A 72,089-nucleotide genomic window follows, 5' to 3' on the forward strand; every position below is an offset into this window, starting at 1 on the left:
GAGTATTTTGGGTATAATTTTGAGATGAGAGATTAAATTATTACAATTTGGAATGAGGCTGTAACATAACAAAATGTGGAAAAAGTGAAGCGCTGTGAATACTTTCCGGATGCACTGTATTACGGTTTCTGAACCAAAAATTAGACATCTAGGCTTACTATGGCAATAGTGCCAAAAAGGCTTGTTTGTAAAATTGCTGTATTTTTTTTTTACTTGACTTTTGCACTGTGACACTTGTAATAGGATTATTTTATTTTTTTATACTGTGAAAGGTTTTTGGATTGCATTGTTTACACTACATGCACTTTCTGACTTTATTTCTAAAATGTCGGGCAATGGATAGTGTAGTTGACATTTTGATGTGATATTTGTAAACTCGTCACATCGTCGCTTTTTATTTTTTTGAGTTTTGTTCTGTCACTGTTGGAGTACGTAGATTTTTTTCTGTATACTGTAAAAATTCGCATTGTTACTATTTCCCCCACCACGTCATTTAAACATAACCATCCATCCATTTTCTGCGCTGCTTATCTTTACAAGTGTCACGGGGTGCTGGTCCCTATTCCAGCCATCTTCAGGTTGTGTGCAGGGGGACACCCTCAACTGGTTGCCAGCCAACCACAAGACACACAACCATTTACTCACTCATTCACACCTAAGGAAATTTGGTTTTCCTGGAAAGTGGGAGGAAACTGGAGTATCTGGGGAAAACTCACACAGGCACGCATAACATCAAAAAAGGCCGCGGCAGCTGGAATTAGATCCTGGACCTCTGATAATACTTCTCTAACGGATTGTGCATATTGAGTTAAAACTGCTTTAGTGGGATATTCATGTTTATTGTTGGATGTAAAGATATTGTGAATGTATTTTTTTCTGTTCATCCTCACAGTTCTATGATTACAATTGACTCAATAGTAAAAAGAAAATGATCTATATATATTCAGGTTTCTTAATGGGACAGTGTGTAATATTTAGTCCCTTCTTGTGGTCCAAAAATGTTTCATTTAGTAACAAATAAGAACATTGATTTGAATACTTGAAAAAAATACCTAAACTATCGCAGCAATGTCAAGCTTATAAAGAAAATCAAAGGTAGAAAAATGTGTATTTCCTTGACATAGTGGAATTTCTACCTAGAGGACACTGCCATTTTTTGCTTGGAGTCTTGCTGCTACGTTGTACTCTGTGGCACTGGTTCTCGTTGGACAATAGACAATACTGTACCATCTAGTGGTCAAATGTTACACACTGAGGCTTTAAGTCTTTTTTTCCAGTATTATATAATGTTCACCATCCAGAAAGATGCAATGACCAAAATAGTCGTTATTCAATTTAAAAAAACCGATTTGGCGCCTAAAATCGGTCATGGAATTGAATTGACCTATCCAAGTAAATACTATCACGTATTTACTTGGATTGGATCGATACCAAAATTCCATGTATTGCACACGCCTATAAGGTGCACTGGACTATAAGGTGCATAGAATTAAAACTACAGTAAGGGTTAGAGTTGCACTGAAAATAAAATCCATATTTGTTTATTGGTTGATCAGTCACTAATCACAATCGATAACATTGAATTGCTACCCTGGATTCTATCCAGCAGTCCACTGGGGACGGACACAAAACTTGAAAAGACATTATATTTTATTACATTATCATACTACTTTCAGTCACAGTACCATATTTTTTAAGTTATTGAGCGAGGCCGCGATAATTTTTTTTAGACATTTCATGATTACGATGACGCTTGAAGTCATTCAAGGGTACTAAAAGGTTTACAAACAATTTTTACCCGAGTGTTGTCCGAATTTTTAATAATTGTAAATTGTAATTTCTGTTTTTCGTTTTATATTCGGAATGTTGAATGTTGTTAAATTTTAAAATTCTCACTGAGCCGAGACAACGAGACAATTTCCGATGATTTTTATGTGAAGATTATTGGTTGAATAAACTAACTAACTAACTAACTACTGATGCGGGGCACCTGAGTCTGCTCCGTTGGCACCAACGGCCTCGGACGCTGATTGGCTGCTGATCTCTTTTTAAACCCCCGTCTCCCTGTCAACGATTGTCAGTTCGTCTGAAAACCTCAGCCCCACGCTAGGCAAGCACTTTTTGACCGCTGACTCAATCCTGTCCTGTTTCCCGTTTGATTCCTGGCGCCGACCTCTTTTCTGAACTCGATTACGTTTCTGCTCCACCATCCCTCGCTCTCGACGCTGCCTTTGCTCGCCACGGAATCGCCACTTCTGCGTTCTAAGCGGTCTGCTACCCGTGACCGACCATCACCGGATCGGGGGTGCAAGCCCTTTCCTCCTTCTAAATAAAGCTGAGTAAAATGAATGCAAGTGGGTCCCGTTTCTGGTCTCTGAAAGGTTCGTGGTACAGGAAAGATTAGGGACCACTGATATACAGTATAGTATTGCTGGCTAGCAAAGCATTTACCAAGTGCACAATATTCTGAACTGAATAAAGGGAAAGGCATTGTTGGAAGAATTTAGGTCTTTCTGAATAAATAAGAGAACGACATTGTGGGAAGTAATTGGGTCATTCTGAATAAATTAAGAGAAAGGCATTGTGGGAAGCAGTTCAGTCATCCTGAAAGATATTTAGAAAAAACGCAGCTATGTATTTAACAGTTTGTCACTTACAATGCTTGTTTTGAGCTGAGAAAAAGTGAAACTTAATAATATGCAGATTTTTAATGTTGTTCTGTTTTCTCATTTCTCTAACATGTATGGTACTGTGACTAAAAATAATTGTGATAATGAGATACAACCAAGTGCCTTTTCAGGTTTTTTTCTGTATCGCCAGTGGTCTGATGGAGAGTATCTGGTGCTCTTCCCACTGCAATCTAGGTTCGAATCCCGTTGCATCCAATGTAATGCAATTGTAATGAAAAAAATCCATGTCCCTAGCGACCTGGTGGTTAGGATTTGGTGTTCTTACCATTGCTATCCGGTTCGATCAATGGCAAATTGCTAATTCGTGAGAGATCACCACAGGCAGTAAATAGCAGCCAAAACATGTCAATAAACCCAATCCCCTGATTTACAAAGGGATGTTTTCAAGACATTTCCATCAGTGCGGCATAACTCCTGTGTGTTTTTGCCTTCCTGCACAGCTTAGATGAGGGATTACTGGAATAGGCAGATCGAGTGCCACTGAGTAATCCATGAACATAACAACCCATAGCCCATCGGCTTTAAGATCCTCGTCACTTTGCCAATCACATACCTGACGCGTGATTGGTGAGCATTTAATCCCATCCATTAACAACTCTCTCCCCAGTGATATGCGTCATGCAAATGATCCAAATCATGTTTAATGTGCTCTGATTTCAAACCGTCATACTTATTCAATTGCCCTGATTAGGTTTTGTGCAGTAAAACCTGTACGTTAGGGGTAGGCGATACTGGGAATTTTATAATCTGTCAAGAGGTGTCACAGAGACCCAAATACAGGACACAAGGGGACAGAGTACAAGCGACTTAATTAAACCCCAAACCCAATGGCGGATAGAATGGTTAGTTTGATTACTTCGTTGTGAAAAAAAAAAACACCGTTATGTAACGGCGTGATTTCTAACCAACCCCCACCATATAAGTACTGGTTTATTAGGATAAAAATGACAAATATAATTTTCTCAGGAGGTAGAGTGCTCGTCTTGGGATCAAGAGATCGCAGGTTCGATTCCCGGCTCCTCCGTGTTATATGTCAAAGTGTCCTTGGGCAAGACACTGAATCCCTAATGCCCCCAAAAAGCAGGTCGGCGCCTTGCATGGCTGCATGGCCGCTATTAGTGTGTGAGTGTGTGTGTGAATGGGTAAGTGTGAAGCACATTGTAAAGTGCTTTGGAAAGTCTTCATTGACTTGAAAAGCACTATATGAATGCAGACCATTTATCATTTATGTTGAAATGTTTGAGAAAATTTAATGGGATGCGAGTGCTGCGTCAAATGACTTTGGCACTTGAAAATACTGTAATATTGCTTCATTTGAGGACTCCTTTTATGAACTATGAAACAATTTTATAAACGACAGTGCAGCGACAGAGAGCATTGTGTTTTTATTCATCTGTATTCCTAAAATTGTTGACAGTTTACCAATATGACCCCATTAAAGGTCAACAATAGCATGTTGAAGATGAAAATATACGTCAAATATCGATGAACACATGCAAAAATCAATACTATATATGCTTTATGAGCTCATCGGGCCACCAGGTACTTGTTGCATTGTTTTAGATGTGTTATTGAAGTTATTTATCATTACACTTCACAATTTTGGGATTTTATTTTGCATAATGACAGATTATTTTTCACAGTATAATATGAATGGGTCATTCCTGTTATGCGGTGCTGTTTGAGTCCCAGCGACATTTTTAAAAATAGTTTATGTGGAAAAGGGACTTAAGATTATTCATAATACATGTATACAAAGTACATGACTAATCTGAGCTAAAGAAAAGTGGTATATATGAAGGAAAAATTAATTTTAAAAAAATTACTCCAATCTTAGTACAGGTACACTAAAATGCTATGTCCCCAGTCATGGTCGATTGACTTCTGTTACAAATCGAAGTGGGAAAAATCCAATCAATTCATGGTGTTTCATCGTGTCTGTATTGCCTTCATGATACTAATCCTCACCTAATGTCTATTTTAGTAATTAGCTCATTTTTCTTGTTGAAAATCTCCAAAATATGTTGTGTTCCAGTGTGAACTGCAACCCTGGTTATGTACTGTAACATCCAAGAGCAAGTACCACTCTTTAATCAACCTTTTTTTCAATGCTTTATTTTGCTTTACTGATGAGGGAAAGCAAAACACCTCAACCCAGTTACTTATTTAGAGTAGGGACCAACATTTTTTTGGATAATACTGTTAAGAAAACATGTTAAACATATTTTATATAAATGATCGTATCTTAGCTTTTTTTTATCACATTATTAGTATTGGGTAACTTAAGCATAACATGTCCCCCCTGTTACTGCTATGCACTATGGCCTATGTCATGTGTAAAGTAATTGGTAAACAAAGAGAAAATTTTACAGAATTATATCCTGATCTGGACTAATATAGTTATCTTATAGTTTTAAAGTCCCATTTTAGATGAAATGTTGAAAACATTGAATAATTAACATTTCTGGAGATTACCACACTGAAATGGCATCGGATAGTGAGAATGACCAGAATACTATACTGTACTATTTGTACGTATATGGGCGGCGCATCGGCTGGGTGGTTAGTGGGCAGGTTCAGGGTTCAAGTCCACCTACCGCAGCCTCCCAGTGCGGAGTTTGCATGTTCTCCCCCATGCTTGCGTGGGTTTCCTCCAGTTTCCTTCCACAATCCAAAAACATGCATATCAGGTTAATCGGCCGGTCCAAATTGTCCTTAGGTGTGAATAAGTATGTGAGTAAGTTGTCTGTCTCTGTGTCCTGCGACTGGCTGGCAACCAGTGCTCACTGCCCGAAGATAGCTGGGATGGACTCCAGCACCCCCGCGACTGTAGAAAGGATAAGCGGTGAAGATAATGAATGGATAGTATGTAAACTATCCATGTGATGAGCGTCTTAAGATATAGAGTGACTAAAAATGTACTTCGTCCTTGCCCATGGTGCTGTATTATTTTATTTAACTAAACATACGTTTAGAGACCGAATGACTTTCCGGTCTTCCTGTAATATATCTTGGAGGAAATGAGCTCGACGTGCTGCTTCTGCTGCAAAGCAGGACAAATGGCAACCGGCATGCACATTTGTCTGACCGTCGTAGTGTTCATTTGCGCTCTTGCTGTCCACTCCAGTTCATCTTTCAGTGTTTGTGTATAAAAGGGGAAAAAAGTATCTGGTGTTTCTGTATGGGAAACGGATCAACCATTGGGCGCGCCGTGTTAAAAAGTGCGGTCTCCATAGCTGTTTTCATTTCTGTATTAAATACATACAGTATGTCACAAAAGTGAGTAGACCCCTCACATGTCTGCAAAACAATTACTATCGTGTTTATGAGAACATCACTGAAGAAACATTGCTTTGACACAATGAAAAAAAGTATTTGAAAATAAGCCATGGCTTACTGGAAAAATATCCTCTGGTCTGGTGAGACAAATATTACTCTAGTTGGCTCAGATGGTGTGAAGTATGTGTGCCGCCAACCAGGTGAGGCGTACAATAATGTTTTTGTCATGCCTAAAGTCAAGCATGGTGTTGGTAATATCATGTTTTGGGGCTGCAGGAGTGCAACTGGATTTGGGGAGTTGCATTTCATTAAGGAGAAGATGCACTCAAGCATGTACTGTGAAATACTGGAGCAAAAACTGGGTCGCAGGGCAATGTTCCAGTCCGACAATGACCCCAAATACACCTCTGAGATGACCAAGGATTTTCTAAAGGGGACAAGCATGTCTCCAGAACTGAAACCGTTAGATCATCTTTGGGGCATTCTCAAGCGTAAGCTGGAGCAGCACACAAATTTCAATATCCCCCAGCTCCGTCCTGTTGGTATGGAGTAGTGGAAGAGCATTCCAGTGGCGATTTGTAAGACTCTAGTGAAATCCATGGCAAGGAGGAAGTAGTTCTGCAAAACCACATTGGCCACCCGCAATTGAACTTCAGGAACTTTTACTTTCGGGTGTACTCACTTTTGTTACCAGGGGTTTAGCTACTAATTATACTACTACTACTATATTTTGAGTTTGTTTGAGGGGACAAATACATTCACACTGCTTTTAAAGCTTTATACAGAATACCTTTTATTGTGTCAAAGCTATGTTTCTTTGGTAAGCTTCAATCAAACGTAAAGATGAAATCAGAAATGTGAGCGGTGTACTCACTTTTGTGACATTCCGCACATACCTGATTATTGGGCACGGGTGCCCTCTGCTCCGGTTGCCTTACAACATACAAGCATACAAGTGTGCGTATTTAAAAAAACAGTGGCAGCAAAGCCGATTTGGGTTATAATTTATTTAGGTATTGCTTACAAATTGAAATACAAACTTGACGGAGTTTGTTTTTCAGCCTTCATCGAGAGGCTGCTCAGTTTCCATGTTCTTCCGCTTTGCATATGAATCGACATACTCTTGCGTACACCAACACTGAAAGCATCCAATGGAGGAAAAGCAATCCATTTCACCCAAATATATTCTAAGTCTTAGGTATGACTTGGCCAAGGCTCGGACCTGTGACCGTTCAGTCTTGGGGCAGGCACCCAACCCTAAGACCCCCGAGCAGGTCAGCCATTTCACATCACACACGAGGGCGCACAGCACTATAGGGCGCGCCGCACAATTTAAGGAAACTCAGACTTTTATGTGCGCTTTATGGTCGTGAAAATGCGGTAAAATGGATGACAGGGAGGAAAAAAACATCTGCTTGCACATACTGATGTGTGCCTGTTAATCTGCTTCTTATCTGCCTCATCCATCCATCCGTCTGTATTTGCGTAATGAATTGAATTTTATGGCTCGCTGCATCCCTCTCTATTTTTTGTTCTCGTGTGCACCTTAATAAGACAGCAAGAACTCGGGCGACCGGCATTGAAAACGGAAGGAAAAAATGGAAATTGACAATAAGCGAGGGGAAAGAGTTCATTAAAACAGCAGCGTGTTTGCTCTTTCTTATTTGCTCGAAGTGCAGGTCTGCTAAATTGTGAGCTCTGTTAAAATGCGCTCGTGTGTGTATTTGCGTTAAAGTTCAGGCCGAACGGGCAGATTAGGTCACATGAGCGGTGACGGACAAGAGGGCTGTGAAACATCACGTCTCTGTTTTGTTTTTAATGACATATTACCAATAATTTCGAAAGCATATGCACCCGACATATTAATTCTGAAGAGCAACAGCATGATAAAAAAGAGAGAGAAAGAAAGAGCAAACAGAGAGAGAAAGAGAAAATGATAAACAAAGAGAAAACAAGAATTAACAAGTAAGAAACAGATAGACAGAGTGAGAATGAAAGAAAAACAGTGAGTCACAAGGAAAGAGTGAGGAAAGGAGAGAAAGTGAGAGAGCGAGAGAGCATGCACAGGAGAGATAGAGGGAGAAAGAGAGAGAAAAGGAAAGAGACAGAGAGCAAGAAAGACAGAGAGAGAGAGAGCGAGAGAGAGAGAGAGAGAGTAAGTGAGAAAGAGCAAGAAGGTAATTGAAAGAGAGCAAAAAAGGATGATAGAAAGACAAAATGAGAAAAAGAGCACAAAAGAGAGTCAAAGAATAAATCAGAAAGAGAGAAAATAAAAGATGATGAAACAATAGAGAAAAAGAGAGCGCTAGAAAGAGAAAAAGAGAGAGACTGAGAAAGAGAGGAAAAGTGAGCAAAAAAGAGGGAGAATTAGAGATGGAAAAAAGATAAAAGGAGAGAAAGAGACTGAAAGAAAGATAGAAAATGATATAAAGTAAGAGAGCGAGAAAAAAACAGATCAAAGGAAAGGGAGGGAGACGTAACAAGGGAGTGAGAAAATAAGGTAAATAGAGAAAGATGGGAGAAAGAGAGAGAATACAAAAGAAAGAGAGATAGATAGAGAGAAATAGAGAGATAGAGAGAAAGATAAGGAGGAATACACTAAAGACAGACAGACAGACAGACAGACAGACAGACAGACAGACAGACAGACAGACAGACAGACAGACAGACAGACAGAAAGAAAGAGAGCAAAAGAGATAGAGGGAGAAGAGAAAGAGAGATAAAGAAAGAAAGAAAGGGAGATAGCGAGAGAGATAAACAGAGAGAGAGAAGAGCAGTGAAAGAGATAAATAACGTGAGAAAATAAAAACAAGAAGTAGTAATTGAGAGCCCCTTATTGTTGTATGCTGGCTCTTGGCGCTCACATTAAACAGTCGTCTCATAAAGCCTTTTTGGTCGCGAACGACACCTCGACTACAACTTCACCCCCAGCGCTCGTGACGTTAACCTGCAACGCACAAGAAGGATTGCATCGGGAGAGCGTAACCACCAGAGACATGATGAAGCGAGCAGGAGATTAGAAGAAAAAAAACCCGCAAGCCAGGGAAGAAATGAGCTACCTGCCTGCCTCATTTGTGTACATATCGTTATTCTTTCTTGGGAGATTTGTTTGCTTGCCAGAAGCACAACAAGTGATATGTGAACGGACAGAGGAGACGGAGAGCAAAGGCGCTGTGGATAGATGCTTCTCAGGGGAAGAGCTTTTTCGCGTCGGGGGTAAATAAATGCACCTCATTATTGGGACGTGCACCTCTGCAGTGCTCTGGGTAACCAATCACAGTCTGCGCAGATTCAATTGTTTCTTTCAAATCAGTTTGAGGCTGCAGCCCCGTCTCATCTGTCTCAATAGGAGTGAGCGTTGGGCAGCTCTGCGCATAGCAACTGCAACCCCTAGTGGCAAAGGGGGGGTTTCTGCATGGGGGCCATGGGAGGGAGACCAGCTATTGGGACAGAGGTGAGTAGAAATGGTACTCGAGTAAAAATACTGTTACTTCAGAAGAGGGGTCTCCAACATGGTGCCAATGGTCATTAGGGTAAGGACAGTTGAGGTGCTTGTGAGCCATTTCTGAAAACAGCTCACCAGTGCTGGGTCATTGTGATTTTCTTGTCAAAGGATTTTTTTCATTGGTTGCCTGAGAAAAACATGTACAGACGCTGCCTGACCCATGAACGACCGTTCGTGAGTTGAATATGTTTGTAAGTTGCTTCAGTCCTATATTTTGCATGTTTAAGGTTTATATAAGTAACCTGTATTGTTTTGTACTAAAACATTTCATAAAATAATATGCTCAATAAAGATAAATAAAGTTCAGTTTAACTTACTTTTGGAAGAGGTCCTCCTCCGTGGTAAAAATTGGCAGACAAAAAACTTTCCAACCTTTTTCTCAACCGCATCAAGCTTTCTTATTGCACTTTTGCTTCAAAAGAAACGGCTCGCCAAACTTTTACTCTTTACACCAAACATATTGAATGCATGCACGAGATATTAAACAATAAGAATGTCAAAGTTCTTAACGCGCTGGAGATACAGTATAGTATGTTTACACACTAACTAGGAAAAGGAAGATTTCACCTTCGGGGTGGATGCTGGGTGAGCTCTCACAGCGCCACACGCCGGAAGTGGCCGAAAGAAGCAGTACAGTAATGTCCTGTACTCAGAAAAAGGTGCACACGATACAAAATCTAACTTACAGCAATGTCCAGATATTTTTCGACATGCATACTTAGAGACTTTGAAAAGAAAAGAGATAAAAGACTATCAGGGTGAATTGGCCCAAAAATTGAATTACAAAATAGTGCTTAGAAAAAGTGGCCTAGGTTATAATGATAATAATAATAATGCAATCAAATAATAATGCATTGTAACCATAGTGCAGTGGAAAAAGGGTAATAATAATAATAATATTATATGGGTTCCAGCTAACAATCAAGCAATTAGCAATCAAGCAAGTCATCTGACCAAGTTTCTGTTTTAGAAATGCATATCAATCTGAGTGCCCTTTGCACTGATTAGAAACAAAAAGGGCTACAAAATAATGTGACTCAGGTCGAAGTAAAAAGTAGTCATCTAAATAGTTACTTGAGAAATAGTAAAAAACGACTTGGTGAAAAAACTATGCAAGTACTGAGTAACTCTTGCATCGTCTCATTTATTGACTTTTTTTGAACTAATCTATCGGATCATTAGATCATCTAAGTCCATTCAATCATTAATACATTTAACGTTTGTACGGGTGTTTGAAATCCTTGAAAATGCTTAAATTTCAATGTTGTGTTTTAAAGGTTAGGAAAATGCTAGAATTCTGGGTGACGTGCTTGAAAATGCTTGAAACGCTTGCCATTGCCATGTTTCTTGGCAGTCTGACTCTATGAACCACGCTATAAATGAAGTTTTTTTTATGTGCGTGAAAATGACACGAACACATGCTCTGGTGGCTTGTCATTATAGCGTTGTCATGTGACAGTTTGTTCTGGTGAAGCCTTTGTGTATTAACAAAATACCCTATATATATATATATATATATATATTTGAGCCTACAGCTATATCCACTGCGCACATAGTATAGTTAAAAAAAGCCTTCCCAACCCTGCTCACAACGCCACATGGGTTTTTTTTGGGGGTCACTGATCAGTTCTAAATAAAAGAAACAAGGTCACGTACAAAATAAATGTGCCTTACCAGAGACCACCTTACGCGTGCTTACGTTGAAGACATTTCACAAACAGCTTCAATGTAGCCTAATATTTCTTCTTCAAAAATTTACTCAAGTAAAAAGTATGTGATTGTGATTTAGAAATAATCCCAATCGTACAAAAATGTCCCAAACTCACTCAAGTAAATTAAATGAACTAAATGTAACTTGTTACTACCCACCTCTGTTGCTGGGACAGAATGAGTGGAAGGTCTATGTGCAAATTCTACAATTCAATCTTAATTCTTCTCCAGGCTGTTGTCCTCAGACCATTTGCCCTTTTACCTAATCTGACTGGAAATAAAAACAACCGGAATAATAGCAGCCAGCAGTATACGTCAGAGTAGAAAAAAGATGTGACTCATCGCAAAAGAACAAAATGCTTTTGTGTTATAAGCACAATTTTCCTTTACCCAGGGTTTATTTTAGGTTCTGAGCTTTGGGGCTCCCAGAGTGTTTATTTTTCAATTTTTTTCATCTAAAGTGATCAAAGATAATTCAACACTGTTCAGGGTTGTCACTTCACTTTGTGGTTATCAAAAACACTCTTCCTGCATTATGCCCAGATTACACACATACATGTAGAGAAGATAAAGCATGGAGTATGTTATACAGTAGCGCTGTACACATTAAGCTAATCAATTGGGCTAATTTGTGTGATAATATAACAAAAACTAACTCAGCGAGAAAAAGGTTAATGAGCCCTGTCTTAGAGTGTGAATCCACCTGCGTACTCGCGGTTTTCGTTTTTTTATAGGAGAGAAGTGTTGATAGTAAGAAAAGGACTTGTTTCAAAATTGTCTGGAGAGCGGGTTTGGCGGTTGTATTTTGCCTTAAAATATTCGATGTGGCTCTCTAAAAAATAAAATAAAAAGATGTTTTCGTTCATGGCTCTTTGGTTCAAATAGGTTCCAACCCCTGAGTTAAATAATAACATGAGTACACGTTAGAGTAAAACAAATATGTGATTTACCGCAAAATAATAAAACACTCTTTTGTAACCCCTTGAAAAACTATTTACGGTCAGATAAAAGTAGAGCAAAGGAAGAGTGAAGTACGCTTTGATCAGCGTAGAAAGCACATATTTAGCTTGAGGGAGCGAACTGAGAAGTGCGTGGTGTTTGCCATGATGGATTAGCGTTGGATTGGTTTCATCACTATTTCATCTTGTCTGATCTCTTTGTGTCGGACATTTGTAGACTAACTTGAACATAATGTAGATCCCGACAGACTAATTCACTTGAGCCAAGTTAAGGTTCTTTTGTATGAGTAAGGCATTGTAGTATGCATTCGAAGTTTAGCCTTGTTTTTTTGGATCGACCAGTTCCATTAATACATTTTTGTATATGATGTCATTATGGTTCATGCTCGGATGAGCCGAAGCAGCTTTGAATTGACATCCTATATCGATTACCAGCCAATCACAATAATCAAACAATTAAATAACCATATCATGCAACGGTTAAAGTGGTGCTTCTCAACCTTTGGTCTTTGATCGTCTTCATCCAAGGTCGCAGTGATGTGCTAAGGGAAGAGTCTTGTGTTTGTTTCTTTACCAGGTCTCTCTTCGCAAGTCTCCGCATCTATGTTAAATAATTTTTTCATGGGGTCATTTGAGGGCCTCCTACACTTTGTGTCTACTCTTCATACTCAATGCCTATACTCTATGATTAATGCACTGTGTGAAGGCCAAATTTAAACAAAAACTGAGAATGCCATTGCCCCCTGGTGTAGGGGAAGTGCAATTGCACTTTATTCTGGATTTTTTCTAAAAAAAGTTCAAGTCAGACGCGCCCGTGCCCCCCTTGACCGAGTCTTGCGCCCCCATCCCAATATTTGAGCATTTGAGAACCACTCAGGTAAAGGGATACTGTGTATTATTTAGCCCCTCCTTGTTGTAAAATAAACATATTTCCTTAAAAAAAAAATAATCATAATTATTTAAATAATAATCAAAATTACACAAACTAACATATAAACGTGCCTTTTTAAAAGACTTTTTGGTCAAGATTTTTTATTTTTTTTATTTTACATAACATGAAGCTTGCCTAGAGGGAGCTGACTTAATTGGTAGCTATCCTGCTGCTTTGGGTACACCGAGAAACCAAACACATTGTGAAAGGCTGGGCAAAATAATGAGAAAAATGATGCGGTTTGGTTACTTTGAGTCTCCGTGTGTTGTATATTCATTTTTGGTTGATTAGACAATGCGGTGACATCTGATGGTCTAATATTAAACATTGTACCTTCAAACATTTGGATGTTTGACCACTGATCCCATTTTTTGTGAGTTCTCAACTTCAAAAATTGTTACCTGTGGAAATAAAAAATACAGTCAGCACTAATAGTTTTGAAACATTAAATTACCACTCGCCAAAAAAAATAAAAAAAATCCGCTAGATATTATTTTGAATGTTCCGATTTCCTATTGTTACCTAAAATTCAATTACAATAATAATGTTGTGATTTCTAAAAGCACGTACAGACACCATGAAATTATAGTTTGTATCCCAAAATTTAACATTTGTTTATGATATGTAATTTATATTATTAAACATGACCATTTATTTTGGTACTTTAAGATGAATAAAAGAGTAACCTTCAGAATATTTTCAAATACATTTTTACACCACAAGATAGTCAAGCACAGTTAAAAAATGAAAAATCATGTCCGTTTGGAAGGAAGTTTTGCTCATGTCAACTATTTTTTCCCATTGTATTATATTCTATTCTTGTTTGGGTAATTAAAAAAAAACAGTTTTAAATAATTGTTCTTGTATCACACTGTGACATCTACTTTTTAAACTATTTTCCTGACTGTTTGAGTCAGCTAGGAGTAGAAAATGTGCGGGAATGCCCAAAAACCCATGACGATTTACAGTATACTGGAGAGCAGGGATACACACGCATACACAAAAAAAAGTGAAACAAAATCATGCTCTCGGGTCAGACACTTTGAGTTCTGTGGGGGAGGAAAGGATATAATTGTTGCAGTTTTAAAGATATGTCGTATTTTACTTATTTTCAAACTTCTCAAATTTTCTCAATTTTGTTCATTGGATGTATTTTGGTCATTAGGCTAAAACTCACCGATTCCTTATCCACCTGGGTTGTCGGTGAACAAGTTCATATGGTGTGTCTTGGGCAAGTACAGCCGAGTGGCACCATCAGTCACTAGGGCAGATTTTTGGAAAGGGGTTTGCTCACCCACATGGAACAGATACTGTAGTACTGGTTTTCTAGTTTACCAGTAGCAAGAGAAGCCCTCTGACTTGACACCTTCATCATGTTCATCTTTTGTACATTTGTCGACACAGTTAATTTAAAACACATATGATAAAGCATATTGTGTTTGCAGGAAGAAATTGCCTTATTTTGTTACTTTCAAATGGACTACATGACTCTAAGTATCCCACTTTGTACTTTATCACTTTGAGTATTTAGTGTTAATCAACCCCAGGCTGCTCTGGTGGTTGAATTTTGTACCATTTTAGATTACAACCATAGGTAAAACATGCTTGGATGCACTTTGAGCTTTTATGTATTGATTCTGGTGTTGCCAGTGGGGGATGTAGCTCACTTTGCCAAACATTAATTTGAAAGATTTTTTTTCTGTAAATGTGTGAATCTGCTGTCTGCTTCCGTGGCCTTATTTATTTTGGATTAAGTCAAGTCAGGTCAACTCATGTTAATTTGTATTGCCCTTATTCACGAGTCTCAAAGGTCTGCACAGACCACAGATTAATGTAAACCACAGACTATTAATACACCATCCCCTGATCTAAAACCTACATGAGGACAAGGAAAAACTCAAAAACCTCAATATGATGAAAATATAGAAACCTTGAGAAGGGACTGCACATGAGGTAATCCCCCTTCCAGGATGACCAGGCTGCAATGGATGTTGCAATAACAATTAATACACAGGTATCGTCAACAGGAAATATAAATCATTCATAAGCTATAAAATAGAAGTGTGTTTTAAGCGTAGATTTAAACAGTTCCACTAAGGTTGCAGATCGAATTTCAGGGGGCAGACCATTCTACGAATGGAGAATGCTCTCGAATCTGGGGTTCTCTCCTTGGCCCATCGGATCACTAATAGACGAGCATTTTCGGAATGCAAGCGCCAGTTCGGAAAATAGGGGGAAATTAAATCTGAAAGATATGGGGGAGCAAGTCCATGCATGATTTTTTATAATAAACAACAAAACCTTAAAATCACATCTTAAGCTAACAGGGAGCCAATGCAGGTTACCCAAACTCAGGGTAATGTGATCAAACTTTCTTGACTTAGTTAAAACCCTTGCTGCAGCATTTTGTACCAGCCGCAGGCGCTTTATTTTGGACTTCGGGAGAACAGAAACTAGTACATTACAGTAATCGAGACGGGAGGTAACAAACAATCTAACTATAACGGAAACATCTAACATCTAGTATTTTAAGTGTAATGACAGAATAGAACTTGGAATGAGTTGTAGTAAGTATGCAAATGATCAAGTAATAGAGGGGCCTTAAAATCAAATTTTGTTCAGGGGCCCATGATGGCTCTGGCTTTCACACCAGAAAAATGCAAACTTCCAAAGTGTTCTTTGAAGCGGACATAGCAACACGGTGGGTGGCAAAAAACAAATATATTGTCACCTGTGTCGCCATTGTCACAGCGGCGGTCGCAGAAACGACTCTTGGCTACAGCCTTTCAAGAACTCTATAGGTAACACACAGTCAGCGAGACGTTTTAAATAGAGTCTGCCTATTAATTCAATTCAGAGTCCTCCTGTGGGTTACAACCGGAATTATTTTAACATAAAAAAACATGTCAAGTAGGATAAAAAGGTCAGTTATGAAACACTTTATAAAAATAATTGAAAAGGAACAGTCTTTGTGTGGTAGGTAATAACCTTAACTGACCTTATTTGTCATACAGAGCAAGTTTTTTTATAACAGTGGTTAGAAACCACCGGGCCGTGGGTCATTAAGCACATAAAAAAATACTTTGTCTTATTTTTTGCTTCAACAATACAGTAAAGACCCGTTCACACAATGTTATGAATCCAGTTGGAGGGGCTTAGCCTAGAGGCAAAAAGCGCGACCAGGTTAGGTTTAGGTTTTTATCATCAAAATGCAATGCTTCGATGTTACGGTCTGATAACCTACGGGATATCACAGCTGAAGCTGAAGGCAAAACATTACTTGTGCTAGGTCAGAAGACAGAGAAAAAAAAGCTGCCGTTGCTATTAGTTGTCGTTCTAAAATCGGAGAAAAAATGTTAGTAATCATAAAATGTAGTTGTGCAGGATCACAACGGGGACTCCTTATAAAAGAAAACACAGGTTCTCGTGTTTGGAGGAGAAAGAGTACTGAATTGCATTCAAACACCATAGCCCCTATGAAGCATGGGGATGGAAACATCATGTGTTGGGGCTGTTTCTCTGCAAATGGTCCAGGACGACTGATCTGTGTAAAGGAAAGAATGAATGGGGGAAAAAACTCCATCAGCAAGGGCATTAAAGATTAGACGAGGCTGGGTCTTTCAGTGTGACAATGAGGCCTGCCAGGGTAACAAAGAAGTGGCTTTGTAAGAAGCATTTCAAGGTCCTGGAGTGGTATAGCAAATCTCCAGAGCTTAACCCCATAGAAAACCTATGAGGACACTTGACAGTCCTCATTGCCCAAGGACAGCCCTTAAACATGACTGCTCTAGAGGAAATCTGCATGGGAGAATGGGACAAAATACCAGCAACAGTGTGTAAAAATTTGTGAATTTACAGAAATCGAGTAACCTCTGTTATTGCCAACAAAGGGCACATAACAAAGTATTGAGATGAACTTTTTGTATTTAACAAATACTTTTTTTCCCATCATGGTTTGCAAATAAATTCTTCAAATCCAATACTGTTTTTCCACCATTCCTTGTCCCTAATGGTTGAGCTGTATTCATGTTGACTATTACAGGCCTTTTCTAATATTTTCAAGTGGGAGAGCTTGCACAAATAGTGGTTGACGAAATACTTGTTTGCCCCACTGTAGAATTGTGTTACGTGTGTAAAGAACAAACAAATGTTTGCTGCGTTGTAAAAAAAAAAATATATATATATCAGCTAGAACACTTTCGTTTGAGTTTAAAGCCCCCGGGCATCCTGCCTCTTCACAAGGTTTTTGGTTGTAAGCGGAGGCACCAGAGTAAGCTCTTGACCATTCAGGAGAAAATAAAACTCCTGGATATGCTCCGGGAAGGATGGATTTACAAAGCCATTGTACTGTGAATGCTTTTCCGGTCCCCCTCAACATAACAACCGGATATAAAAGTCCCTGCCAAAGGCATTATTTCCATTTAAGTTTATTCACAGCAAGCTTTTTCTATAGATGGCATGTTTTGAATTGTTCAGGACAAGGTTGAGAATCTGCTAATATAAAACTTGGTAAATTACCCTGCAACCACAAACAAATCTATACTCTTGCTCATTCACATGTACAGGTGTTACTTTGAGAAAGTATTGACTAATAGAAAACAAACTGTTTTTTTTATTTTTTTTCAAAGGACTTGTACGAAATTTGGAACCTTGTTACTCTCTGCCGCCATCCCCTGGCTTAAAGGCATGATGCTGCCTGGGTCAGTTCATTCATGATGCGCGTGCAAGTGCGTGCATTTCTTAGACACGCTTGAATCAACTCTACTTTTTTCAACTTTCTTGGGTTTTGGGTTAGAATTTGGACTGTACTTGCAGCTCCCGCACGCAGTTGTAGATGTCCACGACGCCTTCGCGCTCCGCCATGTCCAGCATGATGTCGATCAATATAAAGCAGCCCGTACGACCCGCGCCGGCGCTGCAGTGCACCACCATGGGCCCGGCGTTGCTCAAAGTCTTGGACTTGACGCGTCGGATGAAGCCCAGCAGCCCCGTGGAGTGATACGGCACGCCGTGATCCGGCCAGCCCGTGAAGTGGAACTGACGGATCTCGCGGATTTCGTGAGCGCCTCGCTTCTCTACAGCGAAGGTCCGGATCACGTACTCGGACAGGAGCTCGGTCTCGATGAGCGTCACCTTGATGTCTCTGTAGATCTCGGTGTCGTCCGGCCAGTATTTACAACACTTCACCCGACCGACTTCCACCAGGTTGGTTACCATGACGATAGCCGCTGTATTCTCCTGCCACACCATTCGCCAGTAGTCCAGTACCGTCTCCTGCATGGGGCCTTGAGTGGCGATGTAGTGATTTGGCCTGTGGTAACCATCAACGTAATTTGCATTAATGTAATCGGAGCTCTGTTCGCCCTCCAGGGCTTGCAGCCTGACACGCGAGTGATCATATGCAATAATGTTCCCGTATCGGTTCTTCATGCGGTTCTCGTCCTTCTTGGCGGAGTCCCACGGCGCCGACTGTCCCTCGAAGAAGCGCTCGTACTCCTCCTTGAATCCGTACCCTTCGGCGCACTTCATTTGCGTGATGTGCTGCAGCAGGTCGGCGACGCGAATAGCAGGATGCAATTGTCCGCTCTGGTAGGGCACGTCTGCCGTTTCGCGTTTCCTCAGCGAGTGCGACTGCACCAAACTGCTGGTGTCGCTGCCCATGTTCTGGCTCTCGTCTGCCGGATAGAAGGCGCTGGTCGGGATGGAGGTGCTGAGAGTGTTGGCTTTGGGCAGCGTGAACGATGAAGGTGACGATCCAGCTCGACCGTTGAGCGTGAGCGCGCACTCGCTTCGCGCGTTGAGCGTGAGCGCGCACTCGCTACGCGCGTTGATGGTGGTCAACGCGCACTCGCTGCGGGCGTTGAGGGCGTGGCTATGGGTGTCCATGAAGGAGAGCGCCTCGTCGCAGTTGGTGCCCTGCTCCGTGTAGCTCTTGTCCATGGAGTTGACCATCACCGTCATCTCCTGCCGAGTGCTGTTCAGCGTCTCTTTGCGCTTCTTGGCCAGTTTCCTTTTCTTCATGAGGAGCACCACGCCCAGGAAGATGATGACAAACAGCAGGATGCCGGCGATGACTCCGGCGATCTTCACCGTGTGGTCGGTCTGCTTCTCCGGCTCCACGGCGTCCGGCTTGTGGGTGGCGGCGCCTGCGAGGTGGTGGTCTCCGGCCGCCGGGGCGATGCGCAGATACGGCGTGGTCAGCTGAGTCACCAGAATGGCGGCTTTGGTGGCGACTCGGACGCAGTCAATTTTGGTCTCCCCGTTAGCAGTGCTGACAGCCTGATAGTAGACACTGTAGCTTTTCTGGGGCAGCAGCGGTGCGTTCCAGTAGCCGCTGTAATTCCTGTTATCGCCCACGGTGAAGGGCTGCGGCCCGTGGATGGCGTTGGCCGGGAACTGGGCGGCGAAGTAGTAGTTGGACTTGAACTGCGTGGCGTTCCGGAAGTGCATGGGCACCGGGTAGCAGCGCAGGATCTCGGCCGTGCCCCGAGCCCTTCTCGGACGCTCCTCCTCTACCACCACCTGGTAGGCGCTGACGGGGGCGCCCCGGCTCTGGGCGGGTTTTAACAGGACCGTCACCGTGCTGTCAGTCTGGTTCAGCGAGTTCTCCTGGTCGTACGCCGGCATTGATGGAGCTGAAATCCTGGTGGTGAACTGCGTTGCCACGGCCGGGCCGTAGCCTTTGACCGTGCTGGCGCGAAGGGTGAAGGAATACGTGGATCCCGGGTGGAGGCCCGTGAAGGCGTGGGCGGTCTCGTTGCCCGTCTTGGCCACTTTGCCGCTCTGGTTGGAGAGATCCAGCTCGGGGTCGAAGGAGCTCACCGCCTTGTAGGAGATCTCATACTGAGTGATGACCCCGAAGGTGTGCACCGGCTCCCGCCACGTCACCAGGATCTTCTCCTCGTAGGCGCTGCCTTGGACCGACTCCAAAGGGACGGCACCGGGCACGTCTTCATCCGTCTGCACCACCAGCTCGGCGCTTTCCTTGACGCCTTCGGGGTTACTGAGCACCAGCTTGACGCTCAGGTTGGTGTAGGGCGTCAGGTTGTGGATGGTGTGCTGCGGGTCCCGGGCCTGCGCCTCGTAGCAAACCTCCTCCCGGGTCTCGTCTTTGCCGGCAACCCGCGATCGGTACTGGGCCGTCAGGTTGTAGCTGTGGCACCGGGTCACGTTATAGCCCAGCGGCTCCCAGCGTATCGTCACCTGCCGGGATTGGACGTCCAGGACCTCCAGACGGCGAGGCCCGTGCATGGGCTCTGCACATCTGGTCCTAGCTCTCAGCGGTGGTCCGGGAGCACCGGTGCCACCCTCGAGAGGCCTGGTGAGCAGAACGCTGATCTCGTATTCGGTGTCTGGGTCCAGGTGCCCGATTTTGTGCGTGGTCTTGTCGACGGGCTGCAGGTCGTACATGGTGCCGGACACGGTGCGGTACTCCACCTCCCGGTCAACGATGGGGCCGTCGCCGTTAATGGAGTTGGCATTGAGCTGTATCCACAAGTAGGTTGCGCCCACCGCGGTCAGCTGGGGTGGTGCGATGGGCACTGGAGGCTGCTTGATGTTCAGCTCGCCGTAGTTGGACACGCCGACCCCTTTGTCCGAGTGGACGATGCATCGATAGCGACCGGAGTCTCCTTTGGTGGTGTTCTCCACGTCGAAGGTGCCGATGAACCGGCGGTTGTTCCAAGGTTTGGTCGCCTTCATCGGGGCCTCCCCAGCTCAGTAGCCTAGATGGTAAGGCGCCCGCTTTGAGACTGGGAGGTCGGTGGTTCGCGCCCCGGCCGAGTCATTCCTAAGACTTAAAAAGTGGTTGGCGGCGCCCTCTGTTGGCTGCGGCTGCATCGGCTCGCTACAACGGGTCAGGTGCAATCGACATTTCGTTCTGTGTACATTGTTACACAGAATGACAATACAAGGAAATTATTATTATTATTATTAAGAAAGCTGCTCTATGCTTACTCAAGTTTCATGCTACACTTACAAATAAAACAAACAGAAATGAAGGGAGAAGCATAACATCACTCTGTAAGATAACAGCAGATTGGCGCAGCATAAAACAAGATGGGCATTTTTAACACATACTTAATAGAGAAAATATTCAACTTTAAAGTTTTTAAGGATTATTCGAACAACCCTAGCCACCTGTAAAGCCGTCTTCCTTTGACCATGTTTTTGTTGCATTACACATGACAGCAACATCTGAGGGACCAATATAAAACACACTCCCTTTAAGAACAGCAGAATTTTTTTTATCAGCACTTTTTGTGTGGAAGACCCCATTTGGCCTAACCTCACCCGGACCCTTGCTTGAGCAGCCTCAAACTCGATTGAGTTTGAGACCCCTGGTCTAGAGTCACCAACCACAATAGGCAGAGCATTGTTTTTATCCTGTTATGGCACGACACTCGAAAATATAGTCACTGCATGTAAAAGGGTATACACGCGATTTGAGGATCTGTGCTCCATTGTGTCGTTGGGATGGAGTGGAGCTGACTGGTGCATGGTCTCCTTCCATATCTGGCTCAAAGGATAAGCTCACGAAGGCACGCGCCGAAGAAACGTCTGCGCTCATGTGCCTGCCAAACTCATTCTCCTCACCAGTCTCTCAGTTCCTAGTCTATCTTTGTCTCCTGTTTCGCTTCTTTTCCCATCCTCTCCTATTTTCACATTCCCTATAGTGAGCACAATGAATTTGAGCGCACGGCACGCTGTTCCTTGGCACCGTGCGATTGAATTAGTTGCTGTCAAAGGCACAAAATTACATTCCAGTGGGGAGACAAATCCGACGCTCGCCGGTACGCCAGGTGCCTTTACATTAAACAGGACCAGAGATTGCTTTAATCCTGCTTGTCTCCTTTTGTGTCGAAGATAATAACTCGGTGTCATATCCAGAGATAACACCGGTACTGAGGATGTGCAACAATGTTCGGCGCTATTGCAGCCAAAGTTTTAAGCAATATTGATTCTTTACATTCACTCGGCACACACACAGCAGTGGGTAATGTGAGATGGCTGCGCTTGGCAATGAGGTGCGATTTCAAACAGAAGTTGGGAGTGAAGAGTAGATGATGCCTGGAATAAAAATAATCCACTATATGGCTTTGAGGCATCATCTTCCTCCTGTAGCCTTAAAAAGTTAGATTAATGAAGACTCTGCATTTCTTCAAACGTTCCTACCCTAAAAAAAGGGACTACCTTTCCACACAGCGAATGTTGGGGTTATGTCAGAAACAGAGCTTCCGAAAAAAATGGAAATAAAAACAAGGGGGCTCTCCAGTTTAATCAGGAATATCTTCTTCAAAGGCATGACGCTCAAGGACAGTTCCATCCACTGTTATATATCAGGGGTCTTGAACCTTTTTGAGCCAAAGAACCATAATTGCAAGAGAGAGCCAATTCACATATTTTTTGACAAAATTAATCAAAACCTCCATCGCTCTCCCGACAGAAGCTGATTCTTCCGTGCATTTTATGTCTCAGTTTCATCAGATGATTTGATTACATTTTATAAAATAAGAATAATGTCAGACTCTGTGTCCCATATCAACAAATATAACACTTTAAACTTGTCTCCCTCCCACAGTTACTTAGGATCATTGAGGCTCATTTTGACCTTCATTGTTTTGTGAATTATTATTTTAAAACCAGTTGCAAGCAGAGTTCTTTTATAAAAATGACACAAATGATTGCGAACCAAAAGTAAATGGATGTGTTTCCCTGCAGCACTGTAGGCGCATGTGAGAGAGATAGGAGCGTGTTCTGTTGCATAGCTCCATCCCCCCTATCGCTCACCTAATCAAATTGTCCTTTTGCTAGTGTTTGTGGGTAATTACAGTTTGTTGTACGGGTTTTTATAATAAAGTGTCTGAACAGTGAACATGCATTGTTTGATGAGCTTCCAGATAAAGGATTCTTAAGTAATGTACAGCCAAAGTGGGGTCTACATGTGTGACACCTTAACTGTAGGTAAAATTTATATTCTGAAACAGAAAGTATGCAAGATTACAGTAACTTCGCATGTAGCAAGTACAGTTGGTGGAGAGGTTCACTTTGTTGGCGATAGAAAGCCTCTCCCTCTAGTTCGCCAGAATCCAGAATAAGATGTATGATCAAAAGGCAGCAAATAATTATTGTAGTCCAGTGTCCATTGTATAAAAAGACATCACAAAATACTATTGTTTTGTCGCCATGCATCTCATAATCGGGTTGCCTTAAATTTCAGAATATACAGTACAATTTAGGGCAGCACAATTTTGAAAAAAAAAAAAAAAAAAAAAATTACATTTTTGCGATTTTTCAGAACAGTATTACAATTTTGATATAATTTCAAATCTGAAAAGAATAGTGCATTTTTGTGCGTTTTTTGTTGAGTACTCAACCCTCCTGTTGTCCTCGGGTCAAAATGACCTGCCTCTTTGTTTTTAAAAACCCAGAAAAATCATCTTGAATGATATTTCTTTCAACGTTAAATGTTATGATTTCTTAGATTGGTGCCAACAGAAGAAACCTTTTTATGTAAGCTGTACGAAAATTGTTCCTAAAATGAAGACAACACAAAGGTTAATCATATTGAAATGCTTTAACCTTGAGAAAACAGCACCCTCTTCTGGGGAGCTTCAAAATGGTTGCTGTCTGCACTCACAAGGCTCAAAGTGCAGTGTCTTGAGATTACACAATCGCACAACGTCGCATGGCTATATTTATTAGATTTCCTTAAACGGTGCATCCCTAGTACAATGTAATATGACCACTTTTGCTCAGTTCTCCATCTTTGCAAGCCTCTCATTGTTGCTTTCATTTTCAGTATTTACTGGCACGGTTTCCTCCCTTCCCCTAATGTTCCATGCTTTCCTCCCAAAAACAGCTTAATGCTAAGTGCTAATTTTGTGAAAGCTGGCCGGGCCGCAGGTGCATTTAGAGTGCCAGCCCAACACAGCAAAAGTGCTGGCCATTTCCAGCCGCCCTGATTGTTAGCAATATGCAATTTGTCTTGTTTGTCCAGTCTGCAATTTGCACTTGAAAACTGATTACAGTGATAATAAATGGCCACCTTGCTTTAATTTATTTGACTGCATATATTTTATTCGAGGAGGACTGTAATCTATTCTTACTCCCTTGTCGTCTTGTACTAATTTGAACATTTGTTTTATTTTGCTTCATGGACAGGAGCTATCTTCCCGCTCCTCTAATTCTTTTATCAGATCAAGATTTCTAATCACAGACATGTTCAGTCTATTGCCGTTTCCTTCTTGGCTGCTGAGCGAGCTCCCATTCTTTTATTTTATGTCCATAAATCAGCACTCCACTAACATCGCTCAGTACAACTTCTGTTTATTTTCGGCTCCGTACTCTTCTAAACCCCGCTTATCTGCAGTTTTCATGTTGATTTCCTTGCAGACATTACTCAGCCTCAAATCATTTTGGGTCTGGATGAAAATAAAGTCAAAGCATACAGAATTCTTATTTTTTTGGAAACCTTTTCAGTGTTCTCCATGGACCAAGGTAAAGTGTCAACACCGTATTTTAATAACTACTCAAATGCCTTTTTGCAATGAATTTTCTTTTTTTTTTTTCATTTTGAACTGCCTATACTGAATGTCAATACAGCTTACCAATTGCTTCCTCTTAGCACAGGGGTCGGCAACAAAAAATGAACCATATTGGACCAAACTAAAAAAAAACGTTTGGAGCCGCAAAAAAAAGTCATTTTATGAGCCCGAAATAAATGCAACTCATATACAGGTATGTAAGCCTTTTATGAAAATGACTAAGCAGGACTCAGCACATCATAAGGAGAATGATGCATAATGTGACTACTTTGTTGTAGGATACCACCTTAAGTTTAACTTCATTATAATATTAACGAATTACAGTAAGTTTTATTGCTTTAAAATGTTAGAGAAATGCAATATAGAAATCAAATTATTTTTTAGACGTTTACATTTTTATTAAGACGATTGAAAAAAAATGGATGCTTGCAAAGTGTGCCCCTTATTTGGGCAAAAAACAAGAGTGAAATCAAACACAACAAGCATGTATAAAATACAGAAGCTTTTTGAAAAGGTAAAGTGAAAATAAAAATCAAATTATTCCAATTTCAGTTTTTTGTGCAAATGCCAAACAAGTCAGTGCATGGGTAGAACGTAGCAGCACGCTCTTCTCTCTCTTTTGATACCAAACCAACTCATCCATCACTGGGTCTGAGCAACAAAACACAATAATATCCCTAAGTGTCATTCCAAACATATACTGAAGAAAAATTACCTATGACAGTATTGCGTTCTTACCGTTGTAATGTGAATTCTGTGATAAAATTAAGAAAGTAGCAAGACCCATGGGCAGCGAGACTTTTGACTAAGACAAGAAAGTTTGACCATATCTCTGCAATATTAGCTAACTTGCACTGGTGCCTGGACCTGAAGCATGTCATCATTTGCTCCGACCAGCCGGCTGTGTCTTTGCTGTTATGGACTTTTTGAACAATTTTTTATAGTACCTATATTTTTTTATGGATGTTGACAACATGTGGCGTATTGTTACCAGATGCAACATATTTTGCAGCCTGGTCACCTTGGAAAGGAGATTACCAATTGTGTGGCCTCTTCTCAAGGTTTCTTATTTTCCTCATGCTGAGAGTTTTTCCTTGCCCGCATATTGGTTTTAGATCAGGAGATGGTGTAATTATGGCCTGTGCGTGCGGTCTTTTGAGACATTTTGTGATTAAAGGCAATACAAATAAAGGTGACTTGTGACTTGACATTGTGACGCAGCCCCTTTATGAGGGACGGAGCCGAAATGCATTGCTCTAACACAGGTGACACAGTGGAGAGGAATAAGGAGTGAAAGAATGATTCACTGAAGTGGTTGAAATGTAATATTTATTCTACACATGTTTAGATAGATAGATAGATAGATAGATAGATAGATAGATAGATAGATAGATAGATAGATAGATAGATAGATAGATAGATAGATAGATAGATAGATAGATAGATAGATAGATAGATAGATAGATAGATAGATAGATAGATAGATAGATAGATAGATAGATAGATAGATAGATGATAGATAGATAGATAGATAGATAGATAGATAGATAGATAGATAGATAGATAGATAGATAGATAGATAGATAGATAGATAGATAGATAGATAGATAGATAGATAGATAGATAGATAGATAGATAGATAGATAGATAGATAGATAGATAGATAGATAGATAGATAGATAGATAGATAGATAGATAGATAGATAGATAGATAGATAGATAGATAGATAGATAGATAGATAGATAGATAGATAGATAGATAGATAGATAGATACTTTGTTCATCCCCGAAGGGAAATTCACATTTCCAGCAGCATCCCTGAGCTGAGAACAATCGAGAACAATCGAAAATAACACGGGAGCTGCTGGAGTGGCTGCCATTCGTGACGGCGCCGGAAGAAAATATTCAATTTGAATCATGTACAAACAAACAAACAAAATATTCATGTTTCAATAAGTGGATTGTTAATAAAATTGGGGGAAAATAATACTGATATAACCAGGTAAAACTAATTTTAAGTTACCTGTCCAAATGAATGTTGTGCCATCTCACCTTTCCCACTCTCTCTCCTCTCACCTTTCCCACTCTCTCTCCTGCAGTTGACTTGCTGCTGCTCGCTCCTGAAACTAATACTTACCTCTTGTGTATTGTGCAGTCCCTTCTCTAGACAAGGTCTCACTGCATTGGAAAGTGTTAAAAGTGTTTGTGTCATGGTTGTCCACTTATGGGAAACATATATTTCCCTCTCCCTACTTTTTCAAATTGTAAACATTTTTGGAAAAGTGCCAGGGAGCCACTCGGCAGCGTTAAAGAGCCATGGGTTGTCTTAGCAGATGGATGCTCATTTTTTTTATGTGTCAGAATCGGGACCATCCGACCAAGATGATAAAATGGATCACACTCATCAGAAAAGAGTATTATTCTCGCAGCGCACAGACAGTGCTGTCTCATGAAAAGCCAAATAATGCATGCTGCACGAACGCCAAATGACAAATTGCTTATTGTTTTATCACAAACCTCCCAGAACAGTATTTTAAATGTACAATGTTAATTTATACAGCCTCCTTAGAAATACAGTAACGTGAATTCTGTACTATAGAGCGCACCATGTGGATCCATGTGAAGGAGGTACGGACGAAAGCAGGGGTACTCAAAACAAGGGATTGCATTTAATAACAGAAAAGATGTTCAAAGTGACAAAAAACATGGGTTCAAAAAACAAGGAAATGTCCAAGCCAGAAGTAAAGACTAAAACTTGAACTAGAAGCTGCATGAAACAAAGAACCCAGAAACAAACAAACCTGAAAAGGTGGTGAAAACAAAATTTTAAAAAAACAGGAAGATAGCAGATGAACTCAAAATGACAATGACCAGACCCGGCGTAATGGTCAAAATGTCCTTTTACATGGATCTGGATATTTGGACACAGGTGTGTGAATTGTTCCTAGTCCAAACCCCGGTTGAGGCCCTCTGGTCGAGGAGGTATTTCAGACCCTTACACACCTGATTAAAAGCAGCATGCTCAAATTTAAGAACAAAACTTAATTTGTCTTTTACGAAGCCGCACTGGATATAAAGGCTGAGGCCCCCTCACAACCAACGTTGTCTTCAGCTGCGTCAGTTCTGCTCACAGTTGTTTATGTCACGTTTTCGGATCTTGTGTTCGTTGAAAATGACCATGACAAAAACAAGCCCATATTTACTACAGCGCGAAAAGAACACATGAATGAAGACTGCGTCACGTAAAATGTGAGCCATATACCAGTGGATGACAGCCCCAAGGCAACTATAGTGAAAATAATGCCAGATTGCAACACAGAGGTGTAAGTCGGGTTTTTTTGTTCTAATTAGTGGTTGCAGGGATAATGGACGAAATTGCATTTGTTTGTTATCGTTCCTCGAAGATTAAAGTAAACTTCAGCGACCTGACATTGAAGCCGATGATACTGAAAGAAAAGAGTAGTGAGTGTTTTTAATAGATAACTTCCGCTGCTGTTTGATTCGCATGCAAAAATTGAGGATTGGATTTGTGGGTTAAAAGGTTTAAATACAGTGAGTATGTTTTAAACAATGAATAAAGTTGAGTTGAACATCACTTTTGCTCCTGTTATATATTATATGAATAATGTTGGTGAAAACACGGATTAAGTGATCATAAAGGGCATCATAAATGTTTGCATACATGACCGCTATGCTTTGTATTTAGACTGTATGCATTGTGGAAAAGAGCCACAGTGTTTAAAATATAGCAAAAGAGTAGCGGCTTGGAATTTCCAGTGCAATAACCACCATCATCTGAGCCAAGATTGTCGAAACTAGTAGTTTTTGACTTCTTTGCTTCATTCCGCCTCATAAAAGGCAGAATGGTGATGCCTATTGGTTAGGTGCAGGTCCCATTATTGTGTCTCAACCGTTCACACAGAAGTCGCAAGCCGAAATATCAGATATTTATTGGGTTTGGGATCACATCTAGAAGTGGCCTGGGTCTGGTGTGAAAAAAATTGAATATGCGCCGTTCAGACGGACTTGAACAGATTGGATATAGGTCGCGTCTATCCAAAAATTAAGATATCCCTGCAGTTTGAACCTAGCCTATGATTTTCTCTGGTAGGCCCTAAACAAAGTGAGCATCATTTAGGACAAATTCCTTTACCAAACGAAGAAAGACTGTCTGGGAGAATTATATTTCAGCAACACTGTGCAACACTAAATAGATGAAAATGTATAATACATGCTGGTTTAAGTGGTTGCAAATCCTGACTTCAAGCCCATCAAGGTCCATTCATAGGACCTTCAAACATGTATCTCACGGAATGTTTTCAAAAGTGTAGATATACTATTACTCCTATTCTTACTTCTTTAAGACAAGCTCTTTGATTTATGACCTCTGGCACTTCAGTGTCCATGGTAATAACAACTGTTCTAGCTGAGATATCAGTTCTTAACATGTTCCTGCCAAAGTAAGCATTACTACTTCATGATAGGAATTAACAATTCCAAATCAGTCGAGGAGATTTTCCAAATCAAGCAATGTAGCCAAGCCACACAAGTCAGGCATCCAGTAAACAGTGGCTGACCAAAACAATTAAATCACTTTCTATACTCATTCAGTAATAAATGAATCCCTTATACACAAGGGCTGCAGTTAAAGGGACAGTTTGTATCATTCGGTTCCTCCCGCAGGTAAAAAATTCCCTCACAAAAAAAAAAAAATCATATTTATATATATTGATTCAAATAATTAGCAAAAACTACATGAACAATCGTTAGGATTTGTATTTTTTAAAATACAGTTAAGTTGAGACATTACCATTTATTTTATATAAAACTAGCTTCACCTTTAGGGAGCTGACGTAATTGTCCACCATCTTGCTGCTCCTCAAAAAAAAAAAAATATGGCAAAGGGCTGGGCAAAAAAAAGAAAAACACAGAAAAAAAAGGGTTTTCAGGTCCCTTTAGGTCTCTGTAATTTTCATTCTTACAAAATGAAGTTGTCAAATATTACACACTGTCCCTTTAACTTTCTCATTAAGACAGGGGCCTCAAACTATCATTCGGAGACCCCTGTGCTAGACTGTAACGCATGTTGCATTGACAGTGGTAAATACTGTAGGAATTTATGAAAACTTATATGCCCTTTGCATCCTCTGATTTATACTTAGATTTAAGTGAGCCAGGCCACAAGCTGGGTCACTTGTTGGTTGACTCTGACTTCTTGCTGCTAATTCATTAGCGCTGCTTTATGGGGTTTTATCGTTTAGCTCAATTTCACCATATGCGTCTGGAATCGTACTCTGACCCTCCCTATACACAAACCTCCCCATTCCCTGCAATAACAAGTGCATCACATTTTAGTGTTTTTACATGAATAGCTCAGAGGGTTACAATTAGTCTTCTATTAGTCCAAAACAAAGTCTTCTGCAGTCCCAGCATAAATTCTTTTAACATCATTATTGAAACTAATGATTATTCGACATTTTTCACAATTGCCTCCAGATTATTGCCATTGCATACACTTTCATAGCGACTATGCTAATTTAGCAGAATTGCTTCAGTGTACAGTCCCGAGGCGATAAAGCCTACACTCTGCGACTGCAACTCCTATGGTTAATAGATAATGCTTTTTCGCCCTGAATAGAAAATGTTTGTTTCAGCTATAATAGAACCAACACAGAATTAATATTCATCAGTCTTGGCGCAGAGAGTCTACCGCCTATTTCCACTACAGAGTCAGGGAGTCCAAGTCACAACTTCCAATCCAGTTTCTCGTGATGCACGTATTTCATGTAAATACTTTGATTTGAGACATTGTGTTCACGTTATGCAAGGAAGTCGCAGGTTTTCAATTTGCTCCAGGGCACACAGTCTCTAACTTGTGAACTATGTAGTAAACTTTGCTGAGTCTTTATGTGAGACATGCACAGTTGCGTCACGTTTGCTATCACTTGCCGTAGACGCAAAGATTAACATACACACAGTTCTCATTCTCCTGGGGGCGAGGATGGGGGGCTTATATGCAGGTAGGGCACCTCCCCTGCAGCCTTTGCAAACTATCTACTGATGTGGTTTTACAAAACCCCTTGGAAACCATCAAAGAAAACTTATTGCAAGTCTCATTTATTTTCACATGCAATTGCCCCATAGGCCGTTGGAGGACAGAAAGGACCTAGTTGGAGCTGAATGAGCAAGGAGGAAAAAAATGACTGTTATTATTCATTTCCATCATCTTGCACTTTTAACCAGTCATCAGTGTGTCCCCGGATGTGTGTTCTGCTCCGTGTTTGCAGGGTTTTGCGGTTTCCTGCCTTTACCAGGTAGTTCCACACACTCAAATAAGCTCCAAAAATCTAAATTAGCAATTTGGTTTTGTTGACTAAGCATTTTCCCCAGAAAGACAATCTACTCTTCTAGACCAGAATGACATTGAATATCAACATGCCTCCACAATTTTTTTTTTATCATTAATTTAGTCTGTGGTCTGTGCAGCCCTTTGAGACTTTTTTTTTGATTAAGGGCTATACAAATAAATATGACTTGACTTGACTCTTTATGATGGAAATTGCGTCTCTTTTTCCAGAAGCGACTTTTTTCACTAAAAAGAGCCGGCTTTTTCAGCTCCCAAATGCCTCTTCGGATTGTTTTTTGTTGCTTGTATCCATATATTAAAAAATATTATGTAACATTATGCACAATATTACTGGAGGACAAATAAAGCTAAAAATGGTGAAAAAACAACAATGAAAAATGAAACAGCACAAAAAAAGGCAAAAAAAGTAGTAAGTAACCTATTGAAAATGTGTGTTGTGAAGAGTTATAAGGGTAGTGTTAAGCCTAATGATATGTTCGGAAGACAAATCCAACTTTGGTTTCAAACTAATGATAATATACATATATTTTCTTCTATATTAGAATCTCTATATAATTTTTGTTTGAATTAAAATGGTGAAGTGCTTTTTATTAACTTATCAACATATACCTGAATTTATTCCCAATTTAAATACATTATAAGAGCTTGCTGCTGTCCCATTCATTCAAATCCTCCTCCATAGCTAAGTGGGTCGGCTTTGGGTCGGTTGTTACTGACTATACAGCCTACTATTATACATTTTGAAATATTGTGATATTTAGGTTTGGAATGTTTAAATTGTCGACATAATCAGCAATATTAAAACAATAAAATACTTGACATATTTCATTCAATTTCTAATGATTCCAGAATGTATGAACTTTGTGTTTTTTATTTTCACTGCAGAAAATAAAGAACTTCATCACTGTATTCCATTTTTCTGGGACAGTCCTGTTGGCTCTGTCTAGTTTCACTATCCAATTCAGTGTTGGGGCTTGGAACGTAATTACCTTTCTCACTAACGAGCACTGTAACACGTTTTTAACAAACTTTTATAACCCTACTGTTGTTAATACATTATGCATTACTGTTTACCGTAAATTCCGGACTATAAGCCGTTACTTTTTCCCCAAACTTTCAACCCTGCGGCTTATTCAGTGATGCGGCCAATTTATGTAATTTTTCTATCGGCCGCCAGCGGCGCTCGAGTACAAAAGGTCAGATTTAGACCGGTGAAATATATGTGCCGAGATAGACTGCAACTTCTTAGCTTGTGCACAAATTGAATTAGCGTAGACATATCCTCTTCATGCAAATTGCAAAAAGAAAGGCACATGACGCACATTTCAAGCTAAACGCAATCAAGCAGTCCGATAAAGAAGGAAACAGAGCTACTGCACGTAAACTTTACTTTGCGAGCGTGATGCTAGCGTGTTTTTGAATAAGGGAGCATGGAACGACGTCTGTATGACAAAGTCTCTTACCCATACTGAAGGAAGACGACTTTGATGACGTCAGTTGTAAGGGGGAAGATGAGGGCGGTTTACCGTGGTTTCTACATGTACGGTATGTTTTTTTAACCTACCCGTTTACTGTGTCGCGAGCGTGTTGGTAGTAGCGTTTTGTTACCCTTCACAGGCACGGTTTGGGATGAAAATTATAATATTATTATTAAAGCTTTGAAAACTCTCTCGGTGTACCGTCTTTCTTTGTAAATATGTGTAACCATGTATAATATGTATTTGCAACTGTATATATTTGTAATGTATTTATTTTAGAAATTTATTCTGATATGTTTTGCACGAGCAAATGAGAAAGAAGGGGCGGGGCAAACGCGGGCTGACGGGAAGTGGAGTAAAGGTGAGACGTATTTGTGGACGCGGCTGACAATAGTGGATATATATTTTTCCCACCCTTACCTTTTGAAATATACACTTTTTTCCTTGGATTATTTTCAACGGGCAGGTCTGCATCAAACCTTAAGAACTGGTATCATTTTACGTTTATTTTGCCGACTGTGGTTTTTAGACTGTGTCGGGTATGGGTTAATTTTGAGTTTATGTTGCATTTTTTCAATGTGAGCGCATGCGGCTAATATACAGGTGCGGGATGTGTATGTACAAAATCGGTTTTCCTCCCGAAATGTGGTGACAGTGGCTTATAATCAGGTGCGCTCTATAGTCCGGAATTTACGGTAATTCCGCTACATATTAAATGCAGATTATGAACTACATTGTTCTACGGTTGTTGAATTCTCCTGCATTCTCGTTGTTTTCTGGAGGGAGTGCATGTACTTATAATTTACAACTGAATACAGCTATGTCTCGAGCACACCGACCTAGGAACAACATACTAACGGAAAATCAATGGGGCAAAGAGAAAAGTGTACTGAATTTTGATATTTTATTTAGAAATTATTTTTTACAATACACCATGCCTAGAGAAGAAAATAAAACATCTTCGAAAGTACCCGTAAATGGAGAAATACATATTTGAGAGGTTTGAAGACCAGAGGCAAAATGGATAGTGTCTCAGCAAAAGTGTTTGTTCGCAAGTTCTCAAGATTGTGTAGGCCAAGAAATATGGCCTCACTGCTTCCACAGGTTGGTGTACACGTTTTCTTATATATATATATCATTCAGATATCCTCACTAAACTTCTGGACAGAGTTTGCTGCACTGAAAGTAAAGGGGCTAAATAATTTTGCACACCCACTATTAATATATACATATATATATATATATATATATATATATATATATATACACCCACTATTTATATATATATATATATATATATATATATATATATATATATATATATATATATATAAATAGTGGGTGTGCAAAATTATTTAGCCCCTTTACTTTCAGTGCAGCAAACTGTCCAGAAGTGTAGTGAGGATATCTGAATGATTCAATGTTGATCTGAATGACTAACGGTGGTAAATGGAATCCACCTTTGTGTAATAATGTCTCCATATAAATGTACCTGGACTGTGATAGTCTCAGAGGTCTGTTTAAAGCACAGAGAGCATCACGGAGAACAAGAAACACACCAGGCAGGTCCGAGATACTGTTGTGGAGAAGTTTAAAGCTGGATTTGGATACAAAAAGATTCCCCAAGCTTTAAATATCCCAAGGAGCACTGTGCAAGCATTAATATTGAAATGGGGGGAGTATCAAACCACTGCAAATCTACAGAGATCGGGCCGTCCCCCTAAACTTTCAGCTCATACAAAGAGAAAACTGATCAGAGATGAAGAGGTCCATGGTCACTCTGGATGAACTGCAGAGGTTTAAAGCTGAGGTGGGAGAATCTGTCCATAGGACAACAATCAGTCGTATACTGCACAAAACCGGCCTTTATGGAAGAGTGGAAAGAAGGAAGCCATTTCTTAAAGATATCCATAAAAAGTGTCGTTTAAAGTTTGCCACAAGCCACCTGGCAGACACACCAAACATGTGAAAGAAGGTGCTCTGGTCAGATGAGACCAAAATCGAACTGTTTGGCAACAATGCAAGACTTTATGTTTGGCGTAAAAACAGCAAACCTCATCACCCTCGACACACCATCCCCACAGTCAAACATGGTGGTAGCAGCATGATGGTTTGGGCCTGCTTTTCTTCAGCAGGGACTGGGAAGATGGTTAATATTGATGGGAAGATGGATGTAGCCAAAACACAGGACCATTCTGGAAGAAAACCTGAGAGAGTCCACAAAAAACCTGAGACTGGGACGGAGATTTGTCTTCCAACAAGACAATGATCCAAAACATAAAGCAAAAGCTACAATGGAATGGTTCACCAAAAAACATATCAAGGTGTCAGAATAGCCAAGTCAAAGTCCAGACCTCAATACAATTGAGAATCTGTGGAAAGAACTGAAAACTGCTGTTGATAAACATTTTCTATCCAACCTCACTGAGATTGAGCTGTTTTGCAAGGAGGAATGGGCAAAAATATCAGTTTCCCGATGTGAAAAACTGATACCCCAAGCGACTTGAAGCTGTAATCACAGCAAAAGGTGGAGGTACAAAGTATTAACTCAATGGGGCTGAATCATTTTGCACACCCACTTTTTCGTTATTCGTTAAAACATTTTAAAATATCCAATAAAGTGTGTTCCACTTCATGATTGTTTATTTTTGATTCTTCGTAAGAAACTACAGATTTATATCTTGATGTTTGAAGTCTGAAATGTGGCAAAAGGTCACAAATTTTAAGGGGGCCAAATAGTTTTGCAAGCCACTGTATGTCCCTTACGATAAATGTGATTAACTAAAAGAGTCTTATGTTAGCACAGACCTGCTCTCGATTTTGCATCCTACTTCTGTACCTGGAATAATAAAAAATTTAAAAATGAAGCTTTCTAAGATGCCATAGTTAGAAGGAACAACTGTGACTATGAGCGGTGCACTTTTCCACTGAATCAGCAGCTGATTCGAAAAGGCAAGTGTGTCGCGCCTCACCTCATCTTTTGCAAATGTTAATAAGATCAAAGTGAATAAAAGCTGACACAGACGATGAACATTATTAACCAGGCTCTTATTTGTCTGGCAGCCGCTTCCTCGTTTGATCTTACACAAGGTACTCCGTGTTCCGCCGTGTGAGCGTTAATGCATCTGAAACAGCGTGAGGTTAATTAAGACTGACGCTTCTTCACAGTGTCTGGATTTGTCTTTCTTGACTGTGACTTTCTCTGTAATCACCCAAATAAGACCCTTAATATCTAGATGGGCTGAACTGGCATGGCCACAGAGATAGAGAAAGGCACAAAAATGATGCTTTTCTCAATATATTCAAGTGTACAAAGGAGTTTAATAGTCTGATTTGCAAAATCGTATGCACAGCATTTGTGATTATACCCTGCTTAATTTGCTATTTGTATTCACCAAGAGGGTCCAAATGTGCCGTGTTGTTGTGTCTCGCTGCTGGAGAGAACAAGAAAAACAGTCTGTTGGCTGACCTGCTACGGACCGTATTTGGTCTTGCAGGGGGTCAATGAAAAGATGCACAGCGTAACCAAATAAGCCTGGAAGGAGGAAGACGGGTCAATACTGACCTGAAGGGCATTCAGACATGACTTTTAGATGTAAGGAACTTTTGGCTTGAAGGAAGGCAGCAGCCCTCAGAAAAGCTCAGCATGGTGGTGTACACAGTGCGGTTTCCATTGAATCTCTGCTTAAAGCAGGGGTCGGGAACCTATGGCTCGCGAGCCATATATGGCTCATTCTATGAGTATCTGTGACTCAGAGACAAATTTGATTGCATGCAAAATTTCTCCATCTTGTTCAAAACTTGAGTTGTCTATCCTATTCAGGTACACGCAAAGCCAAACCAAAATTACTTCGCAGTATATATAGGGCACGTTTTCACTACAATTTACAGTCAAGGTGTCACACAAAAAAAGGGGGGAAAAAAACTTGTTTTGCCTGTACAACGCTAAAGAATCCTTTATATAAAAGTTCACTATATAATCTGTGTTCAGTGTTCAGATACCTTATGATGAATACACAGAACTATAAATACGCCAAAACACCGGAAGAGAACTTAGTCATTTGATTGGGTGAGTGGGAGGGATGGGTGGAGATATGCAAAAAGTGCAAGCACTCCCTCCCATCTCTCGCCCTACGCCGTCTGCGCCAAAAGTGAGCTCATCAGGCTCCCTATTTGCAGAATGTTGTGACGTTTTTACACAATAACTGCTTGCATCTGGTTTTGAAACCAATATGTATGAAAAAAGGGTCAAAAGGAGTTTAACCGGTCTTGAGTAATGGCAAGAAAGAGACAAGTTTAAAGTGGTATGTTTGTTGATTTTGGGACAGGGGCTCTGGCATTATTCTCTTTTCATAATTTTTATCAAATCATCAAAAATAAATGTGCTGAAGACTAAGCTTTTGTCTGGGGCGCGGGTTTAGCAATTTAGTAAATTTGTCTCATAATATATGTTGTGGCTCTTTCCCAAAATAAAATTAATATTTTTTGCTTTTATGGCTCTTTGAGTCAAAAAGGTTCCCGACCCCTGGCTTAAAGCATCACAACAGCGGAGTGGCGGGCCAAGTATTTTACACCTAGGCTTTCAGAAGACCAACGACTGAATCGATCCAATCCTCGATAACTATTCAATGGCTATAAAACATTTACTTCATCTGCAGCTGTGAAGCATATTAAAAAATGCAATGATAACTTCGTAATAGAGCCGAATTTTACTGACCAAATATCGTTTTCATTTGTAGACAAGATCCCCCTTTCTGTGTTGACAGGTGGTAATGTAAATCTGCTTTTCACTCAAAAATAAGAGGAATAAACTCTGCGTAGTTTCCTTTTTTTTGGATCCAGCGCTTTCACCGTGTCCTCGAATTGAAAGTTCTTGTTTGCCTTGTTTGCGACAGGCATGCTGGCTTCCAAGTTGTCCGGCCTTTCATATTGGTGTCCAGATTTTCTTAAAAAGTCCATCTTGAAAATTGTCTTGACAGTGAATCTACAACCAAATCAATTTCTTCTCCTCCTTCAACTATTGTGGCTTTACAAAACAACTATTAGATACACACAACAATATGTTTGCTTGTGCAGCTTGCTACGGATACAGTTGGATAGTCAAGTCATGTTTATTTGTATAGTTCTTAATCAAAGGAATCTCACTAGCCAGTCATTGTACTTCATCATAGTTTGTAAAAAAAAAAAGAGGCGATGTTTCCCTATCCCTTGTCTCGCCAAAATGAAATCGGATTAGTTAAAGCAGGGTGTCCAAACTTGAAAATATTTGTGAGGGCCGACTCTTCAGTCTAGCATTCTTTGCAGTCTTTTATAAATTCCAGCTGTAAAAGGTCTGTAGCGCTTTGCAAACAGTGAGGTGACCTCCACTGTAAAATTTAAATTTGACTTATCGGGTTTTGTGAAAAAGAGCTGCTGTGCCGTAAAAACAGCTTCCAGTTGCTTCACATTTTCATAGCATTTATTTTCAGTAAGCTTTTTGTAGTCAGCATGTTTCGTCTGGCTCTGCCTCTTGATTACTATACTCTTCGAAAACAGCCACGGCTTTATTAGAAATTAGGCAGAGACAGTTGTTTCGTATTTCGTGGAAAAAAATACTTCAATATCCACTTGTCAGAACCAGAACGGGTGGTAGATCCAAACGCGTAACGTTAGGGTTAGGGTTAACTTTATCGCGGAAGCTGAGAAGACAGGTACGGGAAAGCAAGCGCCAGCAATCCGGCGATCGCTGGGCAGGAGGAGCAGGTTGCTCACAGGATCGGAGCGTGGTCGGCAGGCGGAAACGTGTTGAGTAGAAGGGAGATCGGAGCGTGGTCCTTGGGCAGAAACGAGTTGAGTAGCCTGGACGGGAGATCAGAGCGTGGGCGGTGGGCAAAAACGGGTTGAGTAGCCGGGGCGAAAGATCGAAGCGCGATCGGTAAGCCAGGGGCAGAGGAGTAGGATACAGGTAAAGACGGGACAGACGGGAGCCAGAGTCAAATGGTGCTTGCCTTGCATGTGCGGAGGTTTGCTGACGGACTGACCAGGGGTGAATGGAAGCATGAGTTTAAATAGGAGGGGAACCAATCAGGCAACGAGCAGCGGTTGGCGCCAAACGAGCGGGCACAGGTGAGGGGAATGGGCAATCATGACACCACTTGCCCTTTTTTCCCAAGCCTTCTTTTTTTATTTACAGTCGGCTTGTTGAAAATAGGCAGGCCTAAAACTCTAACAGAAAGCCAAGGCCAAGGTGGCAAAAGAGCTAATGCCATTATCTGGTAACATGTTTTTTTTTTTTGTGTGTAAACAATTATTTTATACTGCAGTCAACATAAGTGGTGATCAAGGGCCGTAACTGGTCCCCGGGCCGCACTTTGGACATTCCTGGGTCAAAGCAACATATCAATTTTATATTTAGGCCTCCAAGTACATTTCTGACTTGCAACAAGTAATGGCTGTAATTTGATTGGTTATATGCTTGAGTATAAAAACACACTTCTGAAGTATCCATGGACAAAATATAGTAAACATCACATGATTCAGATAATTGATAGTCCAGCAGAGAAAACCTAGCAGGCCCCGATGGCCCACGACAGCAACTGAGTCATGTGCCAGAAAACCACTCTTCAGTTAAAGTGCAAATAAGTTCTTTGAGTCCATTAGGGAGAGCAAAACCTTATATTTTTCACTCATCGTTTACTTCTCCTTTTGGCCAATAGTCGAAGTTTGCAGGCTTCCCATACCATGCATAATGATGTAAACGACTTTGCCAATGTTCCTTTTTTCAGTGTTTGGATTTGCTTTTAAACCTTTGTTGTGATTTGTGGGCCTGCTACGCACTGCAGCAATGTGTCCTAATTGTGCATTTGCTTTGCCGCATGGCCGTCTTTGTGTTTGATGCCATTTCACAGGCAGCAAACCGCATCGGCTTCAAAGCTGGGCACTGTGCGTGAGCATGAAGGAATGTCATTGCATGTTTGTGGGGAGCAGCAGTCGGACAACAGTACTGTCACTAACCATTTCAATGCCTGTCCCTTTACCTCCCACGTTTTTCACCAGTCTTGTTCACGTGCATGCATATCGTTGCGTGTGGAGATATTATTTAGCTGCTTTCTTGGAACCAGGTGAGGATTATATATTACCCTTAATCACTGTTGTGTATGTTGCTTTAAACAATTATTTAGTTATAGTTACTCTCTACTTCTTCCATGAAGTAACTGAGTTAGTAACTGAATTAATCCATTGTAAAAGCAACTACTTACCAGGGAAAGAAACTATTTCTCTTACTTTAAAAAAGTTGTATGTCAAAAATGTATACATTTTCTAAGCAGAGAAGAACAGACAGGTAGTTAGTTGTGTTATAGAACCTTGCAACGTTTATTGCACCTCACCAGCAGCAGATTTATACTACACTTGAAGTGCTACAAAAATAAACACTAAACAATATCATAAAATAGTCAGCAATAAACAATATAAAGTGAGTTTAGTAAATGAAATCCAACTCTGACAACCTGAGACCATGCTAATGTGCTTCAAGCATTTTGTTCACCACAAAATTCAAATGTAAAACAATATAAAGTGAGTATCACTCGATAGAATAAATTACAGTCTCAAGCAATGTTCCTTCTAATTTTCCACGGGTCTGAGCGTTCACACAAAGTCGGTGAGCAGCGCTTGAAACAACAGTGAACAACCATAATCCCAAGTGTGGCAAGATAATTAATTATTCTTTTTTTCTCAGCTTTTCACTACTTTTTCATTTTGGTATTCATTTCTTTGTGTTCTATTCCCTGTTCCCTTAAGTCATTTTGTGCATAATTTTACATAATATTTGGTCATGTTGGGATTAAAGAAGCAAAAACAACCCGAAGAGTCGTTTAGGACCCGAAAGAGCCGGTTCCTTTTAGTGAGCCGAGCCGAAGAAGCCGGTTCCCCGACAAACTCTACTAACTTTACTTAACTTTGTTCTACTTCGACTCGACTTCAAAATACAGCATACCGTGTATTCTTACCTTCATGCACTGTAACTTTGACTTGAGTCGCTTCTTGATTAGTAATTTTGAGCCCTAATTTTTGTGCGCTGGCTAGATTTTCTTGTGCGCTGAGAATGTGCGAGCAGTGCGCAATTGTGCGAGCAGTGCGCAATTGCGCACACGCGCAGCTTCGAGGGAACACTGGTCTCTAGTCAGACAACTGCTCAAGTAGACATATTCTATTGCACTTCAAGTATTTTTACACAACAAAAGTAAACAGGTGGATATAAACCGTGTTTAACACTGAGGTGTAAAATAAATAAATCAAACTCTCACAACCTGAAACACTATCCATCCATCCATTATCTTCCGCTAGCCACACTGTTCCTCCTGAATCTGAGATTCGACCGAATGTTGGACCCTCCTCTCCACTACCCCTGAATAGACCAGGGAGGCTGAGAAGAGCATCTGGCTGGTTGGGTCTTTTGGAGGAGGATGGACCCATGTGGAGCAGGAACTGTGCTTAAAACAAGGGGTGGTATTTATTAACTAAAAACGGTAACTAGTAGCTAACAAACATGGGTTTACTAAACAAGGAAATGTCCAAACCAGAAAGAAACTGGAACTGGAAAATACATGGATGCAAAGCAACAAAGATACCAGAAACAATAACAAACAAACCTCGCATGGAAGTTAAGAATTATAACCAGGATGTCAATGGCAGAATGACTCAAAAATGACAATGACCCACCAAAGTTTGGTGAACAAAGTGTCTTTTTAAAGTGTGAGGATAATTGGACGCAGGTGTGTGATAATTCGAACGACCTGTGCCCAGTTGAAACACTGGTTGGGACCCTCTTGTAGTCAGAGTTGTGTCAGACCCCAAAAAATGTTGACAGCTCTGGTACGGTATTGCAAGCTTTCAATGTCCTCTAGATCGTGTAGAAAACAGCCAATGATCTTCTGGGCTGTGTTGCTTACTCTCTGTATTTTTTTCTGCCATGGTCTACTGCGTTTGGCTGCATAGCAGGAAAAAGTGGGTCAAAGGCTGACGGCTCTGTTAAAACTAAGTCCTAGTTGAGCTGAGCTAGCAAGTAAGCACTCAGCGGTGCCATTTAGGGTCTGAATAAAAGATAGCAGGTTCGTCAGCATGGGACCCTGCCAAATGTGATTCTCATTAAGGCTCTAATGTATGCAGTCTAAATGAGGATTGCTACCTCTGTGAATACAAGAGCGAAGGTTCTAAACCCGTTTTTGTCCTCCGGGGCTGTGCCATCCAAGTGTACTCGTTTTCTCGGTGCCGTCACATACTGGCCATAAAATAACACTCTCCTGAATGTAGGATCTCGTCAACTATCTTGCAAGTGCTGCGGTAATTAATGTCTCACAAAGGCCATTGTTGGCTTGTCAAGGGATTCCAGTCCGCTCGATCAATAATGCAAGATTAGATGTCACATATCCAGCAACCGGTGGCTAAAGGGCATGTGTTTGATGAGTCTGGGATGAATAGTTAAATTTTAAAAAGTGTTCAATTTGTGTAGTGTCCATTGTGTGTTAGTGCATTCATCCATGCTTTTCTTAAAAGATGATTCTACAATCCACATTCATCCTTTTGAAACTATTTTTAATGACAAACCATTTCATCTTATTTGGATATCCTTTGGCTTGTTTTCTTAAGGTCAGTGTATGGAAACTGTGCGGGTCAGATGTATCGACATTTCGTTCTGTATACACGTGTACTAGAATGACAATAAAGTAGATCTGAATCTGAATCTGAATCTGAATGTATAATACAGGCTTGGAGACTAATACATGTAACAGTGTTACGTAATTAGGATACAAAAATAAATTAATTGTATTCTGTTACAGGTACATACATATTTATATATAGCACTTTACAATGTGCTTCACACTCACCCTTTCACACACACACATAGTGGTGACAGCCATACAAGCTTATCGTGGGCAATAGGGATTCAGTGTCTTTCCCAAGGACACTTTAACATATAACACGGAGGCATCGGGGAACCAACCTGTGACCTCTTTATCCCAAGACAAGCGCTTTACCTCCTGAGCTACTCCCGCCCTTGCTTTGGTGTGTCCTGGGCAAGTGCAGCTTGGTGGTGCCCATCTTGCCCCAGGTAGTTCACCATAATACTGGTTTCCATGGTTAGCATTAGCAGGGGGAGCCTACTGATCTGCCTCATATACAGCACCTTCATCATATGGTCTCTGTGGTTTTCAATGATGACCCTTTTTATTGACAGCTTCACAACACTGATACTAGATCCTAAATAACTGGGGGAAAAAACATTGATTTCTTTGAGTTTCACATTGTACAATATGCATTGCATCATTTGTGGCTTTGATATTTTTGTGGAAAAACAAACTTTGTGGCGGTGACATTACTCCCTTTTCTTTTGTGACCCATGAAAGGTTCTCGGGCTCTTTGTCTGGTAACGAACTTTGTTTCATATGTTTTAATATTCAAAATATTTATGTATTTTATGTTATAAATAACTAGATGGATAACTGTACAACAGTACTTTTCTTAAACCAATCTTATATTTGCAAAAACTGAAAACAAAGCCACTGCTCAATATTGTAAACTGTAATTGTTAAAATAATCCAATTCAGTAGATGGCAGCCGATTACGTTTTCTTTTTATATACTAATTATCTGCTCAGGAGGTAGAACAGTATTTTTCATTAAAAAATCTATCTATCTATCCGTCTGTCGGTCTGTCGGTCTGTCTGCCGGTCTGCTTGTCTGCCCGTCTGCCCGTCTGCCCGTCTGTATTAGAAGTCAAGTCATGTGTATTTGGATAGCCTGTTTTCTTTGGATTACGTTTTCTTTTTATATACTAATTATCTGCTCAGGAGGTATTTTTCATTAAAAAAATCTATCTATCTATCTATCTATCTATCTATCGATCTATCTATCTATCTATCTATCTATCTATCTATCTATCTATCTATCTATCTATCTATCTATCTATCTATCTATCTATCTATCTATCTATCTATCTATCTATCTATCTATCTATCTATCTATCTATCTTTCCATCTTTCCATCTTTCCATCTTTCCATCTATCTATCTATCTATCTATCTATCTATCTATCTATCTATCTATCTATCTATCTATCTATCTATCTATCTATCTATCTATCTATCTATCTATCTATCTATCTATCTATCTATCTATCTATCTATCTATCTATCTATCTATCTATCTATCTATCTATCTATCTATCTATCTATCTATCTATCTATCTATCTATCTATCTATCTATCTATCTATCTATCTAGCTATCTATCTATCTATCTATCTATCTATCTGTTTATCGGTCTGTCGGTCTGCCCGTCTGTCCGTCTGTATTAGAAGTCAAGTCTATTTGGATAGCCTGTAATCACAAGGAGTCGCAAAAGGCTGCGCAGACCATAGACTGTAGTATAGCAAAACATATTACAAACATTTTTAGCGTTATTTTAGTGCTCCCATTATTACTACTACAAGTGTCTGTAAATTCTGCAAAGCACGATCAAATACCTTTGTTAACCCCATTTGTGTGTCAGCCAAATATTTGGGTAAACATGTCAAGGGACGATACTCCCTTTAATTAATTAACAGTTCATTTTTTTTTTAATTGTGGAACTTGGGCAAAATTCGTGTAATAAAAGTTAAAAAAAAAAAATTTAAATCCCAAAAGTATCCCAAATTCCATAGTATGCATAATGGATAACAAGGACAAATGGGCTCTGAGACAGCTTCGTCCCTAAGGCCATCACCACCCTAAACTAGCGCACACAACTGTGAAAACATATTTCATGCGACTAATTGATTTATTTATTTATGTTGCTGCTAAATGTTATTGCCCAAAACTGAAAATACATACAGTACCTTGCGACTTATTTGAGATTATCTATTGCTGCTGAACGGTATCAAACTTGTTTTCATTGCACTATTGCTTCGATGCGCTATTCTTTTTTATTGCACACTCATGAGATCTTAGGCCAGTCATCAAGCCAGGGGTGTTCAAACTTCGTGAGATTTGCATAACATAACCTAGGGTTGTCCAAACTTTTCAGAAAGCGGGCCACATTTGGTAAGTTAAAAATGTGTTAGGCCCACTATTCAGCCTGGCCCACTATTCTTTGAACCATTAACATAAACACTAACTAACCCAAAACGTGCATGAGAAGCTAATTGGACACTATAAATTGTCCGTAGGAGAGTGAATGGTTGTCTGTCTCTATGTGGCCCTGCAGTGAACTGGCGACTCAGGGCGTACCCCGCCATCGCCCAAAGAATAATAGGATACGTTTCAGCAGAACCAAGTGACCCTAAACTCAGGAATAACTGTGTTAAGAGAATGGATACATGAATGAATATATTTTTTTAAAGTTTGATTTATACTGCGGTCGACATCACTGGCGGGTCACATGTTATTGATTTTGTGACAGAGGCCTCGGGCCAGTAAACATTTGATCACAGGATGTAACTGGCCCATTGACCAGACTTTGGACACGCCTGCTATAAGCACAACATTATAAATATTTTTGCCTATTTATCTTGACAAACTTTTATCTTTTTGTCTTTAAAGTCTTTATCACATGTTTGCCCTGTGGTGCAATGCTTAATCTTGTTGCATAGAATGTTTCACAACGTTGATCTAAAGACAATTCAATGATTCAAAACAGTACTGTACTGTATTTGACTGCTGGTTTGGATTCTGTCTGCAGGCCATTAATGTTATGCTATCGAAGTGGGTGACCCGATATAACGTTCCCACCCAAACAACGTCGACTTATCAGCCGCTCCTAAGCAAACATTCCCTCATTAAGGCTTCGCACGAGCCGGCGCTCTTCTACTGAAGCCTCAGGTCCTGCCTCGGGCTTCGAGCCCTCTGCCCCCGGTAGTGATGATTAAATAATGCAAGTGTTGGAAATATAGGCCTGCCTAATTCACCAAAGCCCATGGTACAAGCTTAATGGATTCTGTCATCCTTCACTTATGGGTTTGACAGTTGTAGATATTCATTATGTATGGAAAATTGTATCGGCTTTTATGGTTGGATATGTAGCCCACTTAACAGTGTCGGTCTTTGTTAGCGGACCAACACGGAACGATCTAACCGTCCCAGAGGTTTGTTTCTCTCAAGCTTTTTCTTGGAGCTGTTCTTCAAGTGTGAACATAGATTGAGACAAGTAGGCGCTAATGGCCTTATTGTTTCAAGTACACGGCACCCCCGGGAAGTATAAAATGCTTCTCGGGTAAAGGCAAATAAAGACAAGACCTGAGCAGATCGTGCAAAAGGCGAACAGTGAGAATTATTTAGATAGATGGTTAGAAGGAACATGAATTGGCCACAGTTTGTATGTGATTATTAGAGGTGGGCAAAAGTAAGAACATTGGTATTGATTCGATTCATGTAAATAAAGGGTAGTATTGATCGATACCCATCTGATACAGATAATTTTTGCTTGGAAATGTCATGATCATTAAATAATTAAACCCTTCCCTCCTTGATTTAATTCATCAATTATGATAAAAATAGCACAGAAACAGATTTCAGGCAATAAACTGTTCTATCCATCCATGTTCTGCTTCCTTAACCTCACGGTAGCAGGGGTGCTGGAGCCCATCGCAGCTGAAAGAGGGCAGTGAGCTAGGGACACCCCAGCCCGGGGGTCAGGAACAAGTGACTCTAGAGCCGCATGTGGCTCATATGTGCTCCGTAGTGACTCCCTGTAGTTGTGTAATATTTAGTGCCTCCTAGTGGTACAAAAAACAAAACAAAAAAAGCATATATTTGGAAACTACTCAAAAATACATGAACTATTATACTAATATTATTTAATTTTATTAACTCAGAAGTGGAGAAATTAGTTTTTTGTTGTTTTTTTTACATATTGGAATCCACAGGGCACCACGGCGGCGCAGTGGTTAGCGCGTGTGTGGCACAGTTCTAAGTTCTCAAGAACCTCCTGTGTGGGTTCAAATCCAGCTACCGGACTTCCTGTGCGGAGTTTGTATGTTCTCCCCGTGCTTGCGTTGGTTTCCTCCGGGCACTCCGGTTTCCTCCCACATTCCAAAGACATACATTTCAGGTGGATTGGCTGGCCCAAATTGTCCCTAGGTGTGAATGAGCGAGCGAGTTGTCTGTCCCTGTGTGCCCTGCGATTGGCTGGCAACCAGTTCAGGGTGTCCCCCTGCCCACTGCCCGATGATTGCTGGGGTGGGCTCCAGCACCCCCGCGACCCTACTGAGGATAAGCGGTGCAGCTAATGAGATGAGATGAGATGAAATTGGAATCCACACCTAAGGTCATTGCCCTGTTTGTCTGCCATCTTGCTGCTTGCTGTGGCACTGGTTATCGTTTGCATTAGACAGTGTCATCTAGTCATTAAATATTACACACTAGGGCAGGGGTGTCAAACTCATTTTAACTCGGGGGCCACACGATAGAACAAACATTCTGTCGGGGGCCGGACTAGTAGATTAAAGAGAAAGAAAAAGAGAGATAAAGAAATAAGAGAAAGAGGGAGGGAAAAGGAGAGAGGGAAGGACCAAGAAAGAAAAAAAGAGGGGGAGAGCGTGAGAAACAAGAGATAAAAAGTCATGAGAGAGGGGGAAAAGAAGGAGAGGAAGAAAGAAATCCAAAGAGAAATAGAAAGACAGAAGGAGAGAAAAGAGAAAAGAAAGCGCAAAGGGTAGGAAGAGAGAAAGAGAAAAGAGAGAAAAGGAAAAAAGGAAATTAGAGCAAAAGAAGTTAAAAAGACACACAGAGAGAAAGACACAAAGAGCAACAAAGGAAGAGGAAAATAGACACAGAGAGTGAAAGAGACAGGGACAGAGAGTGGGAGAAAATGGGTGGAAAAGAGAGAGAGAAAGAAATACAAGTACAGTGTCTTTGTTCGAGGCACCTGGCTTTGGCAACATCAAGTTGACATATTTCAACTTGCAGCTTGTTTTTCTCTTGCGCTTCTCTGAGTATTGTCTCGCGGGCCGGATTCAATCCCTTAGCGGGCCTGATCTGGCCCGCGGGCCGCCTGCCTGACACCTGTGCACTAGGGGCTTTAAATGGAAAGACAGTATTGATTCCAAGACATTAATATTGATCCGATCCAAGTACTCACTCAGTATCAATAATCTTGATATTTGGACCAATCAGCTCACCCCTAGCAACTGTACTTTCTGTCTGGGAACCCCCTGCGTCACAGGGCCGATTCTCAGCTGAAAATCTGACATATAAAGAGGTTAATGGCGTGATAACAAAACCACGGGGGCCCATTAGGGCAGGGTTATGAACACGTTTAGATGGAAATGAGTGGAAGAGTAATTACAGCAATGCAGCATACCTGTTTAATGAGTCGGCAAATGACGTCTCCCAAGTTGGCATGTTAACCTTTGATTATGCTTTTGTTTTATCTTTCTTTTGTTAACCTCAGATGCTCCCAATGTATAAGGGATACCTAGTTTCTAAAACGTTCAAAATGTGAGAAAGTAATACATGTTTTTTGTAGTTTACTTGTTAGTTAGTTGGATAGGTTATGAGTGTTTTAAGCAAAGATTTGGTAGTTTTTGTGGAGAATGCCTTGGCGTTATGTTGCAGGTGGGTGCAGCAATGGTACGACAAATGTCGAGCAGCTAAAATGGGGCGAAGTCTCAAAAATAACACACATATAGCTAACAGTAGCTAGCCTGGCCGGGACACAGCAGGCTGGCTGCTAAAAAGGGCTTACCGGGACTGATTGGCTGAAAAACGTGAGGCTGGCTGATCAAAAACATGCAGTAAGCAGCCAGGCTACCCAGGAACCAACAATGAAAAACGGATGCAGCAATAAATACGAACCAAGCTGTGAAAAAAAAAAATGGGCCCGGCAGGTTAGCCAGCTTGCCGACTGCTAACGGGGCTATTCCGGACCTAACAAAACTGGATGCCTTTGGCAGCACCAAAACTAACGGGGAGCTTCAGGACAATATTATACCAACTGCAAGACATGCGGCAAAAAAAAAACAGTACAACTGCCTACCTAAAATGAGGTGAAGGGAAAAAAAAGGAACGCATACAGTAACGGCAGCAGGGAAACTTACCTCATGCTGATTTTGATTATTGAAGCAACTCAGACAAACCCATCGTAAGTCTCCCAGCAACACAGTAATGTAAGTTTCAATTCCTACAAGCAGAAATGAGCTGCATACAATCGCTGTTTACTACAACCGATATTGTTATGTGTTTTTGAATTCATCCGTTGACGTCACAGCTCTAGAGGAAACAAGCTAAATGGGTCAACTTCGAAACTGAATTTCTTTATTATCCCGTCATGTGGAATACTTCACAACATATGTGCATGATTTAAGTAGTAACATTAAATATTCTGCGTCTAATTTAGGAAAAAAAGGTGTTTAATAAACCCTCAATGTTCAGCAAGGACCCTGTACTGCACTCTGAAACCACTAGTTCATTCTGTTATCTGTTTCTTTCCATTATTCGATCGTGTCCAAGTATTTATCATTGACCTTTCTCAATGCACAAACGCAACATATTTTACAGGTTTTAACTAGCCCTCAACGCCATCTCTCCCCGTACCATACCCAGCCCGAATCCAGAAAAATGGCTTTCATTACCTCTACGTGACTAAGGGCCACATTTGTCAATGTGGAGAGGGCTCTGCATCTACAAATTGCCTTTTCCAATCAAACTGCCCCCTCACCTACTATCATTTCAGAGATTTCCTGTTCTCCACCTGTAAAACATCCTCTTTGTTTGTGTTTTTCATTATCTCTGGCTTTATCCTTCGTTGTCCAGTCGGCTTTTTGATAACATGTCCATCTCAAATTGTCCCCTAAATGCAGGTCATGGGAAATTTCGTTTTTGCAGATTTAAGAGTTGCCTTTGCATGATGAATCAAACATTTTTTTTTCCATCTGAATTGTGACATTCGCTCATACTGAAACTTATTACAGCGTAGCCAATAATTTCTTTAAACCCCTAATATGTGACAAAATGCATTATACATATACATTACAGTAGTGTGAGTTGATATTGTCTTCTAGTAAATAAGTTTGATATGTATTATATTTATTTAATTAAGAATCTAATTTGGTTGTTATCAGGGGTGGCATTAGCTCAGGAGGTAGAGCGCTCGTCTGGGGATCAAGAGATCGCAGGTCCGATTCCTGGTTCCTCCGTGTTATATTTCAAGTGTCCTTGGGCACTTGGACACTGAATCTCTAATGCCCCCAATAAGCAGGTTGGCGCCTTGCATGGCTGCATGGCCGCTATTGGTGTGTGACTGTGTGTGAACGGGTAAGTGTGAAGCACATTGTAAAGCCCTTTGGGAAGTCGTCATTGACTTGAAAAGTGCATTTTTATGAGAAAATGAACAATATGTCGGTAGGTCCATATATTTGTTAACCTGAATGTGCCTCACCAGAGCAATCCTCCCCTCACGTCACTGATAAAGTGGATTTTAGCAATATATGGTAAAGGGTTTGTTGTGCTGCTGGAAAGCTTTCTGCTCAAACAAAGTAAAACCAGGTCTTAAAAGAACACATGAGTTTTATAATAGAGAAAATTATATTGGTCAGGGTTAGGCTAGGGGTTGGAGTTAGGGTTAGAATTTGAGTAAGGGTTTGGGATTGTTTAGGGTTGGGGTTATGGATTTAGGGTTAGGTTTATTGTAAGTGTTTATGGATTGAATTTGTGATACGCACCAGAATTTCAATTTAAACCGACTGTGCCGAATACATTAACCTTGGAGAATTTAACCATGCAGGTGTGAATATAAAAGGTCTATAAAAAAGGGATCAGGCAAATAGTAAACCAACGATAACATTGGTCTGAAGTGGAGCTTAAATGAACATGCAACAGGTATTTTGTTTATTCCAACAAGCAATGTGACCACGGGGCCTTGTGTTAGAGTTTTTCTGCCCCCCAGTGGCCAGAAACTACCTAATTCTGCCCCACGGTGGCCATAAACTACCTAATTCTGCCTTTAATACAAATATTAATGGTCAAAACACGGTTTATTTGTGCATATTACTAGGGCTGCAACGAACGCTCATTTTTATAATCGATGAATTGGCTGATTTTTATTTATTTTTTCAATTAACCGATGAATCGAATTTCTAAAAAACATAAGTCATTTCCTTCTCTTCATTCAAGTATTTAGGTTGTGGACATATAGGAAAATGGTGCACAAAATAACCGAATATTATATAATACAAAAACCTAAACCCTAAACCCAACCATATTAACTCGACGATAAAGAAAAACACATCCAAATATATGCTATTCACCCGCTACTATGGAAGATATTCTTTTTCTCCCGCCTTATCCAAAGTTCATATTATACTTAGTATGCAAAAAGAAACAGCAATACATTTTGTTTTATGTGTAGCAAATTTTATTCACAAAGAAAAATATCAAAAATGTAGTCGTAGTATTCAAAATGTTGTCAACAAATTTGTATTTTTGATTGAATCTTTGAATATGATAAACATTGATAGAATAAAGATGATATGTAATATGCCTAAGAATATGTCCGTTCTGTAGGGTTAAACTTGTCATTATGATTATTTTTCTTTTTACTTTATTTCTTTTATTTATTTTACTTTAATCTCTGCGCTTCTGCAGCACTTTAAGTGCGCTTGTCAAGTTGTTTTCATGATGAAACGGTTTAACACTGCAAAGTTGAAACATTCATGGCAATTTTTTTTCAATAAAAAAGATGTTAAAAATATAAGAAAACGTTTATGTAAAAACGGTCTCGGCGCCCTCTGTAGGCACAAAGTGGTACTACAACTCTCAGAGTCACAACAGAATTGTGTGCACTCTTGTTTGCATTGATCTGAATCAGTGGCTCACAAATCATCTAATACAACAAATGGATGATATCATTAGTTGCCAAAGCAATCAATAAACAATTTGAATGGATTTTATCGATTATTTGTTGCAGCTCTACAAGTATTTGGCATAAAGTTGTATATGAAAGAAACCACTGTGCAGCCTTGCCCGAGCTTTATCAGCCTTTTGCAGCAACATTGCAAAAGCAAGGGAAGGCAAGCAAGGCTACACAAGTGTGAAGTGAAGAGAATTGCCACTTGGAAGCATTGACGCTTTCATGAACGTATTCCACGACTCTATCTCTACCTTATCACTTAGCTCACAGCACTTCTTCACCCTCTCTCAGATAATTTTGCTCTGATATACCGTGCACCCCAGAATGCTCCTCCACTTTTATAGCCCCAAGCTGCAAATTGTCACGGTATCCATGCAACACCACTTTTATCGGAACGTATTGCCCGAAGCCGCCATTGGACATGTTTACTATAAAGCCCGTCAAGTATTATCCGGGTCCTGCCTCTTGTTGATTTCTTCTAGGATGTAAATACTCATAATTAATTTAATAGGATTATGTGGTACAATTTTAACTAAAATCTAAAGAGTGGTGATGTGTCGTTCGCAAACAAAACAGCTCTATGAGCCGGCTCTTTGGGGTGAACCTCTCTCTCTCTCTCTTCCTCTGTTCTTCTATTTTATTCTCTCCCTCTTTTCTCACTCTCTCTTTCTATCTCTTTTAGTCTCGCTTACGCTCTCTTCTCTCTCCTTACTTTCTCTCACGTTCTGTCTTTTTCTCTCTCTTTTTGGTGTTCTCTCTCTGTATCTTTCCCTCTGCCTCCCTCTCTTTCTCACTATCTTGCTCCTTCTCCCCTTCTCTTTCTCTCTCTCTCTCTCTCTCTCTCTTGCTCTCTCTCTCTCTCTCTTGCTCTCTTTCTCTCTCTCTATCACTCTCTCTTTCTCTCTCTGTCTCTCTCTTTTTCCCCACTCTATCTGTCTATTTCTTAATTTGTCTTACTTTATCTCTCGGTTTCTCTCTTTTTTCCTCTCTTTCTGTATTGTCTTTCTGTGTCTTCCCCTGTCTCCATATCGTTTTTTCACCCCTTTCTTTCTCTGTGTCTCTCTGTGACTCTCTTTTGCATTCTCTCTTTCACCCTCTCTATTACTTATCTATCTGTTATTACTTACCTTTTTTCCCACTCTTTTTGTCTACCTCTTACTTTGTATCTTCGTTTCTTTCTCTTTTTCCCTCTCTCTTTCTATTCTGTTTTCTCTCTCTCTCTCTCTCTCTCTCTCTCTCTCTCTCTCTCTATATATATATATATATATATATATATATATATATATATATATATATATATATATATATATATATATATATATACTTATAAAATATTAAGTGTCTCTCACTTAATGTCTCTTTTGCGCTCCATTTTATTTTTACCTTTCTCTTCGGTGCTTCATATTTTATTATTATTGGTAATACATCATTAGAAAACCCCCAAAATCAAAGAAGAAACGTTTGGGAGCTTGTTTCAGTGAGCTGAGCCAAAAGAGACGGAATTCCTATCACTACAAAGAAGAGTGCTAAGAATTTGATGTTTTATTTATTTTTCCCTATTCCAGAGCAGGTCAATCCAAATAAGACTGACTGACCTCTTTACTATGGTATGTTATGAGTGGAGCTGATGGAACAATTTATTCATTTAGTCAAATGGGGTGCAGCCTGCAGCAGGAAAGGATTTGATATAGCCTCATCCTCTCCTGTTTCTCCTCCTTATTTCCTTGAGTGCCTCTCCCTCAGCCCCTTCAAAGCATTTCACTAACTTCAGATTTATCCTACACGGGAATTGCAACAAAAATAAACAGTAAACAATAGAATAGAATAACAATCAGCAGCGAAAAAACTGAAGTGAGCTTAATAAATCAAATCCAACCCTCACAACTAGAGACAACCGGTCAAGTAGACATGTGCTACTATGCTTCAAATATTTTTTTCACAAGAAAAGTAGAGAAGACCACAATAGAATACACCACAAAGTGTGTTTAACACTGCAGCATAAATCCAACAACCTGAAACAAATAAGACATTCTGTACTTCCTCCATCATGCGTCCAGCCAACCAGATAACCCTACACCTTTTCAAACCAGTATTTGCATCTGGAAAGCAGAAGCTTGTCAAACCTTGCATCAGATAGCTTTCTCTTTACCACAAAAGACACCGGAACCAATGGTTAACAACAAACCAGCTTTTGCGTGGAACAGCTCTCGCGTAGTGCAGCTTCCATGCAGCGCAGCTTTTATGTAGTGATCTAAAAACCTTTTTCCCTTACGGGTCAGATACCTGCCTGACAAAACAAGCATTGCGACCTTTATACACCACCAAAATAATGTGCGCCACCTGATGGACAAAACAAGAATAACAATGAATGACACTCAGGAATGACAAATAAACAGAGCATAGTAGATTCGTTACAGCCGGTTATTTCTACAATTTAGTATAGCACCGTTTATTACTGTCAGTAACGGTCACGGCGTTGTAATAGCAGAAATTATAATTAGTTAGATAACCCCGTCACTAAAATGTCTTCCTTACAACTGCTTTTGATAATCTCAGGCCTTGTCTGTCGTCTACGCTGACCTCTGTGTTCTGCCCGCAGCACGCAATGATGAAAAACTCGTTATCGGTTCTTACTATAATGTCTATGTTGTCTTTTTTTTAATAAAACTTTATTAAAATAATTTGTTTCATTAGATGATTTAGTGACATGGGCGGCACGACAGGGCAGTGGTTAGCGTGTGTGCGACACAGTTCTGAGGTCATGAGATCGAACCTTCCTGTGTGGAGTTTGCATGTTCTCCCCGTGCTTGCGTGGGTTTCCCTCGGGCACTCCAGTTTCCTCCCACATTCCAAAAACATGCATGTCAGGTCCAAATTGTCTCTAGGTGTGAATGAGCAAATTAGTTGTCTGTCTCTGTGTGCCCTGCGACTAGCTGTCAACCAGTTCAGGGTCTTCCCTGCCCACTGCCCAACGATAGCTGGCATGGGCTCCGGCACCCCCGCGACCCTACTGAGGATAAGCGGTGCAGATAATGGATGAATGGAATGGATGGATTTAGTGACATGATCAAATGTTTGCTACAATGGGTTTACAATCAAAGTTTGATATTGTATTCAATTATTGAATATTGTTTTGTTTAAGTATTTCTAACTCACTTTTTTAACAGGGGTTACTATAACATTATGCACTTTTTCCTCTTTTCTGTGATACACTTGATACATGATCCACTTTATTGTCAGAGAAATCACCCACTGCTTCCCATGTTTCCCATTTTGCACCACAATCTCCACCAAAGGCAACAAACTAATACATAATGAGAGCCGACAAGTAACGCAAAGCTCTTGCTTTAAAAAAAAAATATTCTTACTGGAGTGATCCGTGAGATAAACAGATAAGAAACTTTAAATCCTCACGAAGGAATTTTGACCTCGATGATGTTGATACCGAGTTCACTGATATCATTTCAGCATTTATCCATCACAACTCTCAAAGCGCGGAGTCTCTTAAGTGATTTTTGGAAAACGCCTGTCGAATGCTGCCTGTAAACAAAACCTCACCCTCAATTCAAGTTTTGGCCTGAAAATGGAAGAACAAAATGTGAGCATACTAATTGAGCTCTGAATACGTTATCACCAAGACAAAACTAATCAGTTTAAAGACGCTGCATTAAAGTTATATGAGACATTATCAGGCTACATTCATATTGAAGGCAAATGTGACCCAGATTTGTGATTATTATTTATTTATTTATTTTTGGTTAAAACCTTGATTTAACCATAATATGGAAGTCCGACCGTTTCAATTTCAGATTTTTTTAAATGTAACTGGGGCACTTTCATATGATGTCCTAAATTAAATGGGTATCTGATTGCCTGTAAAATAAACCAATTGCTTCAATCCTGGCCGCCTATATTTACATCTAGCATTACTTCTAATCACACGCAGTATTAAGATCAGAATGTTGCCTATGTAAGATAATCTGAAATTGCTCTTATTTGTGTAAGGGTCTGATACACCTGCTACCACCAGAGGGCCCCAACCAGGGTTTGAACTGGGCACGGCTGTGTTCAATCACCACACAGGTGTGCCCAATTATCCTTTACCTTTTAAAAAGGTCATTATGATCTGCACACGTTTGTTGGGTCATTGTCATTGTTCAGTTCTTCTGTCATTGTCATCTTGGTTGCCATTTTAACATCCACGTCAGGTTTGTTTTTTTTTCTAATTTCTTTGTTCCTTTCTCTATGTATTTTCCTATTCCAGTTTTGTTCTTTGTTTCTGTCTGTGCATGTTATTGGTTTTCTGAACCCATTTTTTTTTTTGCTGCTCTCTACCTTCTTTTGTTAGTAAATACAATCCCTTGTTTTGAGCACCTCGACCTGCAGTTCCTCCTTTCATGTTTTCTCTACATAATTTTGATAGTATTTTCTGTCACAATTGCAAAACATTACCGGGGACCCCTCTCACCCCCATCATGGACTGTTCACTCTGCTAGCCTCTGGGAAGAGGTACTGCAGTGTGCGGTGCAGGACCACCAGGCTCCGCAATAGTCTAGTCCCCCTGGCCATTAGACTGTTAAATGGTCAATCTAACATATAGTTAACTTAAATCTAAACGGCTGCTAATCTGACTTTTTGCACTACTGGCAGTTTTTTTTTTTTTTTTTTTTTTTTTTTTTTTTTTTTTTTTTTTTTTTTATAGCTTGCCACTCCTCCTTGCACATTGCTCTCTGCACTATTGTAATTACAGCGTTACTGTTACAGTGTTAATGTTACTGTGTACCTGACTTGTTAACCTGACTGCCCATTTTGCACATCTGGTTAGCTACTCTTCTTGCACTATCGGCACTATGGTAAAATACTATACGTAGCCAAAATACAATACAACATTATTTATATCTGTACATTCAAGGAAACTGTGGGGGTCAGATGCATCGACATTTCGTTCTGTATACACGTGTACTAGAATGACAATAAAGTAGATCTGAATCTGAATCTGAAAAAAAGCAAGTTGAACTATATCTATTCATACTTTTATACTCTGCAAGTTCTTGCTTTTAGTGAAAAATTACAGTAATTTGTGCCACAGCTTACTAGTGCACGTATAAGAGTATAGTAATATGTGTTTGTTATCTCATATATGAGATCATAGTATTATGAGTAAGTAGTGTGTGTATACAAGTATAGTATGGTATTGTGGGTGGGAGAGTGAGAAAGTAGCATGTATACATTCAAGTATAGTTTGAGAGAGTCTAGTCGTGTGTATGAGAGTACAGTCTATGTGTATAAGAGTATAGCAGTATGAGTGAGAGAGCACAGTAGTGTGTGTACAAACAGAGTAGCTTGTGCAAGAGAATGCAGTAGCGAGCATGAGAGTACAATAGTTTGTATGAAAGAGCACAGTCGTTCTCTTTCATAGGAACTACTGTTTAAATGAGAGTGCATGTGTGAGAGAACGGCCCATTTCTCAAGTAGATTCTTGCTTCTGGCAGGATCTGTACAAGTACAACTCTTGCAACAACAGCAACAAAGCCCACTTTTGGAGCGAGGAGAAGAGATCTATTTTACTTCATTGACTCTGGTGAGTGACATCCCCCATTCTCTAAAAGTGCGCTTAATTTTGATGTCCCCTATGTTTGTTGTGAGTTATTTTCGCCGTGAAGAAAGAACAAATATATATCACAGAAATATCAACCAATAAGCATGAGTCTTGTTTACCTTGTATAATTTGTCTTTGTAAAACCAGTCCAGAGTTGTTTGCAACACTAAAGAAAGGAATAAAAATCCAGATGCAGCATATTAAAACCAACAGAAACGCACACACGCAATCGTATTGTTCGTTTTTTGTTGTCAAGGATTTTATATAGTTATCATATATTTTCCACTTCATATCATATATTTACTTTGAAGAAGGTGCCATACTATTTTGGCTTATTCTTAACACATACAGCTATCATATACTAACTCATTTATTAATATAACTCTATTTTCCGGACTACAAGGCGCACCTAAAAACCCCATATTGGCCAGAAATTCGAAAGTGCGCCCTATAATCCAGTGTGCCTTATTTACAGGAAAGTATGGCGGATGGAATGGGAATCGCGTAGTCATAATTAAAAGATACTGTTACGGTTCTGCCTTTGACAAACATTTAGAGTGGTCTTCGAGTGCCCGCCTTTGGTTAATATGTCAATTGTTTGTTGCTAACATTAATTTTAGCGGTAAAACCAGATGTTTTGTATAATTTTTTTTTTAAATGCCTTTATTATTTATGCGACCCTCGTTTTTACTATAGTTTCAATTCCATGCACCCTATAGTCCAGTGCGCCTCATATTTTAAAAAAAATTACACAAGAGACTTTTTTGGGGAGATGCGCCTTATAATCCGGTGCGCCCTATAGTGCGGGAAATGGGGTACTTTTTGGGCTTCTCTGGGTATTACAGTTTGGATAATTCCCTATTAAGGGGCGGACCAAGGGTGTAGTTTTGGCAGGGACAGAAGGGGAAAAGTTTTCTTACCAATATTGTGCAATAATTGTTTTGTCCACACCAATTATCTGCGATCACCTAAAAAATACCATGATCAAACCCACAGCCTTGGGGTGGACCAGATGATGTGTTATGATCAGAGTAATGAGCTTCAAACTTTGTCGAATCGCCGGAAAAAACAGCAAATCACTGAGAGAATGTAATTGTCACTTGCTGCTCTACCCGCATTCGTAAATCAAACCTCAGTGTATGTTGTCTTTGATGTTCTGGATTGGACAAGCCCCAAAGACAAAGCGCCCATGGTAGGGCTTTGATTTTTTGTATGAGTAATCCAAAAATGAAGGGACTAACCCCAGGGACGACTCAGGAGCCGCATGCTGGTCTTTAGCGATTCGAAGTGACTCCATGGCACTTTTCCAAAATGTTTTACAAAAAAGAAAAAGAATAGAATAGAATAGATAGAATAGAATATACCTTTATTGTCATTGTTACAAATGGGCTAACATATTGTGACAACGAAATTGGGCATGACACTCCAGTTTTACACATAGTGAAGGTATGAGCAAGAAGATAAAGGAACAGAGAAGATAATGTTATAAAACAAGGGGAATAAGGCTATAGTTATAATTTACAGGAGGAAGAACATATATATTTTTTTCTTTTAATATGGTTTCTGTATACAAATAAACAACACAAACGTTTTCCAATGCTGTAAAAATGTTTAGAATAAATATTACATCTCAACTCTGGGTCTCACTACTTAACTCTGAGTTGAGGAGGAAATCAGCTGATTAATTCACCCTTTGCGGGGATTATAATTCATGCGTTTGTTACCTACCGTCTTAATTACTGTAATGTACTACTCTCTGGTCTCCCGAAGTCCAAAATCAAGAGCAAGGCTTTTAACCGAGACAAGTGTGATCACATTACCCCAATTTTAGCTAACTTGCGTTGGTTCCCTGTTAATATTTGATTTTAAGGTTCTATTGGTAGGATACAAAATCATGCATGGACTTGCGCCCTCTTATCTTTCAGATTTAGTTTCCCCCTATGTTCTGGTCCAGAGCTTTCGCTCTGAAAATGCTGGTCTACTAGTGATACCAAGAGCCAAGAAGAGGTTTGAGAGCTTTTGCCCTGGTGCTGTGGAATGATCTGCCCACTTAAATTCGATCTGCAACCTCAGTGGAACTGTTTAAGTCTAGGCTTAAAACACACTTACCAGTATATAGCTTATGAATGATCTATGTTGACAATATCTGTGTATTATTTGTTATTACAACATTCGTTGCGGCCTGGTCATCCTGGAAGGGTGATTACCTCATGTGCGGTCTCATTTTCCTCATGTTGAGATTTTTGAGTTTTCCCTTGCCCTCATGTAGGTTTTAGATCAGGGGATAGGGTAGTATGTAGTTTGCAATAATCTGTGGTCTGTGCAGCCCTTTGAGACTGCTTGAGATAAAGGGCTTTACAAATAAACATGACTTGACCTGACTTGTATTATCTGTTCGAGCGGAGCACAAGCTCCGCCGCCTTAAAGCGGCAGCATCGCATTTTAACGCTGCACTCCTAATTTCAACACAGAAGTCACATTAAACTGGTAGTAACAAAAAAGCTGTTGATTTCAGATTTTTTTTTCATCAAATATCTTTAATGTCACTTAGGGATATTGTTTGTATTTTGTTGCTCAGACCCGATGATGACATATTTTAGTATCGAAAGCGAGAGAGAAGACGATGCCTCTGTGTTTTACCCATGCACTGACTTGTTGGAAATCTGAACAGAAATCAACCTAAAACAGCATTAATGCAATTTCATTATTTTTACCTTATCAAAAGGCTGTTTTTTTATTTCATGAATCTACCTTTTATGTTGTTTTTTTTTTCAAATCCTCAAAATGAAAATGACATCGAATATGGGTTTTCTTTATGTATTACATTTCTTTATTATATTGTAATGATGTTAAACTTGAGCAGGTAAAAAAAAAAGGTGGTGGTAGTTTGCTCATAGAGGTAATATAGCAGGTGTGACATTTATTATAAGGCTTATTTTTTGCAGATCCAGACAAATTTGATCTGTTTTTTTTTTTTTTGTTCATTACGGTTCTTTTAACATTTTGCATTGCCGACCCCTCGACTGACCCAAGCATTACAGTCAGAATAAGACCATAATTGTTCTTTATTGGTCCATCTAAATGCAGTGATTTGTTCTCAAAAACTGCTCTGAACATTGACAAATGTAATATTACCCAGAGTGACTCAGTCAAAAATCTAGGTGTAATATTTGACCCCGATATCTGTCTTTCCAAACACACGTTAAGAATATCACTTGAATCTCCGTAACATTGCTAAAATTCGCCCCATGCTGTCTCAGTCGGATGCAGAGATTTTAATTCATGCGTTTGTTACCTACCGTCTGGATTACTGTAATGCACTGCTCTCCGGTCTCCCAAAGTCCAAAATCAAGAGCCTTCAGCTGGTACAAAATGCTGCAGCGAGGCTTTTAACTAAGACAAGAAACGTTTGATCACATTACCCTGATTTTAGCTAACCTGCATTGGCTCCCTGTTAGCTTAAGATGTGATTTTAATTTGCTGTTGGTAGTAAAAAAAAATCATGCATGGACTTGTTCTCTCATATCTTTCAGATTTAATTTCCCCCCTATGTTCTGGTCCGGAGCCTTCGCTCTGAAAATGCTGTTATACTAGTGACCCCCAAGAGCCAAGGTTCGAGGGCGTTCTCCATTCGGGCCCCGGTGCTTTGGAATGCTCTTCCTTCCCCCCATGAGATTCGATCTGCAACCTCAGTGGAACTGTTTAAATCCAAGCTTAAAACACACTTCTATTCTAAAGCATATAAATAACCTATATTTTATGTTGACGATATCTTTTTATTATGTTATTGCAACAGCCATTGCAGCCTGGTCATCCTGGAAGGGAGATTACCTCATGTGCGGTCCCTTCAAGGTTTCTTCAGTTTCCTCATGTTGAGGTTTTTGAGTTTTCCCTTGCCCTCATGTAGGTTTTAGATCAAGGGATGGTCTAATAACAGTCTGTTGTTTGCAATAATCTGTGGTGTGTGGACCCCTTTGAGACTCCTTGTGATAAAGGGCGTCACAAATAAACATGACTTGACTTGACCATAATACAATTTCTCCTCACGTTTACATGGCTTAACATAAATGAAATACTTGCATGTAAAAGTACCCTATTATTAATAATCTCCCCGCTCATTCCTGGCTTTTGGTGCTGTACAAAATGACCACAATATATAGGTAACTGTGCACATACATTTCAAAATAGTAACAGGATCTGCTGGTGTGTTTGATCGATGAAATGAAAGAAACATACAATACCTTCGTACCCTTTCTATTTCTTTTAGAGACTGTCAGCTGCTGTCTCCACATAAAAAATCTCAGTGAAAGATGAAGGACCGGTGGGAAAGTATAATCTTATATACAGTAGTGGAAACATGTTGATCCAGGGATGGCAAACGTAATCATAGGACTATTTTGGGCCACAAGTCACTTTCAACACCATCAAAGTTATATTATTAGAGTCATATTGAGGTAAAGATCTTTAATCAAAAAATTACAAAAATCCCCTTCACAGATCTACCATCTTTCTTGGCTACTATTCAGTCACTCACATGTGGCACCCCAGACTCCAGTGGTCCCATGCTTTTGTATTTCACATAAAACCAACCATGAAAACAGGATGTGAGCTTGATTGTGGCGTCCTCTCATCATTAAAGTGACATTTGTGTCTTGGGCTCACCCATACTACTGGGACCAGTCAGGTTATTTCCTTTTCGTTGATGCACTTCCTTTACGATTTGCAGTCTTCAGTCGACCAGCATAAAGCCAAAAAAAACTTGTCAGTGCACTCAATCGGGGGCAGTGACTTCACTGATTAAAGCCCTTTATTGAACAGGTATTATACAGGCCACTCTGATTTTTGTTTTTGTTTTGTTATTTTGGCCATGATGGAGTCAGAATTCATGTTATGGGTGATTACTTTTGGCCCTATTTTTTATTTCATTGTTTATTTTTTTTTCAGGATAACCCAAATTTTCAATATCTGATGAACACAATGTAAGACAACATAAACTGGAAATATGAACAGTTTTAATTATGTACAAAAACGTTTTTCAGTTTTGCTCGCTCAGTTGTACATATATTGTCAACTATTTTTCATCTTGACCAGGTATTCTAAAGGCATATATATAAAATATAAAAACGTGTGTCTTGTGCGGCAGAGTTCATGTCATGGGAACCTGTCGTGGGTTCAAATCCAGCTCCAGACTTCCTGTGCGGAGTTTGTATGTTCTCCCCGTGCTTGCGTGGGTTTCCTCCGGGCACTCCGGTTTCCTCCCACGTTCCAAAAACATGCATTTCAAGTTAATTGGCCGGTCCAAATTGTCCCTAGGTGTGAATGAGCGAATGAGTGGTCTGTCCCTGTGTGCCCTGTGATTGGCTGGCAACCAGTTCAGGGTGTCCCCTGCCCACTGCCCGGAGATGGCTGGGATGGGCTCCAGCCCCCCCCCCCCCGCGACCCTAATGAGGATAAGCGGTACGGCTGATGAGATGAGATGAGATGTTAGAAAATGATCAAATAATGTCAAGACAAGAAGTCAATACAGTGTTCTAAGTCAATCACATAGACATGTTATCTGACTGATACTGGTGGATGTGAGGTTGAGGAGGGGGGCGTTAGCCTATATTTGCCGAGACAACTACAACCACAGTGGGGTCAGCCCCTCCCAGGAGACTGGAGCTGGTACATGTTTCACCTTGCAGGGCAGTCTGAATTTGGCTGGCAAGAGGGTATATCCTAATAAGAAGAACTGGACAAAACGATGTCCCGTCCTGATTAAGTCTCAGCTACACAAGCAGCCAGAAAACCTTGCCAAGTCAGCAGCCAAGTTTGATCAAACTAGCGGCCAAACTGGCGGGACAAAGCCAGCAACCTCAGAGAAGCCTCGAGTCACCAGCAGTCAACTTCGGCTTCAAAACCCTGTATACTGTAGTCCTCGGTCCAACCGGTTCTCAAGCCTACTGGTATTTCACATCGCTCTACAGCTAAGGACATAAAGACTGGGCCGTCATCTTCATTGAAGCAGACCGTCGCCGAACATCTCGTTGTTGCTAAGTATTGGTATTGGTGTGATGTAAAGGGAGGAAATGATATGAAAATACAATAACGTAGTATTCAAGCCAACGTGGTTGTCTTTTCAAATGGGACCTGTTTAAGTTACCAACTTCTAGTTGTCTTTGTTTTATTTTCTTATTACTGTTTTGTGTTCTATTCAAGCTTCTTCAGTAGATGATTAGTAGTAGAAAAGTCCATAAATCCAAGAGTGTATGTTTCTTGATTAAAGACTTTTTGGATATCGAAAACAGTAAAAAAAAACAACAACCAAACACCTTAATTGTGTGTAGCCACCCTTCAGAATAACCAAACAAGGTTTTTCCATCCGTTTTTTTTTGACATGATGATCTAAAAAGGTATGTGGAGCTCCAAAATGCGAGACTATTGAAAAGAAGAAACTCGGCTCTTTAATACAATTGTTTGTTCGAAAACATTTTTACCTCCCATATTCGCAAAAGTATGTGTATATATAGCTTAGATTAAAAATTGACAGAACAAAAGGACAAACAGGAAAAAGTGGGAGCTTATCTTGGTCCTTTACCACCGAAAGACTTTTCACATTATTCTTGTCATGTAAAAGGATTTTTATAACAAGGTATTTTGAGTAGCGTAAATCAAATCTCATCATCACACAAGACAAATAATCATATTGGAAAATCTAAATCAGCGTCATTATGTATGTTTATTTTATACATCATGTTTATCTACTGTATATACAGGACTGTCGCAGAAAATATGAATATTGTGATTCAGTTTCTTATTTACCCCAATGCAATTTTATTATTCTATTACATAATTCATGTAAACTATAGGTTGACATGGTGCCCACCATTTGTTTGCCCCTCTTCAATTCTATAATAATTCAAGGTAAATTGAAAAAGTGCTTGATCGGCATCTCATGTCCCTTTCCTGACGTCCTTGTGACTCCCCCATCGGTTGTCGTTTATTCAAGTGGATTGCTAATATTTGCCAGCCATAATTATGGAGAGGCATTTGAGCATTACTTCCATATCCTTGATAAGCGGCTTCCTTCTTCTTACTCGGACTTCTTACTCAGTTTCCAAGTATATAGACAGGTGCATGAGCTTTTCAAAAATACAATTAAATGCAGCTCTCTTGCACCAGTGGAAAGGGACAGGATACATTACTTGATTACTAGATGTCACTATATCGTGTCGTGCAACTGAAAAACGAGTGCTAAAAAGCACAAGGAAAAATAAACTATAGATACTCAAAGTGACCAAAATGCACAGATTTTTTCTCTTTTGTTTTGCCCAGCATTTTTTTTTTTTTTAATGGATTTACCTATTAACTTATGTACCTACCTACTTGCTTAATTTCATTCTATAATATGTAATAACTTGTTTACCTATTTCATTCTTGTTTACTTATTTTTTTTCTTATTGGCATAAATTTTTACGTAACTCACTTAGCTATTTAGCTACTTACAAATGTTCTTACTTACTTATATATGTGTTTACTTACATACGTACTACTTGTTATTCATATCCTTATATTTTACGTATTTATTAACTTACCCACTTACAAACTTACTTATTTTACTTAATCCTTAATAGCTTCTTAACTTTCTTGTTTACTTTTGTTTTTTAACTTACAAAGCTATTTACGTACTTATTTACTTAGTGCAAGTACTTATACATTGACTTAATTACTTATTTTTCTTAATACTTATTTTCTTACTTATTTGTGTCCTTATTTTTTATGGATTTACTTATTAACTTACACGTATACTTAAATACTTATTTACTCACTTGTTTACCTACTTGTTTAGCTATGTTTTGTGTTTTACTTACAGTGGAACCTCGGTTCTCGACCATAATCCGTTCCAGAACCCTGTTCGAAAACCGAGTTGTTCGATCCCGAAATCATTTTTCCCATTAAAAATAATGTAAATCGTTTTAATCCGTTCCAACACCCTGAATGTTTACCTTGACTGTTTAACGTAATCATAAAGCTAACCCAGGCTAATCGTACGTTCGCGTTATCAAAATCTTCCGTACGAAAGATTACGCTAACATGAACATGTAAAAAAAAAAAGAAAACAGGTCGCTTACAAGTCATTTAGCACCCGGGTCTCCACAACAAGTGGTGAGCGGTTCATTGGAAAGGGAGCTCAGTTCCAACACCCTGAATTTTGGGCTCAGTTCCAACACCCTGAATGTTTACCTCGAATCATAAAGCTAACCCAGGCTAATCGTACGTTCGCGTTATCGTAATCTTCCGTACGAAAGATTACGCTAACATGGACGTGTAAAACTAAAAAAAACGGATAAAGAAAATAATTATGAATAGGATTTCTTACCTTTGTGGTGGTCAGCAGAAGGCGCAGGTGGACGGTGGGGTATTCCCTAGCAAGACCAGACACTCGCACACCTCCTTCATATTTTGCTGTTATTTCTTTCTCAAATGCAATAGTTGTACGCACTACTTTTCTTTTTTCACCTGTAGCAACTTTGCTGCTTGCACTGACTTTCTATGGAGGCATAATTAGGGGCCAAAACACTTCGTACACCTATATTAAAAGCGAAAGCAAAACGAACAAAGCATGTCCGCATGCGATAACAGTTGGTCACGAGGGGTGGGGGGCTATCTACACGATCTACACCCGTACGCCGCTCAGCATCGCACCCTAGCGTACGCACTCACGCATTACCGGCGTTCGAACTCCGATTTTTTGACCAAACAGCGAAGCAAGAATTTCTCAATTTTTGGTCGGACACCGATTTGTTCGAACTGGGAGGCGTTTGAAACCCGAGGTTCCACTGTATTGCACAGGAGACATCTCCGCATCTGCAGGACCCCTCAACCACAGAGTCTCCTCTCACACTACCCTAGTGGGGGAAATGAGCTCAGGAATAGGAGGGAGAAGTTTAGCTGGGGACCAGGAGAAGAAGGGCAGTGACTGGCCATCACTGCCTGCCCGCCAACTTGAGGGCGTTGTGTTCCAGGATGGAAACATCCAGTGACAGTTGAACACCACCTGATGACATCTTGTCCTGGTTGGAGGCTACAGTCACTTTTTTCTAATGACTGGAAGAGGTGTGAAATAAAATAAATAACTTACTTACGTACTTACATACTAATTTTCTTATTTACATACTTATTTTCTTATATTTTACCTATTTACCACTTAACTTTCTCACCCACTTACTCATTGACTTACTGTATATTACTAAATACTTAATAATTGATTTACTTAATAGTTTACCTTCTTGTTTACTTACTGTATTTTTACGACCATAATGAGCACATAAGTCTGATTTTTGCCCTATCTTGCGTTGTAAAGCAGACCAGTTCGGTGGCCCTTTATGTTTGGGCACAAGCCCCAAGATGTGGGGATCAATGAATCGAGCCTTGGCTAAGTCACGACTTACAACGTTTTTGGTTAAATCCAATGTTTTTGTGAGATTGTTTACATTTCCCTCTACATGTGACTTGTATGCAATCCCTTGTGACATGTATCCCTTCTCCCGTGTGAATGCCACAAGTTTCCCACAAGCGGAAGACATCACACACAATACGTCCACTTTTTGCGGAAGTACCCATGGATGCTAACGCTTTAGCGCATTTGGCAATTTGAAAGTTATTGTTATCGTCTCTCGTCGCTTTTTTTTTATGTTAAAGTGTAATTATTCCACCAGGACCACAGTGGTCCAGAAACTTCCAGCGGACTTTAATGAAAAGAATGGATTGTCGACGCTTTGGCCAACGTGTTTGCCAGGACTGTTTTAGCCTTCGGAAAATGACTCTGAAAGTGAACCTTTTAATGTAGATTTAGCAAAATGGTTCTGGTTGAAAACAGAACAAGGATTTCAAGGGTTTGGTTTATTATGGATTATTGGTAAAATCAAATAATTGATTTTGCACGCGCTCTTTTTTGAAAATGTTGCATTATCTGTGTTTTACTTTCTAATCAATAGTTAAGCAAACCAAAATGTGATTCAATTTTGCTTCCCTTGTATTTTGAAATCTGCTTGTATGTGTTTTAGACAGTGGTGTGCGTCTCAATCCACGCCGCCGCCCTTCTGCATGAAATGCCTTTCGCAAAAGGTATTAAAACACCTTCGTATTTATTTTATGTGTATGTTTATATGCATTTGCACCTAGTATGCGCGAGGGCAGACATTTCATGCAAGAAGAAGAGCCCCGCGACCTATTGTGCAGTGCGCCTTGTGTAGCTTTAAATACATAAAAAGAACCAGGTACAGAGACTGCACCTTGTAACACTTTGCACCATATAGTCATGAAAATACAGTATGTTTTACTTATTGGTTTGAATATTTACTTCTCAAACTGCTTAGCTATTTACTCAAGTATTTGCTTACAAATGTACTTACTTACTCTTTTACTGATTAAATTACTTCCTTGCCCGTTTACCTATTTAATAGGTATTCATTTATTCATTTACTTAGCTAGTCACTCATTTAGGTTTATTTATTTATTTGTTTATTATGTATTTATTTTAGGATGCAATTATCTACAGCACAAGTTAAGAGTGCTCCAAAAATGTTTCATCGGGGAAAACATCAATGGAAAAAGGTTGACAGACCTTTTTAGTAGATTGTGCTATTTTTGCTAGTATTTGTTTTCATTTATTTATAAACAAAACTTAAGCAGGATAAAAAAAAAACGTCCGTCAATTCGATGGTCTAGCTGGTGTTTGGTTGTTTTCACAGGTAGAGGTTGCAAACCAAACTATAAATGGAAAGAAAAATGTCACCTTTGTTGCTACGGATCTAGGGAGCTTTTCATCCAATTTCCTTCCTTCATGAGAAAGCCCCAACCTAAAGCAGTGAGTCAGAAGCATGATGCAATTGTCAGCACACACAACCATTGTGGCCCTCGGCTTTCTCGCCAGCCACTTCGGGACTCGTTCATCGCTCAAAGCTGTCACTTCTCCTTGCCTTACATATATTTTATTTAATATCAAAGCTGTATTCCCTTTTTCTATGGCATGGCTTTTTGCTCACCCTTATGCTTTGATTTTTCTTTCCTCTTACATCATTCTGACCTTGCTCTCACGCCAATCGAGTACAGGCTTTACGAGGTGATGCTTGGCTTTTCAAGATGTCATTTCCCCAACACTAAGTGTCTCGGACAGGCCCAAATGCAGGACAGGAATGAGACGGATGAAACCCCAACAAGGGGGCATTTATTTAACAACTTATTACTATGTTGTTATGTTATTACCATTTTATCGGAAGTGGGGTCAAATATAATTAATCAACCGCAAAATAAATCATTTTACTACAAAATAACAATGACCCAGCACCGGTTAATTATTTCAAGAACTGGTCCACTGTTTACCCCGCTGTCCGTAGAAGACCTTTTGATTAAGCGCCTCCAAATGGTATCAAACACTTCATTCATTACTATATTTGTTTGAATAATACGACCTAGGCAGTTAAGGAATCTGTGAACCTTAAATAAGCAAATATAAACTTTTATACATGATACAAACTATTATACACTATTATTATGCTTGTTTTTAATAGTAATTGGTTAAGAATTTTTCATTTATTTTGGATAACATGAGCCTTATCTAGAGGGAGCTTACATGCTTGTCTGCCATCTTTCTTTTAAGTTCACCTACAAAAATTTGATGAAAGTTCGAGCAAAAAAATGAAAAGAAATATGGTGCTTTTTGGTCACTTCGTGTCACAGTACTTTGTAGCACTTGTTTTCAGTCGCATAACATCAGCTACCTTTCGAGGTCAAATCTTGGCCCGAACCCAACCTGAATTTTGACATAAAATGTCAACTATGAAGTCGGACCAGACAGAGCCAGGCTTATCTCTTTCCCTGTTTTTTGTTTTGTTTTAAATCATCCTTTGTCATGTGTTCTGTTTATTTTTCTCAGTGGAGGAGTTGCCCAGCATGCACACTACTCTGACAGGCTTGGAAGAGTAATTTTTCCCGTTTCTGACAAGCGGCTCATGGTCAGAAACCAATTTTAAGTTGTCACTACCTCGGCAGACTGTTGTCGGAGATTTCAGGACCAGAACGGAAACAGGACCCACTCGCGTAACGTTTTCCACAAGTTTTATTGAAGGAACGAGGAAGGGGTGCACCCACGATCGGGTGTTCGCTCTCGTAGTCTGCTTGTGATCCGAACACAGAAGTGTCACTTCTGTAGCAAGCGATGGCGGTGTCAGGGGCGGAGAACTGGTCGTAAGCCGGGACTGGGAGAGCAGGACGTGGTCGGAATCAAAAACTTATTGTAAGCCGGGACGGGGGAGCAGACGTGGTCAAGATCAAAACAGGTCGTACCGGGAAACAAACAGGAGCAAAAAACGGAACAGGCGTGAGTCGGGGTCAAAAAAGGCCTTGCCGTGTAAAAACAGAGATTCGCAGACGGACCGACAAATGGAGACAGATAGGAGTGGGTTTGAATAGGGACAGGGAGCCAATCAAAGTCCGAGGCAGTTGGCGCCAAAGGAGCGGGCACAGGTGATTCACATCGGTAATCATGACAGGGTAACGTTTACGCCGCGTGCCTTGGGCCCAGGCTTTTCGTTGACAGAGACGGCCAAAATCCCCTCTCTTCCTCACAAATGAAATGTGGAAATACGGGTTATTATCAAGCTGAGTTCCTCAAATCAAGTTCAATGGGGCTCCGGGGTTTTTATAACCTCAGGCCGGGTTGGTTCTGGCTGGATTTTTTTTTAGGCCTGATATAACCTTTAGCAAGCTTTTTAAAGCTGAAAAGTAACATTATCTTTTTACTCATAAAACCAAAAAGCTATCACTTTTAAATGCGTATCTAAAATAATATGTTATCACTATGTTGTTACAACATTATTACTATGTTAGTACCAGGTTGTAATCATAGGGTAAAATAGCCTCAGTCAACCACTAAACATCATGCCAGATAGCAATTAAATATCCTAGAAAATCACCTATATACTTTAGTGGAGAGAAGAGGGTGTGACATCGGAACAGCAGAGGAGAAGATCTTGAGAGGGAGAGTTGTGACATAACTTAGAAAGAGGGTCATGAGTTAAAGGGAATCTTAAAGGGGAGATTTGGGAGTACCTTTACCAAGATGGCTTAAGAGGATGAATAAATAACTGAAGAAGATGGTCTGGAAGGAGAAGCTTATAATACTGAAAGGGAGATTTGCGAGTACCTTTAAAAAGGTGGTTGGAGTGGCAGGTCTTGGATTGGGTGAACTTGGAACGAGGAAGAACTGAGGAAGGAAGTTGTGGGAGAAGATGCTTGCAGTCTTGGCGGGTGAATATATTCAGGAATCAAAACAATTCAGCAGCATGAGGTATTTCGATATTTATGGTAGAGGTGGTTAATTGTCTGATTAGAATCATCTGTGGAGAGAATAGTGAGCGGAACTGGTCAATGGGGTAATACTGCCATCTTTGGAGAAGGAGAGGGAATGCAGGCGCCAAACCATGACACTAAGCATCTCCCCTCCTGTTTCAGTCCACTTTCCTGGCTGTCGTATTGCAGGATGTTCGAAAGGGAAGGAAAGAAGACACAAAAGAAATTCGTAACAAGGCCATTTCGTGGTTTGCACTTTCCTGAAAAACAATAAGTTACATTTACTAGCTACTTCATTTAAAAAGATATTCCGTTAAACCCCAGAATACTGATACGGAAAACGAGCATGTTACTATAAAGTAGTTACAGACTACTTTCTATACTAGCACAGAAGCCAACGCCCTAAGAATTATTTCAAATAGCCTCATAAGAAAAGGAATAGAAGAAAATGTGTACAACTCTACATTGCTCTATATTGAATATCTTCTTCATTTTTTGTTACTGTCCAAGATGTTATCTTTTTTTATTTTTTTCAGAAAAATAATTTTCAAATAACGATACAAAAAATTAGCACACTTTTACAATAAATTAGGTCTTTGCCCCATTAATTGCAGGTTTATTGGTCCTGTGTAAGCCACAACCCTTTCCCATGTGTGTCGTGATTGCCTAAGTGAAGTCACCTGGGGCAATCGTTTGGCGCGCTGAAGTGCACTTCCTGATTGGCTGACGTTCTCCACTTAAACGGTCTGCGTCCAGAGATGGACGTCCGAGTGTATTCTTTGTATCCCTGAGTGTTTCTCCAGACTACAAGGTACCCACGACTTCTCTTGCCTGATTCATGTCTGCCTTCCGTTTTTGACCTGTTTCCGTTCCAGGTTTTGCGACCCGCTCTCCCACCCCGGCCATCGACTTACCTGCTAAGCTGTACCTTCCGTCTACCCGTCACGGAGCTGCCATTCAGTCCGAAGAGGCTGACGACCGGCAAGCGCCGACGTCCCAAGCCAGCTCCAACAACTCTTTCAAATAAAAGCTCTTTTGAAACTAACGCTATTGGATCCGAGAGTCCGTTTTGGTTCATGACAATGTGCTGCCTACCGTTTGCTACTGGTGACACGCAAATATGCGCATATAAGCTTATTGCCTCATTTGAGTACAGTGGAACCTCAGTTTTCGAACGCCTCTCAATTCGAACAAATCGGAGTCCGACCAAAAATTTCGAGAATTCTTGCTTCGCTGTTTGGTCAAAAAATCGGAGTTCGAACGCCGGTAATGCGTGAGTGCGTACGCTAGGGTTCTATGCTGAGCGGCGTACGGGTGTAGATCGCTCTTCGCCTGACCAACTGTTAGCGCGTGCGGACGTGCTTCGTTTTGCTTTCGCTTTTAATATAGGTGTACGAAGTGTTTTAGCCCCTAATTATGCCTCAGAAGAAAGTCAGTGCAAGCATCAAAGTTGCTACAGGTGAAAAAAGTAAAGTAGTGCGTACAACTATTGCTGATCTTAACTGCGCCTTCTGCTGACCACCACAAAGGTAAGAAATCCTATTCATAATTATTTTCTTTATCCTTTTTTTTATTTTTACACATTCATGTTGGCGTAATCTTTCGTACAGAAGATTACGATAACGCGAACGTACGATTAGCCTGGGTTAGCTTTAAGTTTACGTTAAACATTCAAGGTAAACATTAAGGGTGTTGGAAAGGATTAAAACGATTTACATTATTTTTAATGGGAAAAATGATTTCGGTGATCGAACAAATCGGTTTTCGAACAGGGTTCTGGAATGGATTATAGTCGAGAACCGAGGTCCTACTGTATTGTATTTTGTAGTCGTAAA

At 40.1% G+C, this 72,089-nt stretch overlaps 1 long non-coding RNA gene and 1 pseudogene across 3 annotated transcripts; one reads left to right on the top strand and one right to left on the bottom strand.

Annotated features, from left to right (window-relative positions):
• Positions 1-17,865: 17,865 nt before the first annotated feature.
• Positions 17,866-20,780, bottom strand: LOC148371552 (receptor-type tyrosine-protein phosphatase mu pseudogene; annotated as a pseudogene).
• An 18,646-nt stretch (positions 20,781-39,426) lies between these two features.
• On the top strand, positions 39,427-68,981 carry LOC148371553 (uncharacterized). Of its 3 annotated transcripts, XR_015849639.1 has the most exons (5): positions 55,475-55,531; positions 56,816-56,904; positions 65,755-66,018; positions 66,969-67,029; positions 67,656-67,873. It is a non-coding gene; the product is annotated as an uncharacterized LOC148371553 (long non-coding RNA). The 3 variants fall into 3 exon arrangements; XR_015849637.1 differs by lacking the exons at positions 55,475-55,531; positions 65,755-66,018; positions 67,656-67,873 and adding exons at positions 39,427-39,565; positions 68,840-68,981; XR_015849638.1 differs by lacking the exon at positions 65,755-66,018 and having other exon boundaries at positions 55,473-55,531.
• Positions 68,982-72,089: the final 3,108 nt, after the last annotated feature.

The sequence above is a fragment of the Urocampus carinirostris genome, chromosome 2 (assembly GCF_059441175.1).
Source record: "Urocampus carinirostris isolate Australia breed hairy pipefish chromosome 2, RoL_Ucar_1.0, whole genome shotgun sequence".
Classification (NCBI taxonomy): Eukaryota; Metazoa; Chordata; class Actinopteri; order Syngnathiformes; family Syngnathidae; genus Urocampus; species Urocampus carinirostris.